The 72,089-nt window shown below is 35.4% G+C and overlaps 1 pseudogene; it reads left to right on the top strand.

Moving 5' to 3' along the window:
- Positions 1 to 16,821: 16,821 nt before the first annotated feature.
- On the top strand, positions 16,822 to 67,278 carry LOC149578050 (tubulin beta-1 chain-like; annotated as a pseudogene).
- Positions 67,279 to 72,089: the final 4,811 nt, after the last annotated feature.

Below are 72,089 nucleotides of genomic sequence, written 5' to 3'. Positions count from 1 at the left end.
CCTCCCTGCTTTTTTTCAAAGATGATCAAGAGATTTCACTATATTTGATGAAAAAAAGCATAGGGTTCCTATGTGGGTAGAGTTCCCAGGTTTACCCTTGCCATGTTGGCATTTTATTAAGTCCATTTCCAATACTCTTGGCAAAGTTATCACAAAGTAACATGAGAAATTTTTCAATGCTCGCCCTAAGAAATGCATTTGCATTGAGGTTGATCTTTCCAAGGGTCTTAAGAATTCTATAGAAATACAAATTGGGGCTCAAACCTTTTCTCAGAAGGTGCTTTATTTGAACCTATCTAACACTTGCTATGTTAGGATTAAACCACAAACAAAAATAACAATTACATGCAAATATAACCAATAACAAAAAATAATAGATCATATAGAAAAGAACACAAGGCACCAAGATTTAACGTGGTTCACCCAATTCCTAGGCTACATCCACCAAACAAAAAGTCCAATATTTTATGATCCAGTGATTACAACCTAATTACAATCTATAATCCCTTATAGCTCAATATTGCCGCAAGAACCAATTTTGCATCACACCCTTATGAAACAATCCCTAACCCTAAGCCCTTTTATACAAGTATTTTAACTACTTTAGGGTTATAATTAATAATTATATGTCAGCTCAAAATCTTGATAAAATAGGAAAAAATTATATAAAGTATGTATAGTACTTTCCTGATCAATCACCACAATCTAAAAATCTCCCACTTGGGGACTGATCAGGCTCCACACTAAACAACAATCTCCCACTTGGAGACTGATCCTATAGCTATGTCACTACTCCATGAGGCTCCCACTAGATCAAACCACCTTGGATTCTACTATTCTTATATTCATGTTTAGTCTACAAGACCAACCAAAGCTGAAGAGGAGTGTAGCTTCTCCCTTGTTACTACCTTTGTTAACATATATGCTGGATTGTCATTTGTATGTATCTTCTCCAGCTTTAACTGTCCATCCTCCAAAACTAACCGAATGAAATATTACCGCAACTATATGTGTTTGGTCTTTGAATGCAGAGCTAAATTCTTTGCAAGATGAATGGCACTCTGACTATCTATGAAAAAATAATTATCCTTCTGAGGATGTCTCAATTCTTGCAAGAATAACTAAAGCCATATCATCTCCTTGGCTACTTCTGTAGAAGCTACATACTCTACCTCTGTAGTGGATAAAACATTAATCTTTTGTAGCTTAAAAACCTAGCTCATGGCTGCCCCATCAACATTAAAGACATAAGTTGTAGTACTCCACCTGGTATCAATATGCCCTGCCAAATCTGAGTCAACATAGCCTTATAAATTAGTAGTAGAGCCCCTAAAGTGTAAACACTTATTGGATGTTCCTCTCAAATATCTAAGAATCCATTTGACTACAATTCAATGCTCAATTTTTGGATGACTCATATACCTACTAAAAACTCCCACTGCATGTGTAATATCTGGCCTAGTACATAGCATAGCATACATCAAGCTTCCTATAGCTGAAGCATAGGGTACCTTGGACATCTTCTCCTCCTCTTCTTCTATCTTGGGACACATCTCCTTAGTCAATTTTAAATGGCTAGGTTAAGGTGTGCTGACAGCTTTTACATTCTCCATAGAGAAACATTGCAACACCTTCTCAACATAATAAGCCTGAGATAGTGTCAATGTTCTATTTTTCCTATCTTTTCAACTCTTCATACCAAGGATTTGTTTTGCTACCCCCAAATCCTTCATAGAAAATGCATGTGCTAATTGGCTTTTTAGCCCCTTAATGTGATCCATGTTAGACCTAGCTACAAGCATATCATCAACATATAAACATAAAATAATGTAGCTATCATCATATGAACTATTAAAGTAGACACAATGATCAGAATGACACCTACTATAACCATGCTCATGCATAAAACTATCAAATTTTAGATACCATTGCCAAGGTGCTTGCTTCAAGCCATATAAACTTTTTTTCAATTTGCACACTAAGTTCTCCTTACCTTTGACCGCAAATCCCTGTGGCTGAGTCATATATATCTCTTCATCCAAATCACCATGAAGGAAGGTTTTTTTAACATTCAGCTACTCTAAATCCAAATCTTCAATAGCCACTAGACTTAAAATAGTATGGATAGAAGTAATCTTAACAACAAGAGAAAATATCTCATCAAAATCAATTCTCTTTTTATGTGCAAATCCTTTTACAACTAACTTGGCTTTAAATATTTTCTTACCTCCATCCTCTTCTTTTAACCTATAAACCCACTTATTCTATAAAGGTTTTTACTTGCAGGCAACTTGCATAAATCCCATGTCTTATTCTTTAGTAAAGAGTCCATTTCATCTTTCATTGCAGACTCCCACTGAATCTTAGTATCCACTTGCATAGCTTCATCATAACTTTTAGGTTCACTAGCATCAGTAAGTAAAATAGAATACAAAGAGGGAGAAAATATTTGTGGACATCTAATTTTCCTTGTTGACCATCTAACATTCATTGGTGTGTGTGGTATTTTTTGTTACAGTTGTTGCACATCATGAGGAATGGCTAGAACATTAGCTTTTGGAGTATCATCCAACACTACATAATCATCTTCTTTCTTCTCATGTTGCTACAACACATCTTTGCACAACACTTTCTCATTGAATATGACATCCCTAATTCTTACAATTTTATAATTTTCAAAATACGAAAGCCTATAACCAAACTCATTAATTCCATATCCAACAAATACACATTTCATTGACTTAGCTTCTAGCTTGGTTCTATTTTCAGAATCTATGTGAGCAGATGCTTCACAACCGAAGGTTTTGAGAAAAGAAAAAATCACCTTCTTACAAGTTCATGCCTCCTTTGGAATACCATAACCCAAAGGAGTAGAGGGATCTCTATTGATCAAATATAAAATAATATTGACAGCCTCCACCCACTTGTGTAAGGGTAACCCAATATGCAACCTCATGCTCCTTGTACGTTCCATTATAGTCTTGTTCATGCGTTTAGCCACTCCATTTTCCTATGGAGTCCTTGGAATAGTTTTTTGTCTATGAATACCATTAGTGGAGTAATAATCTTCAAATTCATGACTACAATACTCACCACCATTATCAGATCTGAGACATTTTAATCTTTTACCAGTCTCATTTTCAACCAAGTATTTTCATTTCTTAAAATTTCGAAATACATCATATTTTTGTCTAAGGAAATAAAGCCATACTTTTCTAGTTGTGTCATCAATAAATGTAACATAGTAATGAGAGCCACCAAGGGAAGATACCTAAGCTAGTCCCCATACATCTATATGTACAAGCTCTAATTTCTCCCTTTTATTTTCCTTCCCAACCTTTGCAAAACTCAGTCTCTTTTATTTTCTATACACACAACCTTCACGAAAATTCGTATTAACACATTTTAGACATGGTAAAACTTTTTTTGAATGAAGTACTTTCATACCTTTGTCACTCATGTGCCCAAGTTTGTTGTGCCACAATGCTATATCAGAATCTATAACAACTTTTTCTTCTCCCTACTCAACTACAACAATTGTTCCTGAACATTCATTTTTCTCTGAAATGATTAAAGTAGAAGGAACAATATGACCTATACAAAGATATAAGGTGTCTTCTTTCACCCCTTTTGCTACTATAAGGGAACTTTTTGAAACCTTTCAATTTATATCATTAAAAGTAACTACACAACCCTCATCACCGAGTTGCCCTACTAAAATTAAATTCCTACTCAGCCTTGGAACATGTCTTACCTCATGTAGTAGCCAATGATTCCCATTCTGCAACTTAATCTTAATTTTTTCCTTTCCAACAATCTGACAGGGTTCATTATCCCCCAAATAAACAAGTCTAAAATCCTCTTGGACATAATCAATGAAATAACCTCTATGGCATGAAATGAAGTAGTAGAATCTACAACCTAGGAATCATCAAAACTTTCTAAAGATAGAAGCAAAGCATCCTCTTCAGATTTGTTACTTACCACATTTGCCTCCTTATCTCCATATGATTTATCTCCTTCATTTTTCTTTTGATTCCAACAATCTTTCTTTTTGTGCCCTAGTTTACCACAGTACCAGTAGTCATTCGGTCCTTTCGATTGAGACCTCCTCCCCTTTTACTTTCCTCTTGATTCCCCATGGTTTCCAAAATTACTTCCTCTCTCAGTCATTCTGCCCCTGCTTTATGCATTCAAAGAACATTCTAATGTAGATCCACCTGAGGTTTTCCTACGAGTTTCCTCACTCAAAATAACATTGATCACATCATCATATTTTAGGGTACTAGTTCCAAGAATAGAATTACTCACAGCCATTACCAAGCCATTCCAGCTTTTAGGCAAAGAACACAAAATCCACCTTTTAGGAAAGTAATAGTATTAAACTCATTTAAATGATTTGTAATAGATCAACCTTCTACCATTTTCATATTAAATAAATGCTTCATGAGAAATACCTTGTTTTAAGTGGATGGCTTTTCATACAGTGTCACTAGGGTTTTCATCAATTCTTTTGTCATCTTTGCTTTTGTAATATTAAATGCCACCAATGGTGATAGGCATAATCGAATGCTTCCAAGTGCCTTTTTATCCAAAAGATCTCATTCATCATTTGACATAGATCCCTGATTCTTGGCTTCACCTTCCAATGGCTTCCATAAATCCTTCTGATAAAGATAGTCTTCCATTTGCATCTTCCATAACTAGAAGTTGTGCCCATTAAACCTATCAACCATTAGCTTACCCTCATCTGCCATTGCTTCCACTCAATCATGAGACTCCTGCTCAATTGTGAAACTTTCCTATAGAGGAAAATTGGAAAAAAACTAGGCTCTAATACCACTTGTTAGGATTAAACCACGAACATAAATAACAATTACATGCAAATATAACCAATAACAAAAAATAATAGATCACACAAAAAAGAACACAAGGCACCAAGATTTAACGAGGTTCACCCAATCCCTAGGCTATGTCCACCAAACAACCAGTCCAATATTTTATGATCTAGTGATTACAACCTAATCACAATCTATAATCCCTTATAGCTCAATACTACCGCAAGAACCAATTTTGCATCACACCCTTATGAAAAAATCCCTAACCCTAAGCCCTTTTATACATGTATTTTAAACACTTTATGGCTATAATTAATAATTACATGTTGTTCCAAAATCTTGATAAAATAGGGTCAAAAAATGTACAGTACTTTCCTGATCAGTCACCACAAGCTAACATGCTATAGGTGCCAGTCAACAAAACACAAGATTAGGGATTGCCCTTTGGCTATGCCTAGGGTTAAGCCCCCACCTAAAGAGGTTCCTACCAAACCAGCAGAAGGGAAAAAAGAAGAATGGACAACTTTTGGGTGTAAGGGCTTGGCTCCTAAAAAGTCATATGCAGTAGTCATTTTGGTTTCTCCTATTTCAATGGAAACACAAACCCTAGTTAGTTTAGGAACGTAAGTGGTTTTATTGAAACCAAACCTTGGTGCTTCACAAGGGATTAAGGTGGCCACTAGGGCTAAAGCCTCAGTTATGATTCATACCCTTCTTGTTACTTCTTCCATAGAGACTTGGAATGTATAGAGTTCTCACAGTACTCCTAGACTTGCTGAGAAACTAGAGGAGAAATGATAAACCATCAGTCCAAAGGATTTTCCTTCTAGCTTTAACCTGATTTCTACTTTCTTGCAGAATAGTTACTCTTCTCTTGGGGATGAGGAAGATATGGAAGAATTCTCATGAATTTTTAATCATGGAATGTGCAAGGTCTCACAGACCTCTCTAGAAAGTACTATGTCAGGGATACCCATCATAGACTTGGAAATTTAGATTTTTTTTTGTATACAAGAACTTAAGACCTCTATTTCATGCTTTCTTCTACATGTCATGTCATTTGGTTGGATGGCATTATGTTTTCCTCTCAACATGATGCTAGTAGAGGTGGTGTAGCTACTCTCTTGTCATCTCATCTTCATTCTATTATTATTTCACATGCATCTAAAACCATGCAAAAATCATTTGAATTTTTCTTTCCATTGACAACCATTCTTTTGGAGTCATTAATGTTTATATTGCTCCCAATGATGTTGTGGAAAGATCTCAATTATGGGGTTGGCTAGCTGACAACTTGCCTCCAGCTACTTGGGTTATGTGTGATGACTTCAATATGGTTGAGATGGCCTCTGACAAAGATGACATATTGCCTTTTTGCTATATAGCTCTAGAAAGGGAAGCTTGGTATTACACACTCAATAAATTGGGCCTTTTTGATCCCAATAATAATCGCTGCCAACATAGTGGGGTTTGACACAGTTGATCCAACTTTCAAGCTAGCTCTAATAACATTTTAAAGTGTCTTGATCATGCCATGATTACTGCACAATATTTTTTCTCCTTTTCTGAGGATCGAGATTTACCTTTCATTAGTAGATGTGACATTATCTTACCACTATCCTATTTCATTTTTTGTGCATCTATGGATGGCAGTTGGTGGTTTTTAGAAGGCGCTCTTATGAATCCACTACTTCTACATTCAAAAAAGCTTATGAGGCTCTCTCCCTTAATCCTATTGATGTTGATTTACAAATTCAACTTGCCAAACTTCACCATGACAAATAGGTTATGGATAATTATGTTGTTCAGGGAGCCCAAATCAAAGCTTGCCTCCATTAGTTGGAGGTTGGCAATAAAATTTCAAAGGAGTTCTTCTAGGCTTTTCAAGCTCGTCGTACCAATTTTGGGATTTAGAAAAACAAACAGGGCACTTCTATTATCTCCTATCTCCTTGACATCCTACAAGCATTTGTTCATCACTATGAGAACATTTTTGTTTCTCGGGGAAATTCAGTTGCTTAGGAGGAAGCTCTTAGAAAATGAATTTTTGTTACTCCAAACTGCCTAGTAGTTGACAAATGTGCTTTCTGTGAGCAACTTCTTACCATCCAAGACCTTAAAGAGGTAGTTTTTTCTATGGTAGATGATAAGTCCCTTGGGTGTGATGGGTTCCCTTGTGAATTTCACAAACACCTCTAGGAATATATTAGTCCCAATTAGCACAAAGTTTATCTTGAAGCTCATCATTCTAAAAGTCTAGGAGCTATTATCAACAAAGGAAACATTAAATTCATACCTAAAGTTGGAGATCCAGAGGATATTTGCAATTGGTGGCCCATTACCCTTCTGAATGTGTCATATAAGATGATTGCTAAGGCAATTTCTCTCAAAATTTTCCACCTTCTGCCTTTAATTGTGCAACCTAAGAAAATTGGCTTTATCAAGTCTAGACATATTCTTGAGAACATTATTATTGTCTAGAAAGGAATGGAGTGGGCTTGCAAGTCCAAGTAGCTAGCTATTTTTATAAAAGAAAGGATTTTGTAAAAACCTATGACTAGATTGAATGGCCTTTTATTTTGGCTATGCTCTAGGCTCTTGGTTTTGGTCCCAATTTTCTCTAGTCTATGGAGATGCTCTTTGGAGATAATAATGCTTGCATTACCATCAATAACTCCCAATCTGACACCTTTGGAATTTTTTGTTCCATCAAGAAAGGTTTCCCTTTGGCTTTGACACTTTGTGTTCTTACTATTGAAGGGTTTGGCTATTTGCTAGCCCACTCCATATCTTCAAGTTTGGTTTGTGGCATTTCTTTGCCAGAATCCTCTTCCCAATTGGTCAATGGTCATTTTTCTAATAATTCCTTTCTCACTCTTTTGGAGGATGAAGAAAACATCTTAATGCCTTAAATTGACCTCTGGCTCTGCTATTCAATGGCATAAAATGCTCTGTTATTGCCAATCTTTTTTGCTAGTGCTACCTTGGCTAAACTAGTTTGAATGGAAATGGATCACTCACAAGGAGATCTTCTACTTTCGAGGCATTCCTTTTGCCTTTCAAGTGTTGCTAGTGGATCTCTAGAATGCAATACTTGCCAAGATTACCAAGAAGCTAGATTATTAGCTTACAAAAACACTTTCTCTTATAGGAAACTTCCAAATTTGGTCAAAAGTCCTTGTAGCTACGCATTTCTATTATTCTTCTTGTTAGGATCCTTCAAAAGCCTCCTAATAGAAATTAGAGAGATTGCTACATGATTTTCTCTGGGCCTTTAATTCTGATCATCATGGCTTTCACAGAGTTTCTTGGAATTTTTGTTGTCTCCCAAAAGAGTCTGGAGGCCTTGGACTTCTCTCTACATAGAAGCAAGGTCTTGCTCTATTTTCCAAATGGATTATTCATGCCATCACTAAAGATGCAGCCTGGAATATTTTGGTTCAGTATTGCATTTCTTCTAGATTTCCCGTCAATAGGTTTGCATGGAAGGGGATTGACTTTCACACCCTTCTCATCATGCAAGAACCCATGCTCATACAAGGCTCTTTTTTTATCAAGAGCATATGGAAAGCTTGGGAAGCTGTCATGCCTTGGCTTCACTAGTTTGGTGATGAGTTTTGTGATGGCCTCTCTTTGAACCTGCAAAACAATTGGTGGTTTCCCCTATTTTCCATCCAGGGTATTCCCCTTGCCAAAACTCAAGGTGCTAGTGCTCTGTATTTTTTCAAATGAGGCATCAAGACTCCCAAACATATTTTCTCTAGGGTTTCTATGAGTTTTAGATCTTGGGAAGATATGCAAGTCCAATACAATCTTGCTCATTCAGAGAAAAAGACTTTTGACTTATTGCTTTCTACAATTGTAGGTCACTTAATTCATAAAGTGGATATTCAGTCTATGAGACCTTGGTGGATTGATTGGAAGTGGTATCCTACCATTCCGTTCACCAGTTACAAACCAAGTCTAGGTTATAGATGGCTTTCTCCCTATCTTTTGATGGTGGATATGCTCAATCAAAGATTGCATTTTCAATCTTCTCTTTCTCGATGAAGAAAGTGCTTTGGCACTATTTGGAGTGCTATTATAGAATCAAAGATTGCCCATTTTTCTTGGTGCCTAACTTTTCAAGGTTTTTTGATTGGGTTGGGGTTTTGCATCCTAGGTGTCCATTTTGTGGCCACCATTCTATGGCCAACTAGAGTCCTTCCTACATATTTTTTGGTTTTGTAGATGTGCTCAAAATTATTGGCTCTAGATTCATGATTTTTTAAAGTTGTTTCATGCTGAACCCTCTTCTTGGCATATGGCTATTTTGGGTGATTCCCCCAAGATCCCTTGAAAATTTACCCAGATTTGGCATACCTTCAAGATGGATATTTTGTTCAATCTATGGAAAGATAAAAATGTTATTCTTTTCACTCATAGATTTCTTGATATTAATATTTTTATGAACACTAAAGTGTGCATTTGTAATAATGTTATGATGTAGATTCAAGTGCAAGCAAGCAAGGTGGCCTTGGAAGTGGCCCACCTTCAAGAGCTTCTCAATCACTGGGGAAATGCCCCTTATACTTTTGCTAGGGTACCTCCAGATGCTTTGGTTGATACCTTGACACCTAGAGGCCTCAGTAAAGGCCCAACTCTCCAAGCCACCACTCACAGACTCCATGTTCCCAGGCTTCCTATCATCGCTCTCCTAGTAGTGGTGATGATGGATGGAGGTGTTTCTCAATTTCTCTACCCCATGATGGCACTAGCTAGTCCCTGGCTCCTCCTCTTGGCACTCGGTGTGATTTTTGGGAAATTGCCTTTTCACCTAGAACTGGCCATTTCACCTCTATAGCCTGATATGAAGGATGTTGACTAGGCCACTAATGTTTATGATGCTACTACTGGTGGCTGGACTATTCCTAATCCACCTCCCAATCCCAAGGATGATTGGGTATCTCATGATAGAGAAGAGCCACCTACCTCAACAAGCACTGTTTTAGCCACTTAAGGACTTTATTTTATTTTTGATGAATAGTTAATGGTTTTGGCTTTGGCCATGTGAATTTTGACAGGGTGATCTTGTATCCCCTAACCCTTTTTTGTGAATTGTAATCTTAGTATATTATTTATTAATAGAAAAGGACTATTCATCAAAAAAATTATTCATTATGCAGATGTATGATTAGATTATTATTATTATTTAGTTTCATTTGAATTATTTATTTTTGATATCAAGTAGTAGTTTTTGATATTAAGTAGTAGCTAAAGTGGAGGCTTACCTAAAACAAAGTAAAATATTGATTAAGAATTAGTGGGAAGTCATCATCATGCAACTATCCAACCCCCTTCTTAATGATCAAAAACCCTCATGATAAAGTATTTTTAAAGCTATTGCTAGTAAAAACAAAAGGAATGTCAACATTATACATAAACATGGTCAAAATATTCATAGTTTCCATTAAATCAGTCTAGTAAAAACTCTTAGGCCAATAAAAGACCTAATAAATAGAGAACTAAAAACTAAATTGAAAACACGTGAGCATACCCTAACACTCCTTGCTCTAGTTCCTTGGATTCTCCAACAACACTAACAACTAGTCATCAGCCAAGAAACCATACAATGAGCAAGTAGTCTTGATGTCCTTAGCATCATCACTATTTTCCTTGTTATTTTGCATAAGGAAGAGGGTGGTGGTTTCCAAATGCATCACACGCACTAAGAAATTAGCTACTTTGTAAGACATATTTTCCAGCTCTGTGTTCTTCTTGAAAAAGTTAGCAATGGATTTTTCCAGCTTCCTAGTCTTTGGGTTCCCTTTCTCTTTGTTTGTTTTTCCCATAGTGGCCTCCTCCGACAAGATGTCATCTCCTGCCATTTAGATTTTTGCCCAACCTCTCCCCTAGTAACATCCACTTTAGTTTGATTGCCTAGGTTCCTCATTCTCATAGGTGAAGTAACTGTACCATGTCCACCAACATCCTCCCTTTGTTAGCATCTAGGGTAATGGTTCCCATTTTGAAGGTGTCCAAAACCCTAGAGAGTAAAGGGCTATGTGGTTCCTCCTCCATCAATTCCTCATCTTTACCTTCACTTTCTATTTCATCCTCCTCATGATCCCCATAGTTCCTTCTAGTGGGTTTTAGTTTCTATCTAGGGCCAAACTTTCCTCCAGAGTTATTGGTTGAAGAAGATTTACCTGGTTTAATTAGGCTAGGGTTTCCTAGAAAGGATTTTTCTCTCTAGGTCTTTTTCTTGATCTATTGGTTCCCTTCCTAATAGTGGTACTGGTACTTTCAATATAAAGGACCTCAACATTTTTCATTTTTATCTTTTGAGTAGAGGCAATGGGATCCCTATCACTCTAGGTTTTGGTGGAAAGGGAGCAAGTTTGACCCATATTGATGATTTTTAGAGGAGAAGGGTTTTGGTTGAAGAGTTGGGGATGAAGGCCTATGTATAAATTAAAGAGGCAAAAAATCAAGGCTTGGTGATCAACATAATAGCGTTTTCCCTCCTCTCTTCTTTTCCTAATGTTCCACACACAATCTTCCATGGAATGTAGAAGTAGATAGGGAAATGAAATTCACTCCTTATTCCTAAATGGCTTAGGATGAGAAAGTGGTAGTAGTAATAGATCTTGACTCTATCTTCCATGGTTATATATCACATGATTACATTTAAAAAATCATATCCCAGAGCTCTAGGAGCTCTTTACAAGAAAATCTTCCACATAAACAAATAAGGGCTTCATCAAAATAAATTTATTTTCCCATGCTTGTCACATCTACCACTCTAGGTTGTTTCCTCTAATTTTTTCCTTCCAAAGCGAGACTAGTAGCATGAGAAATTAACTCTTTAGTGAACTCAAAGGGGACCCCATTAATGTTAACCCACCAATTCTTCCATGATTCCACAAACTGCTAGGTGACCATCTTATCATGGCCTTCATTACTCTCCATGAATAGAATAATCTCACCTTCCTTCAAATGTGTCCACACCATGTTATCCTTCCAAATGACCACTTTAATTCAAGGTAGTTTGATCCTTGTATTATTGCCCTCCAAACTCCCTACTCCCCAAGCTCAAGAACTAGGTCCTCCTCTCACTCCTTCAGCTCAACTGCCATACCCTTCACCAAATTTAATAGTCTACCCAAAAAAAATAGAGCCAAGCCTTCACATGCTAGACACTGCAACTTGAAAAAGTGAAAGCCAAAAATGTTTGCCAAACACTTGGTTTTTATAAAATTTAATGTAGCATAAATTTTATTCCATAGTTGCTAGCTCATAATGTTTCTATAATCCCCCCATAAAAGTTGGCCTCAAAACCTAGAAAGTGCCTTTCTTGGATGCATGAGACTATCATCCCAAATCTTGCATTGAATATCGAGCTTCTATTTCCCATCACAATTAATAATTGGAAAATTAAAGAAAAAGATGACTCCATAATAATTTATTGACCCTAGCACTTAAGCTAAACTTAGCCCCACCATGACCCATCCCACCATATTAGATAATAACTTAGCAGTGCTTAAAGTGCCCCTAGTTAAAGACATAATAATGGAATTCATCCTTATATTTTAAATTAAAATGGTCATCATTGCTCAGAAAGGCTTCTTTTTAAGCTAGTAGTTTAATCATCACCAAAAGGTTCTACTCATTTTCCCAAACTTGAGCATTAATATCCTCATGTTCGTACACCATCGAGTTGTCTGCTACTTGATTTCCTTCCCTATAGACATGTTGAATTTTAATTTTATTAATCATGTTCAGAGGAATTTGGGCATCTCTAATTATCGACATATCATGCTTTCTCATCCTATTATCTCCCTTAATGACTTCAATTACTAACAGTGAATCTCCCTCCACTATCTATTTTTTAATTTTTATGTTATGCGCTAATTTCAACCCCCATAGAAATATTAAGGCTTCCACCTCATTTCTCAAAAATTTCCCATATTTCTTTGAATATCCCTTGATACAGACTCCCTATTCATTCTTGACCAAGTTAGCAATGGACTTTTCTAGCTTCCTAGCCTTTGGGCTCCCTTGCTCTTTGTTTTTTTCCCCATAGTGGCCTCCTCTGACTAGATGTGATCTTCTTCCATTTAGATTTTTGCCCAACCTTTCCCCTAGTAACATCCACTTTAGTTTGATTTCCCAAGTTGCTCATTCTCATAGGTGAAGTAACTATACCATGTTTACCAACATCCTTCCTTTCTTAGAATCCAGGGTAATGGTTCCCATTTTGATGGTGTCCAAAACCCTAGAGAGTAAAGGGCTATGTGGTTCCTCCTCCATTGATTCCTTGTCTTTACCTTCACTTTCTATTTCATCCTGCTCTTGATCCCCATAGTTTCTTCTAGTGGGTTTTAGTTTCGGTCTAGGGCTAGACTTTCTTCCAAAATTATTGGTTGAAGAAGATTTACCTAGTTTAATTAGGCCAGGGTTTCCTGCAAAGGATTTTTCTCTCTATGTCTTTTTCTTGATCTATTGGTTCCCTTCCTAATAGTGGTAGTGATACTTTCAATATAAAGGACCTCAACATTTTCCATTTTTATCTTTCAAGAAGAGGCAATGGGATCCCTATCACTCAAGGTTTTGGTGGAAGGGGAGCAAGTTTGACCCATATTGGTAATTTTTAGAGGAGAAGGGTTTTGGTTGAAGATTTGGAGATGAAGGCCTATGTATAAATTAAAGAAGGAAAAAATCAAGGCTTGGTGATCAACATAATAGCATTATCCCTCCTCTCTTCTTTTCCTAATGTTCCAGAGACAATCTTCCATGAAATGTAGAAACAGATAGGGAAAGGAAATGTGCTCCTTATTCCTAAATGGCTTAGGATGAAAAAGTGGTAGTAGTAACAGATCTTGAATCTATCTTCCATGGTTATGTATCACATGATCACATTTAACAAATCATATCCTAGAGCTTTGGGAGCTCTTTATGGGAAAATCTTCCACATAAAAAAAAAGGGCTTCATCAGAACAAATTTTTTTTCCCATGCTTGTCACATCTACCACTCTAGGTTGTTTCCTCTACTTTTTTCCTTCCAAAGTGAGACTATTAGCATGAGAAATTAACTCTTTAGTGACCTCAAAGGGGACCCCATTAATGTTAACCCACCAATTCTTCCATGAGTCCACAAATTGCTAGGTGACCATCTTATCACGGCCTTCAGTACTCTCCATGAATGGAATAATCTCACCTTCCTTCAAATGTGTCCACACCACCTTATCCTTCCAAATGACCACTTTAATTCAAGGCAGTTTGATCCTCATATCATTTCCCTTCAAACTTCCTACTCCCCAAGCTCAACAACTAGGTCCTCCTCTTACTCATTAAGCTCGACTTCCACACCCTTCACCAAATTTAACAGTCTATCCAAAAAAACTTGAGCCAAGCCTTCACATGCTAGACATTGCAACTTGAAAAAGTGAAAGCCAAAAATGTTTTCCAAACACTTAGTTTTTACATAATTTATTTTAGAATAAATTTTATTCCATATCTTTTAGGTCATAATTCTTCTATAATCCCCCCTTAAAAGTTGGCCTCAAAACCTAGAAAGTGCCTTTCATGGATGCTTTAGACTAGCATACCAAATCTTGCAGTGAATACTGAGCTTATATTTCCCATCACAATTAATAATTGGAAAATTAAAGAAAAAGATGACTCTATAATAATTTATCAACCCTAACAGTTAAGCTAAACTCAGCCCCACCATGACCCATCCCACCATATTAGATAATAACTTAGTGGTGCTTAAAGTACCCCTTGTTAAAGACATAATGATGGAAGTTGTCCTTATATTTTAAATTAAAGTGGTCATCATTATTTGGAAAGGCTTCTTTTTAAGCTAGCAGTTTAATCATCACCTAAAGGTTTTTCTCATTTTTCCAAACTTGAGCATTAATAGCCTAGGAGACCCAAATAGGTGTCTGGGAGGTTTGCAACCTAACATTGCAACTCACTGGTAATTCTTTGTTGCGAAGCTAGGTTTGTATTGAAGAAGTAGAGCTTACTTTTTTTGTAATTGACATGTTGTCCTGATACTTTTTGTATATATATTCAAAGTTTTCTTCCAAGCCTTAGCCTCCCTTATGGAGGAGATTCCATAAAGAAAAGTATCATCAACAAATTTTTGTAATACCTTGGGCAAGAGGGTCATAGCCGATTTAATCCCTATAATTTATTGCTAAGTAGCCATAATTAGGAGCTTTCTATCAAGAATCTCTATAACCATTATGAGTAGATAAGGTGACAATGGGTCTCCTTTCTAGAGATCCTACTTAGCTTGAAAGAATTTACCTAGGGATCTATTAACCAGAACTAAGAATTGGATAGTGTTTATCATTTCTCCTATCAAAGTAATAAAATTCTCTCCAAGCATAAATTATATAAGAATATTATTAAAAAAATCTCTCCTCACCTTACTATAAGCCTTCAAAATATCAAGTTTCATTTCCATACCTAGGTTCCCGCTCCTCTCCATAGAGTAAAGAATCTCATGGGAGGTGATCACAACATCTAGAATTTGCTAACTAATGGCATTTGAAACCATTCTAAGTAGTGTTAATTTCCTTATCCAAGATAGGTTTGATTCAATTCAAAACCACCTTAGATATGATCTTTTAGATGGTATTACATTCTTTTACTTACCCTTATCCTAATGGTGGGTAGGGGAGGTGATATTTTCTCTCCTATCCTCCACTATTTTAGATTTATCAGGGGTGTCATTCTTGAAGGTATCAGATATATGGAATGAGATGGGGCTCAAATGATTATCTGAAGAGATAATCCCCCCCACTCCTCAACCCATGTTGTTCATTGTTGACCAAGTCCTCCTCTCATCTTCAACATAATTTTTCCTATTAGCCTTTTTTTTTCTAGGGAGGCTTATTCTTTCCACTACTTGTGGAATTTGAACTAGCAGGGCAATAATATTTAGCCTTGGAATTTTTATGCATTAGGTTCTTCCTATATGTTGGAATACATACTTTCTCTTTCTTATTGATTGTACGTAGTTATGGGTGTGTAAGGCATTACTTGCCCTTGGGAGAGAAGTAGTGCTCTTTTGGGTGAACGGGTTGGTTGGGACTTCCCTTGTAGTTTAAAGCCTCTTCTCTTGGAGAAAGAGATTTTCAATGAGTATGGGCTACATGTACCATCCTTGATATATTGTACTTTGGGATTATAAGGGAATACATTTGTGAGAGAGATTTGGTTATCTTTGAGTCCTGTGAGGACATGGTATCTTGGTTATCTTGAAGCATTGTGAAGGAATGCATTTTGTTTATCATTCTTTATGCATGACATCCTCTATTAGATTGGGTCCACCTTCACCCTCATTAATGGGTCAATAGGTGACATAGTTGTGTAAGTCTCAAAAAAAGGTGATGTTCATTGTTGTGTCGTTGTGTCATTGTTACATTTTATGGGTCATGCATGGTTGTAACTCATTTACCTTTAGTTATCGAAGCTCAAGGTGGCCACATAAATGCCTAGGCTGAGAGGTGATCCTCCATGGTTTGTTGTCTTTTGCTGCAGATTTATTGCATTGGAAGCCACATTAAAAGAAAGAAAATGAAGAAAATCATTTTGTGTATTTCAAAAGTGTTTGTATGAATGAATACGTATTGTAAGATTTCTTGAATATCATTAAGTAAAATGAGTTGTATGAAAGAGTACTTGATAATATGATTGATCCTTGTAGTTTGTTGTAGTGGTAAGAGAAATGGACGTAATGGTTGCATAATGTAATATTTCCTTATTCAAATGTATGAATACCTTACTATGGATATGGTAAAAGAATGAGAAAAGGGTTGTTTGCATATTGTATATTATAATTTTGTTAAAAAATAGAAAGTTTCATATTTATGTATGTTTTAATATATTATTAAACTAAACATGCTAATGTTTTTTAAAAAATGGGAATAAAAGATGCAGATTACTATATTTTTTTTAAAAAGTTGGGTATTTTAGTTATAAGATTATGGGCATGACACTTCATTTTCTTGTGCAATGCTACTCATACACTGAGGTTTGACCTTTTCTTTTCTCTCTAAAAAGAATTCTTGCAGGAAAAGAACAATCTATTGGTAGTTTTGTTTGTTGTTGAATCTATTGATATAGACGACTTGCCTCTAAGTTGTTATCTTCACACTACAATATCATAGATACGAGAAAATTTCACTTACCCTTATATATTGAGTCATCAACATTCTCTAGGAGGAGGCACTAGATCTGTAATGGGAATGTTTCTTATACCAAAGATTAATGATGAGTATCCTGATCCCATAATGTCGACATTTTCCATGTTGTCATTATCAAAGTTGTCGGGCATAGTTGTGGATCCCTTCAATGCCACTATGTCGGTGAATTAAGTGGTGGAGAAAGATGATTAGTGCATGGTTTTTGATGTTGAGGCACTATATGACATATACATCAAAATTCTTAAGCTCACTACACCAAGCTATAGAGATTTAAACTAGATTGGCTAATCTTCAGAAAAAGTGCACCTAAGACAAAAAAAAAGAGAGTCAAATATGATTCTTTTTCAAATTCATGAAAACAAAGCAAAAAAATTCAAAAATTTTATTGTTTTCAATCACAAAATATAAAGATCATGAAGATCAAATGTTGAAATTTTCTAAAAATCTCATTGTGTTTTCTTTTTTCTGAAATTTAGTCAATGATATAATTTGTAGGAAGGATGGCCCCATCGAATTTAGACTACCTAATCTCCATGAATAGGGTGACTTGTTGTCTCTAGATGCCTAGAAAATTGAATTCATATCTAAAAAAGCTAGTAGTGAATCTAATACACTTTCCCCACCTGCACTTCTTCATGGTAGAATTTTCTCCTTTGACTTCATGTGGATCCTGGGAATAAAAAGACCTCACTATCTTTGAGCTCACCCAACAAACATGGGGATGCTAAGAACATGATGTTTGCACTGGATCCCATCATGGCTACTACTTAATTGCCTCAACCATGTTCAAAGGAAAAATGAGCACCAAAAAAGTGGATGAGAAGATGATCAATGTACAGAATGAGTATTCCTCTTACTTTGTGGAGTGGATCCCAAACAATATAAAATATAGTGTGTATGAATTCCCTTCCTTGGGCCTATTTATGGCTTCAACCATTAAATTAGGAACTCAAAATCCATTCAAGGCATGTGAGGGAGAAATCTAATGCCATGTTCAGGAGAAAGGTTTCTTGCATTGGTACACTTGTGAGGATATGGGAGAGATAGAGTTCACACAAGTTGAGAGTATTATGAATAATTTGGTGTCAAAGTATCAAAAGTACAAAGATGCAACTACAAATGAGGAGGATGATTTTGATGATGAAGAGGAAGAGCTTCAACAAAATGTAGGCATATAGGATTGATTTTTTGCAATGTTCAGTTGTAGAAGTTACCACTCTAATGTAATAGCCTAGCTTGTTTATTTTGTTAGTTACTTGAATGAGTTAGATCTGTTACTCTATCCAAGTATAGGTTCAGCTACAAAGTATAATGTACTATTATGGAAATGGATTAGCACCATAGGGGAGATGTGTTGAATATTGAAGATCAATAGTCATATAGGTGTTTTCCCTCAACTTGTATTGTGTCACTTTAGTTGATCATTTGTGATCTATAAATGTTAGTGGCATCTATTGTAAACGCATTCTATTTCATCAATATAATTCCTCTACTCTCAGTGTGCACGTAGCCATGACTTGTGGCGAACCATTATAAACATATGTGTTTATGCATCTTGTTGTTCTCTACTTTTCTTTTGCATTCTTAATTAGCTTACAATTGGTATCAAAGCCTGCAATCAATTTTAGTGATCAAATTTCAAAGTCATGGAGGAATCAGGAGTGCAAAAATTCTCAAGGAAGAATTTTACTTTGTGGAAGGTATAGATGCGATCTTTAAAGGTCAATCATGATCTTGCAATTGCAATCAAACATAAAGAAAAGAAGCCAACCTCCATGATAGATGATACTTGGAATAAAACTGATGAAAAGGAAATGGAAGAGATTTTTCTCTTACTATCTGAGAATGTGTTGTTCAATGTGAACAATGAAAAGTCAAAAAGGGAGGTATGGGACAAGCTTCAAGGTATGTATAAAATGACGTCTACTACAAACAAAATCTTTATTATGAAGAAGCTTTACAAATTGAAGATGAAGGACAAAACAATGATGTTGAATCATATAAACAAGTTATATACTCTTTTATGTGAGGCACACTCCATTGGTATACCTCAAGATTATAAAAATAAGGTGGTCATCTTATTATGTTCCTTACCAGACAACTAGGGTGGTGTGGTAATAGCAGTCAACACTTTTGTTACTAACAAAAATAAGATGGTCTATGATAAGGTGGCTTCTATGTTGCTGAGTGAAAACATTAGGAGAACTAATAAAGAGTCTTCATTTTTCAATGCACTGATGATGGTTAGTATGGAAAATAGAGGAAAAACTCAACATAGAGTTAGAAATAACAACAACCAAAGGTCACAATCAGCTAGAAGATAGTAGTCCTGGGGTAGACAAAGCAGTTGTTGGTTTTGTGGAAAGGTTGGTCACGTTAAAAAATGACTGCAAAAAATTTAAAAGGGCTCAAGAAAAGGTTTTGGACAACAAAGAAAACATCATCCATGATCCTAGTGATGTTATTTTGGTTCTTGTGACAAGAGATGCAACTTCAAATTCATGGGTAATTGACTCTAGGGCTTCATTTTATGCATCTTCTTGCAATGAAGCTTTCACAAACTACAAGGAAGGTAAATTTGAGAATGTTTATTTGGGTTATAATAAAGCTTGTGAAATTGTAAGAAAGGGTGATATTTTGTTAGCAATAGAAGGAGATGCTCAATTATTGCTTCAAGATGTTAGGCATGTTCCCAAATTGAAAAGAAATTTGATTTCTATTAGTCCATTATGTGCTCAATGTTTTCTTACACTCCTCACAGACACATGGAATATTACCAAGGGTTCCATGGTTATTTCCAAAGGGGATAAAGTTGGTGTCCTATATGTTTTAGAAACTAGTGATGACGTGGGAGCTGCGATGATAGTTGGAGACAGTGATGCAACACTTTGGCATTAAAGATTAGGCCATATGAGAAAAAAGGGGCTAGAGGTTATGCTTAATCAAGATCAACTTTTGGGTCTCCAATCAATGGATTTAGAATTATGTAAGCATTATCTTCATGGGAAACAAAAACATGTCAGCTTTTTGAAGCATGGTCGTGACAAGAAGAAAATAACATTGGAGTTAGTGCACTCGAATGTCTTTGGTCTGATAGAGGTAACCTCTCATAAAGTCACAAATTTATTTGTTTCCTTTCTTGATGATTGTACTATAAAAGTTTGGGTCTATATGATGTCTAGAAAATCTAAAATTTTCTCAAAATTTAAAATTTGTAAAGCTCTTGTTGAAAATCAGAGTGGGCACAAAATCAAATGTTTAAAATCAAATAACGATGGTGAATTCTATTCATTGGAGTTTGATAACTTTTGTGTAGATCAAGTTATTCAATAGGTGAAAGTTGTGTCATTCACCTCTCAATAAAATGGGGCAGTGGAAAGACTAAATTGAATTATACTTGAGAAAGTTTGATGTATGCAATCTAATGTCAGTTTTGGCAAATAATTTTGGGTGGAGGTCTGCAATACAACAGTTTACTTAATTAATCAAAGTCCTTCATCTCATTTGGACTTTGGAAGAGGAATGGTTGGGTAGAAGGATTTCCTACTGACATCTTTGAGTGTTTGGGTGCCAAGCATTTGCTCATGTTCCTAAAGAAAAAAAGAGAAAGTTGGATTCAAAATCACATTAGTGTATCTTCATGGGCTATGGTGAAGATCAATTTGGATTTTGGTTATGAAACCCTATTTCAAAAAGGATTGTACGGAGTATAGATGTGGTCTTTAATGAGATGAAGTTTCTGGCTCTTCAATCAGCACCATAGAAAAGAGTTGTTGAAGATTTTATTCCTATGTCTTTGTTTAATAAGAATAATTCATCATTAAATCCATGGTGGTAGCCTATGGTATTTACTTCTACCTCTGTTTTAGCTCCAAATCCTGTTCTATTGTCACCCTCTATTTTAAACTTGGATCTTTATCATTTTAATCAATAGATTGAAGAATTGTCTGGAGGAAGCCCACTGCCATCGAATAACACTCCTCTTTCTCGCAGAGAATAGTTTATACATCACAATAATGGTTCCAATAGCATTACACAGGATGTAGACCATGGCGTAATGAATCCACATGAGTCTGATGTCGTTTGGGGATCTTGTGAAGATGTCCACAATGAGGGAGAGCATCGACATGCTACACGGGAGACAAGTCACAGCAGTAAGAACACACTTGGAAATGTTACTGCCCCCTTTGCTTTTGCCTACGGTGATATAGAGCCATTGCTAAATAACTGGCCTCCTCCGCACCTCTCTCACCAACATGGAGCGTCCACTCGGGCATCAGACTTCTTTGACCATGGTGCTAGATTTTATCAAAGTCCATTCATACCTGATGCAAATAATAGTCAGAATGTACAGCATGGTATCCTCAATCCACGCGGGTCTGATGTCTTCTGGGGTCACGTGAAGAAGTTGCAGTGAAAGTTTGTAGTAACGCTATGCCTTCCCAATACCATTATGTGGTCAAAGGAACATCTGCAGACAATAGACGCTGCTTCACTAATAGTATGCAGGGTATAGATTCTCTCGATAGCCAGAGGTCTCATGAAGGTGGAAACATTACTTATCCGGCTGCCAGACCAGTGGAAAATCACAATTTTGGACCTAAAGAATCAAACCCGACTCCATCTTACCTTGGTGCTGGGAACAATTTGGGTGATTTGATGGATACGTCTGGTCCTCGATTCCAACAAAAGAAATACACATCTTCGAAAAGAAATGGTTATGAATTGCTAAGAAGTAATTCTCAGAATGAGGAACACATTTAGGAATTAAGGTGGTCTACAAGGTAGAGAAGAATGCTTGCAAAATATTCAGACTATGGATTGGTTTACTCCAAGGAGGTAGAGCATGAGATTTTAATCTCTAATCAGATTGAACTGACTTATTTTGAAGACACTTGTAGAAGTACTCATAAAATTTAGTGGATGATTGCAATGGAAGGAGATGAATTCTCCTAAAACTAATAAAATTTGGAATTTAGTTCCACTTCCATCAAACTGTAAAGCTCTAAAAAATTGTTGGGTATACAAGGTGAAAGAGGAAGATGGTGGCAAAAAGAGATATCATGCTTAGTTGGTGGTCAAAGGGTATGCGCGGGAAAAGAGGCTAGACTTTGTAGAGATTTTCTCACCAATTGTGTGAATGACTAAAATTCGGACAGTTTTGGGATTGATGGCCATTTGAAATCTTGAACTTGAACAGCTTGATGTCAAGACGACTTTTCTACATGGTGACATCAGTGAGGAATTGTACATGGAATAGCCTAAAGGCTTTGTTCAAATGGGAAAAAACATCTCTATTGTTGGTTGAAGTGAAGTTTGTATGGGCTTAAGCAAGCTCCAAGATAGTTGTATGTTAAGTTTGATTGGTTCATTTCTAAACACAACTTCACTCGATGCGAATCAAATCCATATGTCTACTATAAAAGACTTCCTATTGGTGAGTTTGTGAATCTTCTACTCTATATTGATGACATGTTAGTTGTTGGTACTTCTCCTCAAATAGTTAGCAAGCTAAAGAAAGAGTTAGCTTCTTAGTTTGCCATGAAAGATTTAGGGGCAACCAAAAAGATTCTTGGGATGGCTATCACTAGAGATAGATAGAAAAAGGTGCTTACTTTGTCACAAAAATCATACATTGAAAAAGTTGTAGAGTGGTTGGTATGGTTGAAGCTAAACACATTCCTATTCCTTTTGCTCCTCACTTCTGCCAAAGTTTTGATTTGTGTCCCAAACTATAAGAAGAGAAGGATTTATGCATGATGTTCCTTATAAATTAGTAGTTGGTAGCATAATGTATGCTATGGTTTCTACACATCCTAACATTGCTCATGTGGTGGGAGTAGTTAGTAGATTCTTGAGCAATCTTGGGAAGCCTCATTAGGAAGTAGTGAAGTGGATATTGTAGTATCTCAAGTGCACTTTTGATTATGCAGTGTGCTTTGGTAAAAATCATACTCAACTGCAAGGATTCAATGATTCAGATCTTTTCGAAGATCAAGAAAAATGCAGGTCTACTATTGGTTATGCTTTCATATTTATTAGGGCTACCATTAGTTGGGCCTCAAGGCTACAACATTGTGTTACAATTTCTTTTGCTAAAGCCAAATACTTGGCTCTTTCCAAAGGAGCTAGAGAGATGATTTGGTTGCAATGCTTGTTTAGTGATCTACATTGGCAACAAGATGATTATGTTTTATTTTCTGATAGCCAAAGTGCAATTTTATGGCTCATAATCATTCCTCTCAGCAATACTCCAAACATATTGACAAACATACTCACTATGTGGTAGAAGAAGGGAAACTAAAGGTTGCCAAAATTGATGCAAAGATCAATCCGAAGGACATGTTGATGAAGGTTATTGCCAAGGAGAATTTTGAATGTGCCAAGACTTCTCTTGGCCTTATTAAAAAGAAGTAGGTTATCATGTAGAGCAGGAGAATGGGTGATCAGCTAAAGTATCTATTGTCCTCAGGAGGGAAATTGTTGAATATTGAAGATCAATAGTCACATAGGTCTTTTCCCTCCACTTGTATTGTGTCTCTTTAGCTGATCATTTTTTATCTATAAATGTTGATGGCATCTATTGTAAACTCATTCTACTTCATCAATATAATTCCTCTGCTCTTAGTGAGGATGTACCCATGATTTGTGGTGAACCACGATAAACATATGTATTTATGCATCTTGTTGTTTTGTACTTTTTCTTTTGTATTCTTAATTAACTTACAAGAAGGACAAGGTAATTAGGTATATGATTAGAATTTAATGCCAAGGAGTAGTGATTGGTAAATTGATCATGTTAAAATAAATATGGTTAATTAGATTTTAGCAATAGAGTAGAGCACCTTCATGTAACAATGAATGTCATGATAATTTGAGTAGTATCATGATGATTGGAAATAGTTCTAGAACTGATAAATAGAAAGTAATTAGAAAAAAATGAACCTTTATTTAGAAACAAATCTACATTGTACAAGTATTGACCAATAAAACGAGGCTGGGAACAACAGAGTTCTACGCTAATACATCTTTAGTTACTCCAAATGACTATTATAAGACCCAAGATGGATACACCTAGAAACCTGAAAATTTGGTTAGGAAAAAGGGGTCATATAACACTAAACCAACTAAACCAATAGATAAATAACTTACAAATTATATAAACTAATAAATATATTTCTAAACTTTCAAATATTGAAATATGGAAATAACTTATTTTATTCCTCAACTCATTTAAAATAATTAAAATATAAATATATAATCTACAAATATATAACTTAATATACATATATCTTAAATTTAAAATACTAGTATCCATTTAAGCACATGATTTTTGTATGATGAAAGTAGAAAAGAAACAAGAAAAGATTACCAATTTACAACCTAAATCACCAAATTAGACATTAATATAGACATTGATAAATGACACCTCTTAGTTTTGCCATCATGAATAAGCTTGGTAGTAGAATAATTTTTTTTCCCAAAATTATCCATACATGCTGGTTGGACATTAATTGGACATTAAGATGAATTTTCTTAAAAGGCACGATTATTATAGAAAAGAATTTCACTTGAGCAATGAACATAATATAGCTACAGTTTGTGGTGATCATATTAAAAATTGTGAAAAGCATTATTAAATGCATGGACTTTGAGAAACGTGAATCTATAGATGATAGTAAATCTTTGATTTTAAATTGATGACAAATAATTGTCAATTATTTAAATACAATCAATTTCACACAAATCTAGAACTTTTCAATTATTCATGTTTAAATAAAGTAAAATATTGATAAATAAAATTATTAAATATTTTTAAAAAATTTAATTTAATTTTGTTAAAAGAATTCAAATTAATAAATTTAGTTTTTGAAGTTGATTTGTTATTTGAGTTATTTTTTTAATCAATTTATTTTGGAAATGTATTTATAATGTCAATGGATCTTTGATCTTCTTGTGAAGTTGAAATGATCTTAAAGAGACAAGTGAGCAGATACCCTTTAATCATTGTAAAAGGATTTGTTGAAACATAAACTAAAATAATAGTCTTAGGTTTTGGAGGAAGTCTTTGTGGCACTCAACATTTAAAGGCAAGTCTTTTCTTTTTTAATGAAATCAATTGTTAGTTTGGTTATTGTGTTTAATGATTTTGTGGTTTTATTAAAAATTATGATTTTTATTTATTTATTTATTTTTATAAAGAAGATTAGAAAATTGTAATAAGAAAATTTTGATAAAATAGTAATGTGATTTTGGCAATGTCATCTACTATAAGAAGAGTTTTGTAATCAATTAGCTAAGCATAACTTTCAAAGAGTTAATTAGGTATCAATTAGTTCTTTGAAAAGACTAATACCATACAAAATATTGGTAGCAATCAGTCATCTAGAGACATTTTTGATATAAATTTCTAAATGAAAAAGTATGGTTCTTGGGGAGATCTTATGATGGTAGCGAAACAAATGAATGCATTTATTTGTTAAAGTGTGCAGAACTTAGGGTTCAACTATCGATGAGACCAAACCCTAGCCATACCTTGATCAATTTTTTTTGGGTAAGATTTGATGTCAAAATATTTAGGTGCTTCGAACATGGACTTTACTATTACAACAAATGTCTTAATCACTCTATAAACACCATTTCATACAAATACAAATTATACAATTCAAATATAATTTAATAATGCTATAGTATTACAATAATTTATAGTTTATATATATAATATTTTGGGATGAAATTTTATACATTATTTTTCAATATTTCTTTTTTTTTTGCAAAAAGAGGGGTAAAAATTTATTAAGACTGAAAGAAATACAACAAGGAGAGTTCAACAAGGAGCTCAATCCTGAGCAACAAGATCATCAAATTCTTGCACCATCTCAAAGGACAGTTGCCTCCTATCCCTAATATTCCAACCCGGATCATGACTAGATGCCCATTTGGCTAAACAATCAGCAATTCTATTCCATTCACGAGGAATATACGTGAACCTAATGAACTGAAAAGAGGAAGAGAAGAAAAGAATCTACTTAACAACAGTGGCCAGCTGCCAACTAACATCCTCAAGCTCTTGCGAAGAAAGCATGTTCACCACCACCTGGGAATCAGACTCACAGATAATCTTATTCCATCCCCGCAAGCAACACTGTTCCACAGCATATAAAATAGCCTGAGCTTCCATGAGATTATTAGTATAATCACCCTTATGAACTGAGAAGAAAAATTTAACATCCCCAGAACTACAACGAGCCACTCCGCCAATACCAGCCGGACCAGGATTCCCATGGGAAGAACCATCAGTGTTAATTTTCAAAACTCCACAGGGAGGAGGAGTCCAGTGCCCATCCCGGTTAACCTAACCCTTTCTCTGATGGTGAAGCTGCCTGGACATAGAAGGAAACCTATGAGCTGTAGCCCCATCCTGCAGATGAAAATTGAGGCGATTATAGATAGCAAGATCAACCAGATCCATACCCCCATCAAGCTCACACTTCAAAAGAATAGTTTCCTGAAGAGAATGTGATATTTTCCACCAAAGATGCAAAACACCAAGCCGAACATCTTGGAATATGCGACGATTCCTCTCCAACCAAATATGCCAAAGCATGAAAGATGGGCCAGCAATCCAAGCAGCATGGTGAAAAGAAGACTTGGAGGGAGCAGTACCCAAGCGAGCCCAAAACTCAAGCAAAGAGGAAGCATGCCGACAAGAGAAACCCCAAGCGCTCCACCAAAGGTGCCATATTTGAGTAGAATAGGAGCAATCGAAGAACAGATGGGAGATAGACTCCTCTCCATTACCACACAAAACATAATAAGAGGGGCTCTGAAATCCACGTTTACAAAGATTATCCTAGGTAAGACAATGATTGTGAGCCACTAGCCACATGAAAAAATTGCACTTGGACCAAGAAACTTTATTCCAAACTTGCTTCCACCAAGGGACCTCAGCATCCCCAAATAATTGTCTATTTATCTCTTGATACCCAACAGAGACATGATATTTACCAGACAAGGTACCGCCCCAAGCCAAAACATCTGGACCAAGCAAAGAAGAACACTCTCTAGAGGCCAGAATTTGAGAAAGCTCCTGACGATCCATGTCTATACCTCCAGGAGGCCAATCAGAAGAATGCTTCCATCTGTAACCAACAACAGGTCCCAATTGATAAGGAGTCTTGTAATGAGCCACTTTATCCCATCTAGCAGCAAGAAAAGAGTTACAAAGAGGTTGAAGATGAGGGTATATGGATAAAATGGAAGGGAATCCATCCCAAGCATCAGACCAAAACAAAGCCTGAGAACCTCCTTTACATATCCAAAACAGACCCCTCTTTACCAACATCACACCTGTCTTCAAAGTATGCCAAACCATTGAGCCACGACCTTCAAGAGGAAGTGCAAAAACAAAGCAAGGATCAGCACCATGAAAATATTTATGAGTGATAATACGAGCCCAAAGTTGATGTTGTCCAGAGCACCATCGCCAATAAAGTTTAGCAGCCAATGCTTGACTACTCAATAGAGCAGATCAAAGTCCAAGACCACCCTCCTTTTTAGGCCTACAAACAGTTGCCCAATTAACCAAGCTCCATTTAGTACTATGCAAATTACCACTCCAAAGGAATTTTCGAGAAAGAGCATCAAACTCCTTGAGAAAGTAAATAGGTGCAGTGTGAACCATGCTTCGATAAGTAGGAAGAGCTTGGATAACAGCTTGAAGAAGAGTAACCCGGGTAGCAGTAGAAAGCCATCTATGAGTCCAATGATTTACCTTATCCTGAAGCTTGGTAATCAAATTTTGCCAGAAGAGACGTGGCTACCTGGAAATAGCAATAGGGATGCCAAGATAAGTCAAAGGAAGTGATCCTATCTGAAACCGTAGGATACCAATAATCCTGTGCTGAATAGAATCAGGAGTGTTAAAAAAGTAAATGGAAGATTTGTGCTCATTAACTTTCTGGCCTGAAGCTGCCAAATAAACATCCAAAGCATGTCGAAAGGCTTCAACTTCTTTGATCCTAGCAAGACCAACAAGAGCAGAATCATCAACAAATTGAAGATGGGAAAGAGAAGGTAAGCCATTACCCCACCGCCAGCCTTGAATAGAATTCCGGGACACCGGATGCTTAATGAATCTGCCCAAGCCTTCAGCCATGATGATGAAATATTTGTTGTTTCTGCATTTCTATAATTTTAAAAATATTGGTTAAAAAAGATTTCATTTAATATTGATCTTGTTGTGACATAGTTGTCTTATTATAGTAAGAGTTTTCTAATCAATTTGTGAATAATAGTTGTCAATGAATTAATAAGGGATCAAGTTTTAGATATTGTAAAAGCTTTGGTATAAAAAATATGCATATAGTAAGTCATCTATATAAATGTCATCTTAAGTACATGATTTATATATTTTGAAAGTTTGAACATTCAATAATTCATATGTGACATATTTCTCTATTTTTTTCATGTAAAATTTCTTTTTATAAGAAATTCGGATTGTTATATATTTATTTTTGAAATAGTTGTCAATAAATTTTCAATTAGAATCTTGGGTGAAGGATGTTGAGTGGTGTGTCAAAATTCATTTGTGGTGTTCTACTTGAGCAATGAGCAAAATAGATGAATATGGTTTGCAACTTTAACATTTTTGAAATTATTCTTGGAGTAGCATTCAGAGTCATAAAATAGTGAATTGAATATGATATTTTATTTTAAGACATACAAGTCTCATATACTTTAGGGGACTCACAATTTTTGAAGAAAAAAATGTGTAATGTTCTCAATTCATAATTAGATCTACTAATATATAATAAATATAATTGTAATAAAATAAATATTAATAAATAAAATAATTATATATTTTTTGATAAATAGTTTGAACTAATTTGGTGAAAACTTTTCATAATTAATAAAATTGACTCTTGGGGGGCTGACACCTAAGTACGAAATGGCTGAATAAACAGCTGAAGGTATTTCTTCTGTAGTGAATTTTCTTAAGAGTTATTTCTTCTGTAGTAAATTTTCTTAAGAGTTATTTCTTTTCTGGTGAATTTTCTTAAGATTCATATTTAAGTGAGTTTTGATAGTAGGAAAATTTATAAATGAGTTTATCTGGAAAGAAATCAAAAGACATCAGCTAAAGTTCATTGAAAAGTACATAGTAAGAGACCCAGAAGCTTTTTATTGCATTGCATTGACTGATTTTAAAATGTCTGTCTGTAGGGTGTCTGAATTAGATGGAGGCGAGTTTCTCCCTTGTGTCCCAAAACACGCTTGTAGCATTCCGTGGAGTGATAACTGTGAGGCGCATGAGGGGTCTGTTCCGTTTTGATGACCTGGATTTCTGGGACTGCATTTGCACCATATTTGGAGAAGAGTATTTGAACATGGACATTCGACTTAGAACCAATTTAGACATTACGTCCTTGTTTCTGGCATGGGCATTGATGCTCTGGACAAGGGATGAGGCAACAGAGGTAATGCGGGTTTGTGTGGACCCACGGTGGGCGGAGGGCGTGGAAGACATTGTGAGCCAAGCTGAGCCGGGCATTGGCATTCACATGGGTCAAGGTCCTTGGCGGGTGGTAGGCGGCACGAAGGATGAGCTTCAGCCTTTGATTCTCTAGAGCTCCTCCAACTCTGTCCAAGCACAAATTGATGGTGCTGTGAGAAATATTAAAAACAAAATCATTCACAATTTTAAATCTAAAAATTTGCTCAACGCTCACAATTGTCGAGTTTTGCTCGATAAACACTAAGAAACCGAGTGGCAGGAGAGTGCCAAGTGAACTCAGCAAATGAAGAGCAACTCGGTAGACACTGGATACTGAGTGAGCTTGGTAGATGAAGATTCTAAGTGAACTTGGTAGCCAATGCAGGGTGTGATTACTGAGTGAACTTGGTAGCCACTGGAGAGAGGAGCCCGGAAGATGGAAATGCTGAGTGAGCTCGGCAATAACTATAAAGTTAAAAACTCAAATAAAGAGCAAACCGAGTGACAGACTTCCAACATGAACTTTTCCACTATTAAAACCAGAGAATCCAAGGCTTAAAATATTCAACAATAAACTTCACAAATGCTAAGAAACAATGGATTCATGTATGCCTGCTAGCTTTCTATTCAACTTTGATTCAAACTATTACAAAATTTGGGAGCATTCGGCTTCAACCAAAAAACCCTAAAATAATCCTAAACTGGTAAAACTTGAACAACTTCAATACTTCAAAAACTTAAACTTGCAGCTCTAATGGCTGCTTACAACAATGCCTGGAGCAATCATTGCTTCAACAGGTCGAAACAAACAAATAAACTATGAACTTATAGAATGACAGGTGGAAACATGTGCAACTACAGGCACAACAACGATTCCTTCTGTCTCTGTAATGACTGATCTGCTGATCACTTTTCTTCTTTTTTCTCTGCAACTTTTGAGCTCTTCTGCTTCTTCATCTAACTGTCTGGTCGAAATGAATCTGATCATTCCTTTTTTTCTTCTACCAAAAAAATGTTTTCCCCCTCATTTGCAACTTTGAAAATTCACCTACCAAGCAATAAATTCTTTTGATCATTCTACAAGCTGTCATGGAGGTAGGTGGACATTTGGCTCTAGGGAGAAATGACCAACTGTAATTAATATTCCAACAGTCCCCCTTTGTCCCGAGCCAAACAAACAAGGATCACTATTGATCCAGATCAACTACACCAAGACACTCTCTTAGATGTACAAAACTTCCAATGCCTAATGGCTTTGTGAAAATGTCTGCTAGTTGCTGCTCAGACTTACAAAATTTTATTTTGATATCTCCATTCTCCACCAACTCTCTAATGAAGTGATATCTGATTTCTATGTGTTTGCTTCTCCCATGGAAGACTGGATTCTTGGACAATGCAATAGATGAGATGTTGTCACAATAAATTGTGGTTCCATCCTCTTACCTTTCATTCAAATCTATCAAGATCCTCCTTAACCAAATTACTTGACATGCTGTTGCATTTGATGCTATATATTCAGCCTTTGCTATAGATTGAGCAACAATAGGTTGCTTCTTGGATGCTCATGAAATTGCACATGTTCCCATATGAAACATGTATCTGGAAGTGCTCTTCCTATCATCTAAACTTTCAGTCCAATCACTATCTATAAAACCAACCAACTTGAAATCATCATTTGCAGTATACAAAATTCCAAATCCCTTGGTACCTTTCACATACCTTAGGATCATTTTTCCCACTTGCCAATGAGAATCTTTTGGTGTTGTCATAAATCTAAAAATCAAACTTACTACATGCATTAGGTCTGGCCGAGTTGTAGTTAAGTATATTAAACTTCCAACCATGCTCTTGTATAGTGTTAGATCCACTCTTTTGATGTTGTCTTCTTTGCTCAACTTCAGACCTACTGTTGTTGGTGTGGGGGCTACCTTATTGTTCTGCATTTTAAATCTCTCCAAGATCTGCCTTGCATATTTTTCTTGAGAGATGAAGATGCCATCATGCATTTGTTTTACTTCTATGCCTAAAAAGTATTTTAAGAGACCTAGTTTTGTTATTTCAAATTCACTTTTCATGGCCTCTTTGAGCTCACCAATTAGAGCCTTGTCATTACTAGTAAAAATTAAATCATCTACATACAATACAATAATCAAAACATTTCCATTTGTTGCCTTGATGTAAAGAGTGGGCTCACTATTTCTTTTGCTAAAGCCATTGCTCATCAAATACGAGTCAATCCTGCTGTACCATGCTCTTGGAGCTTGCTTGAGCCCATAAAGAGCTCTCTTCAATCTATATACTTTATTCTCTTCACGTGCAACTTCATAACCAGGTGGCTGCTCCACATATACTTCTTCTTTCAATCCACCATTTAGGAAGGCGAACTTCACATCCATTTGAAATACATTCCATTTGTGCTGAGCTGCAATTGCTATGACAGAACACATAGTTTTCATTCTTGCAACTAGGGCATATGTCTCATCATAATCTCTGCCATACTGTTGTTTGTAGCCCTTGACTACTAGCCTTGCCTTATGCCTATCAATCTTGCCTTCAACATTGCATTTGGTCTTATAGACCCATTTCACTCCAATCACTTACTTCTTGGGAGGAAATTCATTTAGCTCCCATGTCTCATTCTTTTCTATAGCATCTATTTCCTCATTCATGGCCTTACAACATTTTTTCTCCTTAATAGTTTCTTCAAAATATATTTGATCACTATGAGAAAATAATGTAAAATTAACACTCTCATCATAATCTTCATACCTTTCATCTTGGTATATCTCCCTAAGACTCTTGGTCTTTCTTGGTAACAGGGAGGAGAGTGTGGGATTAGAATCTTCACTACTGCTGCTTTGCCGACTAGCTTGGTCTTCACTGTTACTTGACACTGACACTCCGTCATGCCTAAAGGAGCTCAACAATGACTAAGGTTGTTTTCCTTTTCTTCTATCTGCTCCTTCTTCTTGCTATTCATCAACATCCTCTTCACTCATAATTGAAACTTTACTTGAAGTGCTTGGTGACTCATCAGTTGGACCATACCAAGACTGATTTAAAAAAAAATTCACATCTCTTGAAAGAGTTATCTTGTTGTTCAATGGGTCATACAATCTGTATGCCTTTGATTCTGAGTTATACCCTGTGAAGATGCATTTCACACCTTTGTCATTCAATTTTTGCCTTTTCTCTTTAGGTACATGTGCATATGTAACACATCCAAACACCCTTAGGTGTTCAACTATCCATCTTCCTCGTGACCATGCTTCCATTGGAATTCTGTCACGAATTGCCTTTGTAGGACACCTATTAATTAGGTAAATTGTTGTTGCCATAGCCTCTCCCCAAAATTTAGTTGGGACACCTTTCTCTTTCATCATGCTCCTTGCCATTTCAATAATGGTCCTATTCTTTCTTTTAGCCACTCCATTCTGCTATGGTGTATAGTTGGCTGTGAGCTCTTTCTTTATACCATGTTTCCTACAAAAGTTTACAAAAGAATTGGAGGTATACTCCCCTCCTCTATCTGATCTTAGGACTTTGATATAGTGTCCACATTCTCTTTCAGCCTAGGCTTTAAATTCTATAAAATTTTCAAATGCTTCAGATTTATTCTTTAAGAAATACATCTATGTCCTACGACTAAAATCATCAATAAATGTCATGAAATAAGTACTCCCCCCAATGGAAGTAACTTGCATAGGACCAACTAAGTCAATATGCACTAACTCTAATGGGTATCTAGCCCTCCTAGAATTTCTAGAATTAAAGAGAAGTCTATGTTGATTACCCAAAATATAAGCCTCACACTTGTCACATGAATTTTCTATACGTGGCAAACCTTCTACCATTTTTTTATTTGATAAAAAATTTAAACTAGCATAGCCAAGATGACCATACCTAAGATGCCATAACCATGAAGGGTCTTCAATCACACTTTTTAGAGCTGATTGTGTGTGAGGTGTAGCACCAACTTGAGATGAGAAACATGTCTCTATCCTCAAGGGAAACATTTTGTTCTTTGTCATTTGAACTGTTGCAAGTAAGTTCTTGCTCACATCCTTTTCATGAATAACACATGTGTCATTCTCCATCAGCACTTTGTATCCATTTTGAATGAGCTGACCAATGCTTATCAAATCGTGCTTCATACTAGGAAAAAAATATACATTTTTTATTTCCTTCTTCTCACCTTTCTTGGTGCAGACCATAATAGATCCTTTGCCCACTACTGGTAGGGTTCCATTATTACCCATTTTAATCTCACATTTGAAACTCTTGTTAATGAATGAAAAAAAAGTTTCATTACCACTCATGTGGTTGCTACAACCATTGTTGAGGTACCAAACCTCAGGGCTTCCTTCTTCACCAACATTACACATGATGAAGGCAGTGGCATTGTTTCCACTTCCCATGTTCACATCAGCTACATTTGCTTGTCCTGATTGATCATTTTTCTTCTTCCAGCATTCAAATGCATAATGCCCATATTTATAACAGTAGTAGCATTCTCCATTACTCTTATTTGAGTTGTAGTTTTTCTTACCTCCTCTTGAAGTATTTTGTGAGCTACTTGCTTCATCTGCTCTTCCTGAGCTTTCTGCTGCAACATTTCTTTGTCCTCCATTACCTTGGCCTCTGCCTCTAGAGTTCCTTCCTGAGCCATTTCTTCCTCTCCCCCTTCCTCTTGGATTTGATTGAGCCTTGAATGCTTAGTCTTAGGAAGAAGAAGATGTAGATCTATTGATCCTATGCTCATGGGTGTGAAGAGTACCCATCAACTCATCCATTGTCAAAACAGTGAGGTCTTTTGCCTCTTCTATGGTCATGACCAGATTGTCATATTTATGAGGTAAACTCCTCAATATCTTTTCCACTATCCTCTGCTCTTGATAGTCTTCTTCATTTGACTTCAGTTGGTTAATCACATTGGAAGTCCTTGAACTGAAGTCTACAACTGATTCATTTTCCTTCATTTCAAGGTTCTCAAACTCCCTCCTTATATTTTGTAGCTTTACTGTATGGACTTTATCAGTCCCCTTGAACTTCATCTCAAGGATATCCTATGTTTCCTTTGCATAATTTGCTGATGCAATCTTTGGGAATACGGTTTTTGTCATTACTGCTTCAATAAGACTTAATGCCTTAGCATCCTTCCTCCTTGACTCTTTCAAATGAGTCTTTTGTGCATTTATGAGGGCAGCATACTGAGTTGGGTTTATCACATCATTGAACCCATTAACTACAAACTATCACAAATCATTTGCAACCATTATGGTTTTCATCTTCTTTGCCTATATATCATAATTTTTTCCATTGAAGGGTGGTGGTTGTTTCCATATCTTTCATGCATCTCCTACCATGATAAATATCCCAAGAAAAAAATTGCCCTAACTCACTGTGGATGTGGGGCCTCAAAGCTCTGATACCATGTGAGAAATATTAAAAAAAAAATCATTCGCAACCCTAAACCTAAAAATTTTCTCAGTACTCATAATTTCTGAGTGATAATTTTGCTTGGTAAACACTAAGAAACTGAGTGGTAGGAAAGTGCCGAGTGAACTCAAAAAATGAAGAGAAACTCAGTAGACACTAGATACCGAGTGAGCTCGGTAGATGAATATTCTGAATGAACTCGATAGCCAATGTAGGGTGTGATTATCAAGTGAACTCGGTAGGAAATGTAGGGTGTGATTACCAAGTGAACTCGGTAGCCACTGGAGAGAGGAGCCTGGAAGAAGGAAATGCCAAGTGAGCTTGGCAATAACTATAAAGTTAAAAACTCAAATAAAGAGCAAACCTAGTGACAAACGTGAACTTTTTCACCATTAAAACCAGAAAACCCAAGGCTTAAAATATTCAACAATAAACTTCACAAATGCTAAAAAACAATGGATTCATGTATGCCTGCTAGCTTTCTATTCAACTTTGATTCAAACTATTACAAAATCTGGGAGCATTCGGCTTCAACTAGAAAATCCTAAAATAAACTTAAATTGGTAAAACTTGAACAGCTTCAATACTTCAAAAATTTAAACTTGCAGCTCTAATGGCTGCTTCCAATAATGTCTAGAGCAATCACTACTTCAACAGGTCAAAACAAGCAAATAAACTATGAACTTACAGAATGACAGGTGGAAACATGTGCAACTGTAGACATAACAACAATTCCTTCTGTCTTTGTAATGACTAATCTACTGATCACTTTTCTTCTTTCTTTTCTACAACTTTTGAGCTCTTTTGCTTCTTCCTCTAACTGTTTGGTTGAAATGAATCTGAACATTCCTTTTGTCTTCTACCAAAAAAATATTCTCCCCCTCATTTGCAAATTTGAAAACTCACCTACCAAGCAATAAATTCTTTTGATTGTTCTGCAAGCTGCCATGGAGGTAGGTGGGTGTTTGGCTCCAGGGAGAAATGACCAATTGCAATTAATATTCCAACAGGTGCACGCCAAGGGTGGGTAAGGCTCCTGTCCTACATTCAGGAGTCTAAGGACAAGCGTGCGCGTCACCAATCAACCAAAGGGACCAAAATTATAATTGTGCACTAGACCTATATTATAATAGGAGGCTCAAAAGATAGCTTCCAATAGGAGTTGAGATGCTCAAGAATAATAGAATTGAAAGTGAGAGAAAAGTATACATATTTGAACTTCACAAGGAGAGGGGGAAGAGTAAGGCAAACATAGTTGAAAGAGACAAGAAAATTACACAAGAAACTAAGACCTAAAATCTAAAATGAGAATCAAACAAGTTAAACTTCTCTCAACATATTGGCCTTCTACACGACGGCACCATCGTAGAAAATATTTTTAAATGCACAAATACAAGCATATACCCATTTCTTTTCTGAACACCCCTACTCAAGGGCAAGCAGTTTACCATTACTTTTTATGTTCCGCCAATTAGAACCCTGATTGCACCAAATGTTACTTTGTTTCATCCTCAAGATATTTCCAAGTAGGGGTCTTACACTAGCATAGCTTTTCCACAACAACCTAAATACATTGGAACTTCCTATAGAAGTGTTCACATCCAAAGATAGGAAGTACAACATGTGCAACCCACTCTAGAATTTAGCTCAACAAGGGTATCCTCTACTTAGATTGTTTCTGATTAACACCTCTTTCCAAGGCTCACTCCCTTGTGCAACTTTATCAATTCATTTCACTTCCAGAGCAATATCTTCAGTTCTAAGATCTTTCAACCTTAGACCACCAACTTCCTGATTCTTGGTACCAGTCCCATCAGTCCCGCCTTATGTTTCAAGCCTAGACCACCAACATTCAATCATTTTATGATTTCTATTTTAAACTTAAATAATTTTATTACACCTCTAATAATTTTCTATCTTAGTCCAAAATTCCATCCACAATCTATTTTCACAGGTTAATTCTTATTATCTCTATTTCAACATGTATTTCTGCATGGATTTCAAAACTCAAATATTGTGTACATCTTAACAATTGTTTTTCGAATGGCCTTTCATGATACAATACTAGTATAGATATCTTAAATAAATCTATCTAAAGAAATGCCTTATATATATTATATCCACTACAAAATAATTATAATGTAATTTATTATATCTAAAATTATTTATATTTCCCTTATCTTCATTATTTAATTTTTTACCAACTTTGATCTTTTTATTTTATTTTCTTAAAAAATAGATGATTTATATCTCCAAATATCATAATTTAAATGGATATTTTATGTGGTATTTATTAAATTATTTTTCAAAGTATATATTATTTATAATAAGATTTAAACTTTTGACATGTAAATGATTGCCAAATTTAACCTAGAAGAATAAAAGTTAACATTAACACACTCACACCATCCCACTCCCCCATTCTGCCATTATGCCTATTGGCATTAATGAACACTTAATTTCTAAAATTTATTTTCTTTTACTTGTAATACACGTGTTATTATTTCCTCCACTTATGACATAGTGAAGACCTTCATTTTTAATCTCATAATTGATTCAATTGATTTCAACATTTCATATTTATTCTTTGATATTTTTAACCTTAATAACCTTTTTATTTCCTTTGATGGAATATATAAACAACTCATAGACATAACAACCTTTCTTTTTATACTCTTAAAATTAAAAAAAAAGATCTTTTTGTTGAAATATGCACCGCCCACCTACCCCTCTGACACATTAAACTTGGTAGGTGAGTTTGAATCAAAAAAAGAGAGAAATTTTTTGAAACAGGTCAAAAGGAAAATATGTTCATTCATTCGATAACAAGATAGAAAAAGAGTAGAAGTGGGAAGGGCAAAGAATATTAGAGCAGAGAATAGTGCGTTCAGAGAATAGAAGGAAAGGAAGAGGATCAGAGTTGCAGCAGCACTCTGTAAGTTCATTTTGTTTGCCTCGTGTAGTAGTGATTGCTTCAAGCATTATTGTATGTAGCCTTGTAGTGTTGTAAGTTTATATTGCAAATAGAAGTTGTAGGTTAAAGTATTTTGATTTTGGTTGAAATCTTATGCTCCTAGTTTTGTAATAGTTGAATTAGTTTATGAATAGAAAGAAAGAAAGCAAGCATACTCATTGTTGTCTCCTTTCTATCTATTATGTTTTGTGCTAAGTATTTGTAGAAGTCTTTGTTATTACTGTTGTCTTGTCTTGTCCTTTTGGCTTTAGTTCTTGGTAGTATTAGGCTAAATCTTCTAAAGTTAGCTCTTTCAAATGACAATTGGTAAAATTGGCTAGATGTGAAAAGTGTTGTCCATGTGGCTCTGAGAATGGAAATTATTTGCTTGTTTGAGAATTGAATGTCTTGGCTTACTATTTTTAGAAATTCTATTATTAGTAAGTCTATTTTTAGTAAATTTCATTGCCTCTCAGATTGGCCTTATTTTGACTTTGGGACAACTTACTAGTTTTAGAAAGTCTATTTTTAGTAAGTCTATTTTTAGTAAATTTCATTGCCTCTCAGATTGGCCTTATTTTGACTTTGGGACAACTTACTATTTTTAAAAAGTTTATTTTTAGTAAGAGTATTTTTAGTAAATTTCATTGCCTCTCAGATTGGCCTTATTTTGACTTTGGGACAACTTACTATTTTTAGAAAGTCTATTTTTAGTGGGTCTATTTTTAGTAAATTTCACTACCTCTCAGATTGGCCTTATTTTGACTTTGGGACAACTTACTATTTTTAGAATGTCTATTTATGGTAGGTCTATTTCTGCAACAAGTGAGCTATGGTTGATAAAGAGTCAAAAGGGTACATGTGTCTATATCCAAAAGAATGAGCAAGCATGATAGTCAATCAAAAAAAAAAATGCTCAAGTCTGGAATCACCCATGAAATATCCAAAAGTAGAAAGGCATGAAGATAATAGAAAAAATGGTTGTCATGGAATTCTTCCATCATGGACAAAATCCATTATCACTCAAAAAAGTCTCACCTTGGAGAAAAATGGTTGTTGCGAAATTCTTCCATCATGGACAAAATCCATAATCACTCAAAACGTCTCACCTTGGAGAAAAATGGTTGTTGTGGAATTCTTCCATCATGGACAAAATCCACGATCTCTCAAAAAATCCAGCCTTGGAGAAAAATGGTTGTTGTGGAATTCTTCCATCATGGAAAAAATTCATGATCTCTCAAAAAATCCAGCCTTGGAGAAAAATGGTTGTTGCAGAATTCTTCCATCATGGACAAAATCTATGATCTCTCAAAAAATCCAGCCTTGGAGAAAAATGGTTGTTGCGGAATTCTTCCATCATGGACAAAATCCATGACCACTCAAAATTTCCACGAGCAAGAGAATTAGAAATCATGGAAGCAAATATGGCTAAGTGGTGGAAATTTGTCCTTCATAGAAGCAAAAACAACGAAGTGCTAGAAATTCCTCCTTGATGGAAGAAAAAATGCTAGTGTTGGAAGTTTCTCCTTCATGGAAGAAAAATTGGCTAAGTGTTGGAAACTTTCTCCTTCATGGAAGAAACATTGGCTAAGTGTTGGAAACTTTCTCCTTCATGGAAGAAAAAATGGCTAAGTGTTGGAAACTTTCTCCTTCATGGAAGGAAAACTGGCTAAGTGTTGGAAACTTTCTCCTTCATGGAAGAAAAACTGGCTAAGTGTTGAAGATTTCTCCTTCATGGAAGAATAAATGGCTAAGTGTTGGAAACTGTCTCCTTCATGGAAAAATGAAAAAGGATTAAGTGCTAGAAATTTCTCCTCCAGATCTTGAATTTCACCCTCTTCAAGTATGTACCCAAGACTAGAAGAATGATTGATGATGATAAAAAAAAAGGGGGAATTCTTCAAAATGTAAGAAAAGGCATAATAGTGAATTGAAAGCATTTGAAGAAAAAGGAGGAGAAAGCACTAGTTCTAGAAATTCAAGAAAGACGCTCAAATCCAAAATTCTAGTACCAAGATCAAAGTACTAAGTGATCCGGTCCTAGACATTCAAGGTTCAAAGATCAAAGTTCAAATCCAAAAATCCAAGAACATGGCTAAGGAAATGTTTGAAAGCTTTACCAGGGAATCCAGTTGATTGAAAATGATTGTTGATAACATCAAGCAAGGAATATCAAATGCAGTTGCATCCTTGTTATCACAAAGATTAAGGGAAGAGGAAATGACAACTGATAATCTGAAAGCCAAGTTAGAGGAATTCTTTCAGCTAAACATATATGGAAGAGATGATTTTGAGAACTTCTCATCTTATCAAATACAATGCACAATACTAAGGACTTACTACCAGATTGGGATGAAAGCTTGGAAAAAGCAAAAAGAGCAATTGCAGTTCTAGAATTCAACAAGAATCTGCACCAAGCATCAGTATAGAGGAGTTGGAAATAGTATTAGATCGATTTTGATATTTCAAGCAAAGAAATCAAGGATAGATGCATTAAATGCAGAGTGGGTGTGCATAGGGATCATTTATTACACCCCACTCTTTCTTAAATTAGCATGCATGATGGGCATTTATTACCCACTACAGTAGTGGATTCCTTATGGCATTAATGTAGATTCCTTTCCATTGCCCTAACCCTAATTAGGGTTGATGTGGCAAGATCTTGGCTATCGGTTATTGTGATCATCCGGGCCACCCGTTGTAATCGAGGACCTATATAAAGGCCTCATTTTCTCATTTGTAGGGGGAGATTTTTATGAGATTGTTGGTATGAGTTACTGAGATAATAAAATTTTCATTGGATTTTGGTGAATACTTGACATGTCTTAGTGCTTGCTTATTCTCCTAAAATTTCTTCAAGTAGATTAAGTTTAGCATAATCAATGTGTGGTGATTACAATGGAGAATATGATGGTGTATTGATGAATTCCTTTGGTTCATACTTTTGACGTTTTAGTGATTCTAATTCGTTGTGTAAAGTTATCCTGAACCTCTTTCATGCATATGCTCAACTTCTATCATTTGTATACATTGTTCTTTATGATGGTGTATGTGGTGATGAAAATCTTTGGCATAACCCTTGAAGATTGCACTGGTTCATGCTTAGTTGTAGTATAACTTGGCGAAGCTGAATTTAGTAAATTGAGGAATTTGTCCACTAGAATACTATTTGTTGTTATTACTACCTTTAGGATTAGAATAGAATTCCTAAACCCCATCCTATTTAATTTTTGCATATTCTGTGAAAAATCCAAAAAAAGCGCTTCATTGCAAAACCTTAAGATAGCTACCACATCCAGTATGGCTTGAAATGAATATGAATAAACACGTAAGTCCCCTTGTGATCATCAGCAAATCACATCAACCACCGATCTTATCCATAGTCAAGACCTGCCATTAAAGGAACCTTGAAGTCATTTTATGATCTTCTAGCAATCTTAGCATACACAAGACTTTATTCAAGAGAGGATAAGATATTTTGGTATTTTGTTCTACTGTTTGGTGAGTCATAAAATACACATCTACAAAAATTGGCGCTAGAAGGAGGGCCTTAATTAAAAGATTTCATAGCAGTTTCACATACTGGAGAACATTAATTCATCCTCACCCAAGGTACATCGAAGATCCTTGAGATTCACCCTGAGAGCGCACGAATTAGAAAAGTTGAGTTTTGATCCAAAGCCTAGGCGAGGAAATAAAGAAGCATCTACAAGTTAGAATTCACCAAGTGTAGCTGATCTCACAAGGATATTCCAAACTCCACCACCTCAACATCAAGCACAAGGATCAATCCAAGGAGGAGTTCCACCAGAAGCTACACAAATTCAACAGTTATTTGTGCAAATACCTGTTTCACCTGCAATTGTCCAACAACAAGTTCTAGCAATGGCCCAGCAATGGCGTCCACAGAATGCATCACCCCTTGCAACATTTTTTGCATACAATAATATGCCAAAGAATCCTGAACACTTTTGTTCTAAATTCTTTGTGAATGATGTGAATCGCACTGCTGATGAACACATTAAAATTTTTGAGGATGTCCTCCAGAATAGAAACATGCAAGATGAGGATGTTGCATGCAGACTATTCCCTTATTCATTGGGTGAGGAAGCATTTTACTGGTATATCAACCTACCTTCAAATTCAATACAAACTTGGCAACAATTGAAGGATGCATTCCTCGAGAAGTTTAGATTGCCTATCACCCCTGCAGAATTGTATAGACAATTTATCGAGATAAGGAGACAAGAACGTGAATCAATTGGTGCTTTCAATAACTGATTTCAAAGGGCTTATTTGAGATTGCATGATCCATATCGCATAGGAGATGATGCAACACGACCTATCTACTATGCAGCCCTAGACTGTTTCACATCTATGTTTGTTCAAAAAACTCATCCGGCTCCTGCAAGTTTGATCCAAGCATATGCCGAAGCAGAGAAAGTTAGTTTACAATCACCAACAACTACGAATGGAGCACCTTTCTATTTTGGAAATGCAAATGCATTGAATCAAGGAGTTTTGAATTATGCTCTGACTATCAATCTAGTTCCTGCCCCTCCGAGCCAGTTGGTGTTGCACCTTGGAGCACCTATGTCGCAGGCAATGCTCAAAAAACCAATTGATCTCCAGAACACGACAAATTCTAAAAGGACCCAAGAGGAAAAAGATGAGTTGAGAGATCTGATTGAACAAGTGAAAAACTTGTCCACTGAAGTCACTTACCTTAGAAATCAAAATAATCAGTTGCAAAATGCACAAAGAAATTATCAGTCATATCAAGGTAGCAACCAAGGTTATCAAGGGAATACCCCTCCACATCATGATAGTAATCAAGGACACAACCAAGGATTCAATGAAGCCAATCAAGGATATCGTAATAATAACCAAGGTCATCAAAGAAGATCATGGAACACTAATCCAAATAATGGAGGCGTACCATCACCATTGGATAATCCTCCATCTGAGAATTGCCTAGCTGATAAAGTTTTCTTAGCAGAAGTTGCACTATCTAGATGGTGTAGATTACATGAGACTAGTCAACATTCTGAATTACAGTGTCACGAATTTCAAAGAGCAGCGGATATTTTCAAGGGAGAAGTGAGGAACACTACCACATCTGAGAATCCTCCTCCTATGGGATATGAGATAGTACCCTCACCAAGATATGACCAAGAATTGGTTTTTGATGATTTTAAGTTTCCTCCTCCTGATTCCCAAGATTACATGCCAATACAAGCTAATCAAAAATTCCCACCAGCTTCAGCAAATGGTCCTATAGAGATGCCGCATTATAAAGTCCCACCAGAAAATCAACCTCCACTAGTATCCCCAAATGAATCACTACATAAGGATGGATTTTTATTCCCTCCTCTATATAATAGTGTCTTGGTGGAAGGGACAAGTGAAGTGAAAGCTTATCAAAAAACATCTAGTAATACTCCAATAAAGACATATCAGAGGAATTATAGGAACCATGAGCCATTAACATCATCAGTCCCTCCAAATAACTTTTCAACTCCCCCACATCCAAATGCAAAAATTAATCCTGAGACTCTTAGAGACTCCCCTGAATATCGACAACTCATAGGCTCTCTAGAAGATCAAGGCCAATCTCCCATGACAAATTCTTCACAAAATGATAAAGGAAAGAATAATCTTCAATCCTCTGCTCAACAAGGAGAACAAAGGAAATGTGAAAATCCAGGACAAACACAGAAAGGAAGTCCTTCTAGAGAGGAATTGAAAAGGTTGAGTTCTTATGTACTAGAGGAATTCAAGAAAATTAAAGTAAGTCTTCCACTATATGAATTGATGAAGATTTCATAAATTAGAGATACATTATTGGAAAGCTTCAATGATGCCCCCACAAAGATTGTTTCTCAAAATGTATCACATCCTCCAAGAGGGGTATCCAATGTCCAACAATAAAATTTTGCGCATAACACCAATGTTACAGATGATGTATCACCATATGCATCTAAGCTTGCTTAGAATCCTTCAAGTTTCATTGGAATGGTGCAAAACTCTCAGGATGATCAAAAGGTTACATCAAATGGACAAGTATCTTCAAAGGATCCATCACTAGAAATGATCAAAGATAATTCTCCTATAGTGGAAAGTTCCATGACAACTCAAAATGGGAGAAATTCTATACATAACAATGAGACATTTGATTCAAAAGGGCAAAAGCCAGTGGTTTTTTACCAAGGGAAGGAGGAACCTGCACCTTTCCTAGTATCTGTTAGAATTTTCAGAAAAATGTTACATAATTGTTTAATTGACTCTGGTGAATCAAGAAATGTAATGCCATTAGACATATGTAGAAAGTTAGGATTGATTCCACTTCAGACTGACAAGAAAGTCACACAATTGGATAAAACTGAAGTCCCAGTCATGGGAGAGTTGAATAATATTCACATGCAATTGGCCTCTGATCCATGTGTTCAAAGTTGTATTGACATATCTATTGTGGATATTCCTGAAGGGTATGGCATGCTTCTTAGTAGAGATTGGGCAAGGAAATTGAATGGTTATATTGCAACGGACTTTTCACACATGTGGCTCCCATGGAAGGGAATTATGAATCAAATAAGGATAGAGAGCACTCCAAGGCTTCGGTTTTTGATCACTGAGTATGGTGAACACAATGAGATCTTTTTTATGGAAACCACTTTGGGATCATATATTCCCAAAACTTGAGAGGTTTTAATGTTGCAAGGTTACAATCAAGGGGGATGTCCTGATGTGACTCTAATTTTCGCTAAGGTACCAGTTATGGATAATTCAGAACCATCACTAAATGAAGGAATGTTTGAGAATTTTAGGAATTTTGTCCTAAAAAGCATTAAGCAGGAAGTTGAATTAGGAAAAGATGCATCCATTCAAAATCTGTTGTTACCCAACTGGTGTAGAATACATGATGCTTTTCATTTTGAGATATCATGCACCATGTGCAAAGAAGCAATTGCACAAGTTTCTAAAATGGTTCCACAAGCATGGATAGCAGAAAATGTGGTTAGAATGAACTCATCCTGTATGAAAATTTTAGACCCACAGCAAGAAAGAATTCGAGAAGGTAAAATAGGACAAGAAGAACATCAAAAAGAATCCAAGGGTTCAAAGGTAAGATCACCCATGGAATATGAAAATGATCAAGTATGGCCTCTATCCTTTGATGGATCCAAATCAAAGAAAGGTAGTGGAGCTGGTGTTGAACTCATTAGCCCAACTGGAGAAACATATTTGGCAGCACATAGGTTGCAATTCCCTTGTACTAATAATGTGGCTGAGTATGAATCATTGGTCATTGGATTGCTCTTCACTATCAAAAAGGGTGCCAAAATCCTACATGTATGTGGAGATTCAGACATAGTCATTGGGTAGGTATGCAAGAAATATACATGCCATGATAAAAGATTGGGTCAGTATCGCAATAGAGTTTGGGACCTAATCGAAAGCTTTGATGCTTTCAATATTAAAAGGATAAGTCGAACAAGAAATCCAGTAGCAAACTCTTTGGCTCAATCTGCAAGTTCATTAGAACCATTAGCCATGGATTGTGTGAAGAAATTTACAGTTGAGCTGACTTCAGTACCATCAGTCCTTGACAACATCACAAATTTTCAAGTGTTTGAAGATGACAAGCATATTCTTGATTTTTTGACAAGCTTGAGGGTATTTGAAGCACAAGTCATAGATGAAGGAGAACAACAACTAGCTCAATTTGAAATTGATGAGATTATGAATTTAAGGACAAATACCATTCCAAAAGGAATGATTGAACTAGAAAGAATTTTTGATGTCGACAGACTAAGTTCCCTCAAGTACCAAAGTACTGAAGGAGGGGAATGTGAAAAGGTGAACTTGGGAACGAGAGAAAATGTCAAGAGTGTATTTATCGAGAAAGTTTGTACCCCCATAGAAAAGGAGGAAATATTGAAGCTTATGAAGGAGTTCCCTGATGTGATTTCTTGGGGATCTGAAGATCTGAAGACATACGATACATCTCTCATTACACATACTATTCTGTTAAAGCCAAATAGTAAACCATTTAGACAAAGGCAGAGACCAATGAATCCATTGTTAGAACCACTAATACATCAAGAAGTGAAGAAGTTATTGTCAGCAAGGATTATATTCCCAATTTGACACTCAACGTGGGTCGCCAACCTTGTACCTGTTAGAAAGAAGAATGGAGAGATAAGGTTGTATGTGGATTTTAGAAATCTCAATAAAGCTTCAGAGAAGGATAATTATCTAGTGCCGTCATTAGATGAAGTGATACAAGTGGTTAACAGTTCTCAAATGATGTCATTTTTAGATGGTTATTCTGGATATAACCAAGTGATGGTAGAAGAAGAAGATAGACTAAAGATAGCATTCACAACTAAATGGGGTACATTTTCTTATAGAAGAATGCCTTTCGGTTTGATCAATGCAGGAGCTACTTTTCAAAGGGCCATGGATTATGCTTTCAGGGACTTGGTAAAGAAGTGCATCATCATATACATGGATGATCTCATAGTAGTCTCTCGACATAGGGAAGATCACATCAATGATTTCAGGAGAATCTTCCAAAGATGTAGAAGATATGGGATTTCCTTGAATCAAAAGAAATGCATGTTTGCTGTCACTGAAGGGAAATTGTTAGGACATGTAATATCAGAACGAGGAATCTCAATTGATCCTGAGCACATTGAGGCAATATCAAAGATAGGATTGCTAGCTAGTCAGAAAGAATTAAAGTCATTCTTTGGGAAAATTAACTTTGTAAGGAAGTTCATAACTGGATTTGCAGAGATAGTAAGGCCATTAAATGACATGCTAAAGAAAGGAGCAAGGATAGATTGGACCCCTATAGCCAAAAAGGCATTCGAAGAAATCAAGCAAGCAATTGTGGATGCTCTTATTTTGTTGAGTCCTGACTATACCAAGCCTTTTTATATATATTCTTTTGCCTCAGAACATACGTGTGCAACTATCCTCACCCAAAAGGCAGATGATCAGGATGAACATCCTATTGCATTCATGAGTTCACCGATGAAAGATGCAGAATTGAGATATCTGAATGTTGAAAAACAAGCTTATGCTTTGGTGAAAGCAATAAAGAAATTCTGACATTACATCCTAAGAAGCAAGGTTTATGCAATAGTTCTTGATGCAGCAATAAAGACTTTGCTAATGCAGAATGAATTGGGAGAAAGAAGAGGAAAGTGGATGGCAATTATTCAAGAATATGACATGGAGATACAACCAATGAAGTTGGTATAAGGACAAGCTCTAGCTCAAACCTTGTCTACAACTAGTCCGGGATTAGTACAACAAGTATATGTGTTAGAAGAAGTATCCCCAGATGAATAGTATGATGATATTGTTCATTATCTGCTAAACCATAAGTCTCCATCACACTTGAACTCTGTTCAAAAGCGTTCATTGAGAATGAAGAGTCAAAATTTTATGCTTCAAGGATCTGTGCTCTATAGAAAGAATCATGATGGGGTTTATTTGAGATGTGTTGGAAAGGAAGAGGCTGGACACATCATTGAGCATTTTCATAGTAAATATGGAACTAGTCATGGAAGTGGTCTGGCTATGGCTCATCAAATATCAAGAGCAGGGTATTATTGGCCAACCTTGTTTAAAGACACTTATGAATACGTGAAGACTTGTCACACATGTCAGATAGTTGCGACACGTGAAAGAAATCCTACTATGCCATTACAACCTGTTATTGAAGTAAAACCATTCGCAAAATGGGGGTTAGATTTCATCGGTCCCATCAATCCACCATCATCAGGACACCACCAGTATATCCTGATTGCTATAGACTATTGCACCAGATGGACCGAGGCTCAATCACTAAAAAATTGTAGAATAGAGGTTGTTATCAAATTTCTTGAAGAAAATATCATTACCAGGTTTGGATGTCCCCATACATTTGTATGTGATAATGGGCCAGCATTTAGATCGTTGAAGTTCTCAAATTAGGCTTTTGACTATGGGATCACACTAAACTTTTCATCAAACCGCTATGCGCAAGGGAATGGATTGGCAGAATCAACAAGCAAAAATCTATTGAGTGCAATGAAGAAGTTATTAGACAATAACCCTAGAGATTGGCATACACAGCTGAGATTCGCACTTTGGGCGGATAGGATCAGAATAAAGAGTTCTTTGGGGACATCTCCATATCATTTGGTCTACGGGCAAGATCCAATTTTTCCTATCCAATTAAGAATTCCAACACTACGATTCATGCAATATTTTATGGAAGGAGAAGGTAGAGTGTAGACACGTTTGACCCAATTATTGCACTTGGAAGAGAAGAGGGACGAAGCATTGGAAAAGTTTGCTAAACATCAAGGAGTTGTTAAGAGATGGTTTGACAAAATGGCAAAGGTTAAAGAATTTTGAATTTCAGATCTGGTACTTCGCTGGGATAAGGCACATGAAAAGAAAGGTGGACATGACAAGTTTGATAATCTGTGGAAAGGTCCTTATCAGATTTATGAAATTTTGGGAGATAATGAATTCAAGCTTAAGACTCTAACAGGAAAGGAAGTTCAGTTGCCCATCAATGGGCAATTCCTTAAGCATTATTTCTGCCCTTAGGTTTTCTTTGAGAAACCTAACATGTACATAGTTAGTTTAGGTTTTCCTTTGTGGCGTGTTTTTGTTTTTGTTTTTTCTTATTTTTTAGTTAGGTGGGGTTTTGTTTTGTCTCCCCTCTCCTGGTTAGGATTTTTGGCTTTGCGTAGTTTAGGTTTCTTTCCCTTGTTTTTTTTGTTTTATTTTTCCCTAGGTTGTCTTCCTTGGGTGGTTCAGTTTTTTCTCTTCTTTTGGTTTGGCTTCGGTTCTGGCTTTTGCTAGGTGGCTCATAGTTGTGAGAATTTTTTTTTTTTTTTTTTTTGCAAGTGGAGTTATGTGATGATTTGGTTACTTCATCTGAAGATTTCACTAAGTTTGTTTATTTCATTTCTTGGATAATTGTTATGAAGAACATTAGAATCATGGCTATCCTTCATATATTTTCAGTGGGTTAGAGAACATACTTGACTCAGAAGGTTAATCATACATTGTGTCTTGACGCATGAACTCTGAGGTTGCCACATATTTCACACTCTTAACTATTTCTCTAAGTCCATTTATGTGTCTTTGGAAAGGTCATGACTTCTGAAATTTTTTTAAAATCTTGCTTTAGCGCCACTGTAACTCCAAAACCCATGGTAAGCTTCATTGCTTACAAGCCAAAAAAAAAGAAGAAAAAGAATGAAATAATAAGATTGGCTTTGGGGGTACGCGGAAATCTCCATAGGTGTTCAAAAGAATAATTCACCGAAAGTGGAGCAATCTCCATTGGTTTTACAGCGACAACTCTGTCGTGGCTATGGACACCTGACTGGCAGCGGGGCAATGTCCAGGATGCTTTTGAAGTCAAGAGGAATCAATAACTTGTCATGATTAATCCTAGGATTTCTGAATGGTCTTGTCGAGCTGGAATTAATACATTTGCACACACTTAGGTTGTCGCAGAATAAATGTGTTTTGATCCAATATATGATTATTCTCCCTTTTTGAGCTTGTTTTCTCTCTTATTGGTAACGTAAGATTGAGAAACCAGAGATTCTGAGTTCAGATTAAGTTTTATCCTTGAAATTTTTGTAACATTTCACCCGTGAAGTCACCAAATGTTGTGACCAATAGTCACATCATCGCCCAAGCCTGGAGCCCCCTTTTGTCTCTTGGTCTTGTCCTTTTGGCTTTAGTTCTTGGTAGTATTGGGATAGATCTTCTAAAGTTTGCTCTTTCAAATGACAATTGGTAAAATTGGCCAAATGTGAAAAGTATTGTCCATGTGGCTCCGAGAATGGAAATTATTTGCTTGTTTGAGAATTGAATGTCTTGACTTACTATTTTTAGAAATTCTATTATTAGTAAGTCTATTTTTAGTAAATTTCATTGCCTCTTAGATTGGCCTTATTTTGACTTTGGGACAACTTACTAGTTTTAGAAAGTCTATTCTTAGTATGTCTATTTTTAGTAAATTTCATTGCCTCTCAGATTGGCCTTATTTTGACATTGGGACAACTTACTATTTTTAAAAAGTTTATTTTTAGTAAGTCTATTTTTAGTAAATTTCATTGCCTCTCAGATTGGCCTTATTTTGACTTTGGGACAACTTACTATTTTTAGAAAGTGTATTTTTAGTGGGTCTATTTTTAGTAAATTTCACTACCTCTAATATTGGCCTTATTTTGACTTTGGGACAACTTACTATTTTTAAAATGTCTATTTATGGCAGGTCTATTTCTGCAACAAGTGAGCTATGGTTGATAAAGAGCCAAAAGGGTACATGTGTCTATATCCAAAAGAATGAGCAAGCATGATAGTCAATCAAGAAAAAAATGCTCAAGTCTGGAATCACCCATGAAATATCCAAAAGTAGAAAGGCATGAAGATAATAGAAAAAATGGTTGTCATGAAATTCTTCCATCATGGACAAAATCCATGATCACTCAAAAAAGTCTCACCTTGGAGAAAAATGGTTGTTGTGGAATTCTTCCATCATGGACAAAATCCATGATCACTCAAAAAGTCTCACCTTGGAGAAAAATGGTTGTTGTGGAATTCTTCCATCATGGACAAAATCCATGATCTCTCAAAAAATCCAGCCTTGGAGAAAAATGGTTGTTGCAGAATTCTTCCATCATGGACAAAATCCATGATCTCTCAAAAAATCCAGCCTTGGAGAAAAATAGTTGTTGCGAAATTCTTCCATCATGGACAAAATCCATGATCTCTCAAAAAATCTAGCCTTGGAAAAAAAATGGTTGTTATAGAATTCTTCCATCATGGACAATATCCATGATCTCTCAAAAATCCAGCCTTGGAGAAAAATGGTTGTTGCAGAATTCTTCCATCATGGACAAAATCCATGACCACTCAAAATTTCCACGAGCAAGAGAATTAGAAATCATGGATGCAAATATGGCTAAGTGGTGGAGATTTGTCCTTCGTAGAAGCAAAAATAGCGAAGTGCTAGAAATTCCTCCTTGATGGAAGAAAAAATGCTAGTGTTGGAAGTTTCTCCTTCATGGAAGAAAAATTGGCTAAGTGTTGGAAACTTTCTCCTTCATGGAAGAAAAATTGGCTAAGTGTTGGAAACTTTCTCCTTCATGGAAGAAAAAATGGCTAAGTGTTGGAAACTTTCTCCTTCATGGAAGGAAAACTGGCTAAGTGTTGGAAACTTTCTCCTTCATGGAAGAAAAATTGGCTAAGTGTTGAAGATATCTCCTTCATGGAAGAATAAATGGCTAAGTGTTGGAAACTTTCTCCTTCATGGAAAAATGAAAAAGGATTAAGTGCTAAAAATTTCTCCTCCAGATCTTGAATTTGACCCTCTTCAAGTATGTACCCAAGACTGGAAAAATGATTGATGATGATAAAAAAAAAGGGGGGAATTCTTCAAAATGTAAGAAAAGGCATAATAGTGAATTGAAAGCATTTGAAGAAAAAGGAGGAGAAAGCTCTAGTTCTAGAAATTCAAGAAAGATGCTCAAATCCAAAATTCTAGTACCAAGATCAAAGTACTAAGTGATCCGGTCCTAGACATTCAAGGTTCAAAGATCAAAGTTCAAATCCAAAAACCCAAGAACATGGCTAAGGAAATGTTTGAAAGCTTTACCAGGGAATCCAGTTGATTGAAAAAGATTGTTGATAACATCAAGCAAGGAATATCAAATGCAGTTGCATCCTTGTTATCACAAAGATTAAGGGAAGAGGAAATGACAACTGATAATCTAAAAGTCAAGTTAAAGGAATTCTTTCAGCTAAACGTATATGGAAGAGATGATTTTGAGAAATTCTCCATCTTCTCAAATACAATGCACACTACTAAGGATTTACTACCAGATTGGGATGAAAGCTTGGGAAAAGCAGAAAGAGCCATTGCAGTTCTAGAATTCAAGCAAGAATCTGCACCAAGCATCAATATAGAGGAGTTGGAAATAGTATTAAATTGATTTCGATCTTTCAAGCAAAGAAATCAAGGATAGATGCATTAAATGTAGAGTGGGTGTGCATAAGGATCATTTATTACACCCCACTCTTTCTTAAATTAGCATGCATCATGGACATTTATTACCCACTATAGTAGTGGATTCCTTATGGCATTAATGTAAATTCCTTTCCATTGCCCTAACCCTAATTAGGGTTGATGTGGCAAGATCTTGGCCATCAGTTATTATGATCATCCGGGCCACCCATTGTAATCGAGGACCTATATAAAGGCCTCATTTTCTCATTTGTAGGGGGAGATTTTTATGAGATTGTTGCTATGAGTTACTGAGATAATAAAGTTTTCATTAGAGTTTGGTGAATACTTGACGTGTCTTAGTGCTTGCTTGTTCTCCTAAAAAATTTTCAAGTAGATTAAGTTTAGCATAGTCAATGTGTGGTGATTACAATGGAGAATATGATGGTGTATTGATGAATTCTTTTGGTTCATACTTTTGACGTTTTAGTGATTCTAATTCGTTGTGTAAAGTTAGCCTGAACCTCTTTCATGCATATGCTCAACTTCTATCATTTGCATACATTGTTCTCTATGATGGTGTATGCGGTGATATGAAAATCTTTGGCATAACGCTTGAAGATTGCATTGGTTCATGCTTAGTTGTAGTATAACTTGGCGAAGCTGAATTCAGTAAATTGAGGAATTTGTCCACTAGAATACTATTTGTTGTTATCACTACCCTTAGGATTAGAATAGAATTCCTGAACCCCATCCTATTTAATTTTTGCATATTCTGTGAAAAATCCAAAAAAAGCGCTTCATTGCAAAACCTTAAGATAGCTCCCACATCCAGTATGGATTGAAATGAATATGAATAAACACGTAAGGCCCCTTGTGATCATCAGCAAATCACATCAACCACCGATCTTATCCACAGTCAAGACCTGGCATTAAAGGAACCTTGAAGTTATTGTATGATCTTCTAGCAATCTTAGTATACACAAGACTTTATTCAAGAGAGGATAAGATATTTTGGTATTTTTTTCTACTATTTGGTGAGTCATAAAACACACATCAACAATTACCTCTGTGTTTTAATAGTGGAAAAGACTAGAAAGCAAGTCTGTGATTAACTCACTTGGTTCCTTTGATAACCAAGCTTTCCTTGTGCTAACTCAGTCGGTATATGTTTGTGTTGCGCCTGCCGAGTTATAGCTGAGTCCACCGAGTTCCTTCCTTATGCTTGCCGAGTTCACTCGGTTTCTACTCTTACCCAGCTCACTCAATCCCTTCTTGGCCAAGTTAACCAAGCTCACTTGGTTCAACTGTGTCAACGGAGTTCACTCGGTATAGTGTTGTCCACATCCATTGTCACCGAACACTTCCTTTGGTGACCAGGTTACTTGGGTCCCATTATTGCCGAGCAACTCAGCATTGCCTGTCACTCACTATGTCCTTTGGTTGCCAAGCAAAATTTGTTGTGAATTTTTCTCACACTTTTTGATACCAATCCTCTTACAAGCTTCTAATATATTCTGACTACTTGTTTAACTGTTTCAGCTGTTTTAGAGAAGTGCTTTGAAATACTAAAAGAGACTCTACCCCTATCATCAGCTCTTTAGACTTTTAACATTCCTATATCAAGAGCAAAAAAAACTTTAGTTTCCGAGAATGCTCCTATACATTTCTTAGCTTTGAAGAGAAAAAGATAACAAAAAACAGTTTTAATTCATTAGATTAATTGATTACAAAATGCCTCCGTTTATTGAGGAGCTTGGGAAATTTGAACATTGCATCTCAGTCAGCAGTCAAACCACATGAGGAAACGAAATATAGCATTAGAAATGCATATCCAAAATATGGAGGTTGGCAGAGAACCGTATAGATGGATGGTGCAGAAGTTTCTGTTTGACCATTGCAGTAATTGTAATTGTAGGTAGTGAAGTTATGCACTCCGACATCCATTACTTGTATAGAAAAATCCTAGCCGCACTTTCAAGCACCAACTTATTCAGTATGACCTCTTTGTTGCGATGAAATTGACACACATTGGCTTTTTTTTCTGTTTAAGGAATAATTTGTTTTTGTTGCAGTTTGCTCTAGAGGCTCTTGGGTATTTCTTTTTCTTCTGGAAGAAGAGTAAGTGAATGCATGATAAATCCCTCAATTTATGCAATAATCTATTGTGTCTTCAAAGGCTATGAACTCTATATGAATTCAGCCTTTGTATTGTTTTTTTCAATGTCAAATCAGTAACTCTTTGGTATCTACTGATGAATGATCTATTTCTTTGGGCCTGCTGAAATGATGTGCTTCGAACGGGCAATTACGTGGTCAATATTTCAGTTATTTTATTCAAGTTTTTAGCTCCTCTTATTTGAGTTTTACTGTTATAATCATCAGCTATTTTAAAGTTATATCTGAATAGAATCTTTATTAATTCAATAAGCGGTCTGTGGTGTGAAATCTGATTACCTGTGCATATCATGAACAGGTCAACGGCAACAATATGCTTAAAACTGTTATTTAATTCTGTATTGGCTCGATGATAATAGACACAAGAATATTTTTTCTTTCGAACTAGGTGAATACTACTGTGAATTCATTTTCTATAAAGAATTGCAAAACTCAATAAGCTGGATTGCTTCAAAATGATTTAACCAAATTGTATAATCTAGAAGATTGACTCTATCGTTACTGTTATTTCATCATCATTTATATGTGATCGTTTAAGTTAATTGATTTGGATAACTGTTACGAAGTGATGAAAGGATTCTAGATAGAATGATTCTGGAAATGGTAAAGGAATGCATGTTATTTTGAACGATGATTAGGGTTATAGGAGATGTAGGGTCCTAATTTTAATTCCATGTGTTGATATTTACGGACATTGGAATAGGTAAAGTATATAATAAAGTAGAGATTGATGTTTGTAAGATTGTGTGTGGTGATTGGGTTCTTGTATATACCACTAAGCTGAATTATGTTTTGAAATTGAAATTTAAGTTGATTTAGCACTTACGAGGAGGATGATGAGGACCTAATCTACATGCATTGACGTCTACATGTTCAATCCTTCATGTTGAAGATGTTAATTGAATTAGAAAACTGAGATGTATATTTTGATTTAAATCTGAGTAGATTATGTGGATGAACTATTAAAAAATGTTTAAATGTGACAATTGCCTTACATGAGAATTGACTTATGTAAGTTGTTTGGAAGTAAAAGATTGCAGAATCAGAATTAGATTATGAATATTGCTTTGGAAATTAAAAGATTATTTGATTATTTGATTATGAATGTAATGTAAAATTTAACTGACGTATCACTGATTTTATATACTTTATCTCTTGAGATTGTCAATACTTGGATTTAGTGTGCAAGAAAACAATGATGGAAATAAATTGGAGTACCAAGGCTAGACCTAGATGTTGAAATTGTGAAGCTAAGGTTTAATCTAATGATGAGATTAAAACCTAGTTGTGATGTATTTTATTTTTAAATGTGATTGGGGTGAATGTTATTAAAGTAAATTCATTGTGTGAATTAGACATGCCAACTATAATTTTGAAGTGTCACTTATTGCTTATATGGAAGTGACATGTCTACTTAGGGCTTGGAAAAAGATGCCTACCCTAAGGTAAGACCTAATAAGTTATCTAAGTAAACTCAATTGGTCATAGAGACTTAAATGAGGTCTTGTCAAGATAAATCCATAGCTAAACTGCAAGTGGATTTTTGAGGGGTTGAAAGTGACCATAGAGTGTCATTTGGGTCAAGATTAACTTGCCTATTGAGTGTACTATGGGTTAGAGATTTAATTTTGTCCATTGGGATGTCAAAATCATATATATGACACTCCAAAAGGACCACTTTTCAAAAGTGGTGAAAATTGGCAAGGTCATATCCATTTCCTTTCTTTAAACTTTTGGTTTACCTATCATTTATGAGAGGGGAATAAAGTTGAAGGGAACAAACTTTTAGCCACTTCTCATTTATAACTAGAGGCCTTTTTAGTGGGTCTTTGTGAGACTTATTGGTTGTTCACCTACTCTATAGTTTTAGAGACATTGTAAGTTTGGAAGAGTTGGAAAAAGACATAGGAATAGAAGATCTTCTACAAACCTCATTTCCATTTGCATTGGATCAAAGTCAGTGCTCTTGTCGTGAAGGATTTTTATGTCGCATTTCATGTTGATAGCTCAAAATATTGTTATTTGGATGCTTGTATGTGTTTCTAAAATTAAAAATAATAAAATAAAGGGACGTGACCAAGGGAAAAAATGTTATAAGACAACAACTAGTTAGCTATAGCACATTCTTAATGTACCACCTTTCTTAATATAAATAAAACCCCAACTATCTTGTATCCCATAATCTATGTATAAAGCTAACAATAACTACTAACAATATATACACAGTGTCAATAGTTATATAAAGTCCAAGTAAGAACCATAAAAACATGAAAATAAACTTTAAAATACTGGGAGCTATCTCTCTCTATCCTTCTCCTTTCTCTCTACTTTGTCCACAAGACCTGGAGTTAGTTATCCACAAGGAACCTAGCCGTAAGTCCCTCCATCTTGCTATGGAATAGGTGATGGGTACAAGCTACCAAATGCATGACTTTAAGAGCAAATCTAGAAACCTCATCAAATCTTTGATCCACAATATCCTCCCTCTCCTAGAACTTCTTAATACTCTTCGTGAGCATAGTGGAAGGTCCACCTGGGGTTGTCAGCAATCTTCTGCTTACCCTTATCCTAATGGTGGGTAGGGGAGATGATGGTCTCTCCCCTATCCTCCACTATTTTAGATTTATTGGGGATATCATTCTTGAAGGTATCAGACATATGACTATTTGTAGGGCTAATCTCCCCCACCCCTCAACCCATGTTGTTCATTGTTGACCAAGTCCTCCTCTCATCTTCAACATAATTTTTCCTATTAGCTTTCCTTTTATAGGGAGGCTTATTCTCGCCACTACTCGCAGAATCCAAACTAGCAAGGCGGTCATGTTTAGGCTTGCAATTTTTCTACATCAAGTTCTTCTTATATGATATAATACATAGTTTCTCCTTTTTATTAATTGTATGTAGTTATGGGTGTGTAAGTCATTACTTGCGCTTGAGAGAGAAGTAGTGGTCTTGTGGGCAAAGGGTTTAGTTGAGACTTCCCTAAAGTGTACAATCTCTTCCCTTGGATATTGCACTTTGGGATTATAAGGGTAGACATTTGTGAGAGGGATTTGGTTATCTTTGAGTCTTGTGATGACATGGTATCTTGGTTATCTTGAAGCCTTCTGAAGGCATGTATTTTGTTTATCATTCTTTATGCATAACATCTTCTATTGGATTGGGTCTACCTTCACCCTCATTAATGGGTCATTGGGTCAAAAATCTGTGTAAGTCTCACAAAAAAAGGCAATGTTCATTGTTGTGTTGTTGTGTCATTGTTACATTTTATGGGTCATGGATGGTTGTAACTCGTTTAGCTTTGGTTATTGAAGCTTAGGGTTGCCTCATAAAGGCCTAGGTTGAGAGGTGATCCTCCATGGTCAGTTGTCTTTTGCTGCAAATTTATTGCATTAAAAGCCACATAAAAAGAAAGAAAATGAAGAAAATCATTGTGTGTATTTCAAAAATGTTTGTATGACTGAATAATTATTGTAAGGTTTCTTGAATATTATTGAGTAAAAAGAGTTGTATGAAAGAGTACTTGATAATGTGATGGATCCTTGTAATATGTGGTAGTGGTAAGAGAAATGAATGTAATGGCTACATAATGTAATATTTCCTTATTTAAATTTATGAATACTTTACTATGGATATGGTAAAAAAATGAGAAAATGGTTGTTTTCATATTAAGTATTATAATATTTTTAAAATATAGAAAGTTTCATATTTATGTATGTTTTAACATATTATTAAGTTAACCTAGATTTGAAGTTTTGTTCCATGCTAATGTTTTGAAAGGAAGGGAATAAAAGTTCATATTACTATATTAAAAAAAAAAGGTGGGTGTCTTTTAGTTATAAGATTATGGGCATGAAACATCATTTTCTTGTGCAATGCTACTCATAAACCGAGGTTTGACATTTTCTTTTCTCTCTAAAAAGAGTTCTTGTAGTAAATGAACAAGCTATTGTGATGAGGAGCAATCGCAATAATGACAATTAAATAATAAACGATACAATCTAAAAAGGAACCATATGGCAGACTCCTCCTAGCACTTCTTACTCTTGAACTAGGGTTTTCTCAATCACTTGATTACACACATTTCCAATCCCAACTAACAATGGATTCACCTTCACATGGACATTGTTTAATGTCTCCAATAAACAAATAGACCCCTTATTTAGGTAGAATCTCTATCTTGTTTAATTCTACACATGCTTGGTTAGTAATATATCATACATGTTAGATTAACTCTTTCCATGAGTATCAGGCCTTCATCTTCATGGAAAGATTTTCATTTCCTTTAAAACCTACTGCAACAAATAAATAATTAAAAGAAATCTACTGGTTCTACAACAAGCGTAACAACAAACCTATAATAACATGAAACTTATCAACAAAGTACTTGGAATGATGAAGGAAACCTTATTAGTGCACTTGTAGAGCCAACCAATTGGTTTGCAAATCTCAATATGGAATTTGAGTTGCAAAATATCTAAATTTTAATATTGCTATTCACCAGTCTTTCAATATTTTTCCCTCTTTACATTATAGACTCTTTCCAATTTATAAAGCACCCTATAATAACTGACTCCAACCAACTATCATCGTTGAGTTGGGTATTTTAAAATTATTACAACCTAAACTTCTCTCTAAACCAGCCATTACCTTTTTTTTACTTAATGTTTGAACTTGAAAAGCCATACAATGGTTTTATTAAACATTAAATTATTTTCTATACCTAAACCTATCTTGAAGACCGAATATTATTTTAGCATCATTATAGGTTCAAAGACTGCCCAATTGATTTGATGACCTTGTTTATACATTCCTTCCTTCTGATTTTTTTCCAGGATCTTTGAGGTCTTTATAATCTTCAACTGTGGCTTGAATATTTTAGGTGCTCTTGCACCATACTCCCCACCATAAAAAGAACTCTTGCCCCAAGAGTTGACTTGTGATCCATTGTTCCTTGCTCCCATTTGCTGCTACTAAGGGGTGAAATTATTCCCCAAAGTGATTTGCTCCATCATCCTGGTTCCTGCAGTCACACACCAAGATTTAGATACATAAATATTTGGATTAGACTGTCGTCTTGCTTGATAGTATTGCTGCTACACATTAGACTACTAGAAAGTCTTTATTTGTCTCTGCTCAGTCACCATATCATCTTCATCTATCTTCCCTCTTAGAGGACACTTTATTGCTCCAACCAAAACAAAAGGTTGTTCAACCAGCCCTGCCACCCCTAGATTGTCTTGCCTCTTTGCCTGACATTACTTCCAACCAGTATCATAATGTGGAGTACCCTGATCCTGCACTAGAATATCTCTACCAAAACACATCAATATAGTTTCCTTATGACTCCTAACCAATGGATGAAACTTATACTTCACCTTTCCTTGTTGAACTAAATATGTATTTTCATAGCCATTATGCATGACTCTCCTTGAACATTGCCAAGATCTTCCCAAAATGAGATGCCCACAAGACATGTGCATGACATCACATATTACCTTGTCTCTATAACTCCCAAGTAAAAACTCAACCATCACTTGATCTTTAACCAACAAATTCTAATTCTCATTGACCCTAGTAGCATAATAAGGAGCAACGTGTGCAAAAGTTTTCAAATTCAATTTCTTAACAACTTCATAAGAAAACATATAATTACTTGCCCCTGAATCAATTATAAACTTACATACCTTGCCTTGAATGAGACAATTTGATCTGAATATGCCTAGATCTTTTGGTATTTGATTGCTTCTTCCCATCAGTAAGCACTCTCCTCCTTCTAGAAGAAGTTCAATGGGTTCATTTTGCTCAGCCTTTCTTGGCTCTTCATCAACCAAGTTTACTCTTCTCTCTCTCCCTTTCTCTTCCTGCCATTTAGGACACTGAAAGGACTGATGGCCTACTTCATTACAAGTGAAGCATCTTCCCGTGAACACTCCACTTCCTCTTCCTCCATTTCTTCCACCTCTATAACCCCCTCTTGATTCTAAAAATAATTTGTCCTTATCCTTATCATTGCTGCTCTGAAAATCAGTAGTACCTCTTCCCCCTCTTCCTCTCATGGAAGATCCACCTCTATTGTTGCTCTGCTTTTCTTGTCTCCTTCTTATCTTCTCTTCAGTCGTCAAGGCTAACTGATAACATTCATCAACTGACCTCGGAGTAGCAAGACTAAGTTCATCTTGGATATTGAACCTTAGTCCCCCCATATACCTTGAAATCTTTTCTTCCATCTCTTCATCATGATCCACCCTAATATCAAGCTTGTGAAATTCCTCAGTGTACTTCTATACATCCATCTCCTTTTGCCTAAAATCTCTCATTTTCTTGTACAACTATACTCTATAGTCCTTTGGCAAAAATTTTGCTTTCATTTTTTCCACCATAGTATACCAAGATGTGATCTTGGGTCTACCATTCTTCCATTTGTTTGCGTAGATGCAATCCTATCACAAAAAAGCATGTCCCTTCAACCGAGACTTTGCTATCTTCACTTTTTCCTTCTCTTCTATCCCTTCACACTCAAAGCAATTTTCCATTGCACCGAACCAATCTATTAGTTCTTCATCATCCATTTTTCCTCCATACACAGGTAAGTCTGTCCTTACCCTTTTATCTTCATTTCTTATGGCTTTTGCGAACTTAGCCATTCTTACTTCCTTAGTGTCCTTTTCTTCTTCTTTGAGTTCCTCTTCCTCTTCTTCATCTCTAACTTCTTCATCCATTCTAATGCTCTTATCTTTCTTCTCTAGTGTTGACAGTCTCTCCATCATGGACTTTATCAATCTATCTTTTTCAGCATTCTCTTTGTCCCTTTGTTCTAATGATGCCCTTAAATTTTTCTTATCTGCCACTTGTTCTTTCACTATCTTTGCCAACTCCATATTTTTCAACCTTGTAGGAATCTCTTCTTCTCCTCTAGACATGCTTGCTTGATCAACTTGGTACAAGAATCTACTATAGGGTTACTCCTCTAAGGATAGTTCAACTACAAGGGCTCACTAAGGGATTCAAGAACCAACTTCACAAGACCAATTACGCTTCCACAAGACCTTTCCCTCGCTCTGATACCAATATGATGAGGAGCAATCACAATAATGACAATCAAATAATAAATGATACAATTTAAAAAGGAACCATATGGCAGACTCCTCCTAGCACTTCTTACTCTTGAACTAGGGTTTTCTCAATCACTTGATTACACACATTTCCAATCCCAACTAACAATGGATTCACCTTCACATGGACATTGTTTAATGTCTCCAATTAACAAATAGACCCTTTGTTTAGGTAGAATCTCTATCTTGTTTAATTCTGCACGTGCTTGGTTAGTAATATATCATACATGTTAGATTAACTCTTTCCATGAGTATTAGGCCTTCATCCTCATGGAAAGATCTTCATTTCCTTTAAAACCTACTGTAGCAAATAAATAATTAAAAGAAATCTACTGGTTCTGCAACAAGTGTAACAACAAACGTATAATAACATGAAACTTATCAACAAAGTACTTGGAATGATGAAGGAAACCTTATTACTGCACTTGTAGAGCCAACCAATTGGTTTGCAAATCTCAATATGGAATTTGAGTTGCAGAATATCTAAGTTTTAATATTGCTATTCACCAGTCCGTACATACCAATCTTTCAATATTTTCCCCTCCTCTTTACATCATAGACTCTTTCCAATTTATAAAACACCCTATATTAACTGACTCCAACCAACTATCATCATTGAGTTGGGTATTTTAAAATTATTACCACCTAAACTTCCCTCTAAACCAGCCATTACCTTTTTCTTATTTAATGTTTGAAATTGAAAAGCCATACAATGGTTTTATTAAACATTAAATTCTTCTCTATACCTAAACCTATTTTGAAGACCTAATATTAGTTCCAAGATTTCCCAATTGATTTGATGACCTTGTTTATACATTCCTTCCTTCTGATTTGTTTTGAGAATCTTTAAGGTCTTTATAATCTTCAACTGTGGCTTGAATATTTGAAGTGCTCCTGCACCATATTGATAATTTGGTTTGTTGTTGAATATGCTGTTAAAGATGATTTTCCTCTAAGTTTTTATTTGCGCACTACAATATCATAGATAAGAGAAAACTCTCATTACCCTTATATATTGAGTCATCACCATTGTCTAGGAGGAGGCAGTGGATCTGTGATGGGAATGTTTCTTATACCAAAGTTTAATGATGGGTATCCTGATCCTCTAATGTTCACATTTTCCATGTTGTCATAATCAAAGTTGTCGGATACAATTGCGGATCCCTTCAATGCCACCGTTTCGGTGCATTAATTGGTGGAGAAAGATGATTAATGCATGGTTTTGGATGATGAGAAACTAGATGACATATACATCAGAATTCTTAAGCTCACTACACCAAGCTATAGAGATTTAGAACACCCGATCTCCATGAGTAGGGTGACCTATTATCTCCAGATGCCTAGATAGCTGAATTCATATCTGAGAAAATTAGTAGTGAATCTAATACCCTTTCCCCACCTGCACTTCTTCATGGTAGAATTCTCTCCCTTGCCTTCAACCATTATTGGGAACTCAAAATCCATTCAAGATATGTTTAGGCATGTGAGTGAGAAATTTAATGCCATGTTCAGGAGAAAGGCTTTCTTGCATTGGTGCACTCACGAGGGTATGGGAGAGACGGAGTTCACACAAGTTGAGAGTAATATGAATAATTTCATGTCAAAGTATCAACAATACAAAGATGCAACTACAAATGAGGAGGACGATTTTGATGATGAAGAGGAAGCGCTTCAAAAAAATGTGACATATAGGATTGATTTTTTGGAACATTTAGTTGTAGAAGTTACCACTCAAATCTAATAGGGCTTGTTTATTCTGTTGGTTACTTGAATGACTTAGATCTATTACTCCATCCAAGTACATTTTTAGCTACAAAGTATAATGTACTATTATGGAATTGGATTATCACCATAGAGGAGAAGGACAAGGTAATTATGTACAGGATGAGAATTTAATGACAAGGAGAAATGATTGGTAAATTGATCATGTTAAAATAAATATGGTTAATTTAGATTTTAGCAATAGAATAGAGTACCTTCATGTAACAATGAATGTCATGATAATTTGAGCAGTATCATGATGATTGGAGATAATTATAGAACTGATAAATAGAAAGAAATTAGAAAAAAATGAACCTTTATTTAGAAACATATCTATAGTGCACAAGTATTGAACAATAAAACAAGGCTGGGAGCTGACAGATAAGACAGAGATGAATACACCTAGGAACCCTAAAATTTTGTTGGAAAAGTGGGTTCCTATAACAATAAACCAATTCAATGAATAGATAAATAACATACAAATTATATAAACTAACAAATATATATCTAGACTTTAAAATATTGAAATACGAAAAATAATTTTTATTATTGATCAACTCATCTAAAACATCTAAAATATAAATATATAATATAAAAATATATAACTTAATATACATATATCTGAAATTTAAAATACTTTTTGCTTTTATTATTACCTTAGAATAAATATAACAAATGTAAAGAAAAAATTAATACTCTCTTTAAAGTTCTTGTCATAAATATCGATTTAAACACTTGATTTCTATATGATGAAAGAAGAAAACATCATTTTCTTGATAGATATCTATAAGAAACTTGATTTTTTTTTTACCAATTTACAACCTAAATCATCAAATTAGACATTAATATAGACATTAATAAATGACAGAACTCTTAGTTTTGTCATATAAATAAGCTTGGTAGTAGAAGAATCCATTTTCCCCAAAAGTATCCATACATGCTGATAGGACATTGTGATGAATTTTCTTAAAAGGATACTGGGAGCCACATCACGATTTATTATAGCAAAGAATTTCACTTAAGCAATGAACATATTATAGCTATAGTTTGTGGTGATCATATTAAAGATTGTGAAAGACATTGTTAAATGCATCGACTTTGAGAAACGTGAACTATAGATGACATTAAATCTTTGATATTGAATTTAAGACAAATAATTGTCAATTATTTAAAGACAGTCAATTTAACACAATTTTAGAACTCTAAATGATTCAAGTTTATACAAAATAAATATTGATAAACAAAATTATTAAATATTTTAAAAATTATAAATTTACTTTTGGTAAAAGAATTCAAATTAATAAATTTGGTTCTTGAAGCCGACTTGTTATTTGAGCTATTTTGAAAATGTATTGATACAATCAATGTACCTTTGATCTTCTGGTGAAGATGAAAGGATCTTAAAGAGGCGAGAGAGTTAATACCCCTTCATCTTTGGCTGTTTGTGGAAGAGATTCATTGTAAAGGGATTTGTTGAAACATAAAACTAAAATACCAGTCTTAGGTTTTGGAGGAAGACCTTGCCGCACTCGACATTTAAAGGCAAGTCTTTTCTTTTTTAATGGAATCAATTGTTAGTTGGTTCAATGTGTTTAATGATTTTATTGATTATGACAATGTCATCTATTATAGAAGAGTTTTATAATCAATTAGTTAAGCATAACTTTCAAAGAGTTAATTTTGTCACTGGTGATTCGATTGTTGCCCCTCTTGTGGCTTTGTCTTTGGATGTTGCTGTTGTTTCTATTGTAGTCTAGAGTCCTTCGTAGGCCATGGGGGTTTTGGGGGCTGGTTGTGGTGTTGTTAACTTTGCACGGTAGAAGGCTGCTGGTTTGTAAAAGGACAAAAGGTCAAGCCCTCTACTTCAACTTTGATATGGCATTACGTTCTCAAAAGATGGGACCAAAAGGAAAATCTTGAGTCCCTGTCCCATTTTATCTCTGATGGCTTTTTTGGCTTGTTGTTTGTTGTAGTTTTACATGGTTAGGGACTTATTGTATATCCTTTTTCAAGCATGGGGTTTTAGGTACCCAGACAAAACCTATTTTGTTGTTGAGTTGTACTAAGTTATCTGTGTTGCCACCCTAGTCACCTTGTTCTAGTTGGTGACCTATTTCACCTTTGGTCTATAGTTTAGTTTGAGTTGAAATTCATTGAAAATTATTCCATTTGTATAAGGGTTTGAGGCTCCCTTCAAAACCTATTTTCCTTAACCAAAAACTTTCAAAGAGTTAATTAGGTATCAAGCTCTATGAGAAGGTAGCAATGAGTCATCTAGAGATATTTTTGATATAAATTTCTAAATGAAAAAGAATGGTTCCTAGGGAGATCTTGTGATTGATGGTAGCAACACAAATGAATGCATTTATTTTTTTAAGTGTTAAATGGATGGTGATGCAGAACTTAGGGTTCTAGTATTGATCAGACCAAACCCTAGCCATACCTTCATCATTTTTTGTTTGGTAGGTTTTTACTGTGAAAATGTTTAGGTGCTTTGAACATGGACTTTACTATTACAACAAATGTCTTAAACATTCTTCCTCATTTTCTTTTCAAACAAGTATAATGTTAGTGGGTTCACTCTATAAACACCACTTCATACAAATACAAATTACACAATTCAAATATAATTTAATAATGCTATAGTATTATAGTAATTTATAGTTTATGTGTATAATATTTTGGAATGAAATTTTATACATTGTTTTTCAATACTTGTTGTTTCAACATTTCTACAATTTTTTAAATATTGGTTAAAAAAGATTTCATTTAATAGTGATCTTGTTGTGACAGTTGTTTTATTATAGAAAGAATTTTCTAATCAATTTGTGAATAATAGTTGTCAACGAATTAATAAGAGATCAAGTTTTAGATATTATAAAAGTTTTGGTATAAAAATTATGCATATCAGTAAGTCATATATATAAATGTCAGCTTAAGTACATGATTTGTATTTATTTTGAAAGTGCAAACATTCAATTTTTAAATGTTTAAAGAAATTTAGTAAACTAAGATATAATCAACTTAAGATAAATCATATGCAATGTTTACAAGGCAAAAACATCCATGCAAAAATTGATGTCACATATTTCTGTAATTTTTTCATGTAAAATATCTTTTTATAAGAAATTTGGATTGTTACATATATATTTTTAAAATAGTTGTCAATAAATTTTCAATTAGTATCTTGGTCGAAGGATGTTGAGAGGTATGCCAAAATTCATTTATGGAGTTCCACTTGAGCAATGAGCAAAATACACGAATATGGTTTGCAAATTTCACATTTTTGAAATTATTCTCGGAGTAGCATGCAGAATCATAAAATAGTGAATTGAATATGATATTTTATTTGAAGACATACAAGTCTCATATATTTCAGGGAAGTCACAATATTTGAAGGGAAAAAATTGTAATCTTCTCAATTGATAATTAGGTCTACTAACATATAATATAATATAATATATGTATAGTTTGAAACACTGCACTAAATACAGCAGCACCTACTATATTTTTTTGCTTTAGTACGTTAGATACTATGTTTAATTTTGTTAGAATAGGAAGGATTTAGATCTTTCTTGTGAAGATGGGTTGTTGTTAATGTTAACAGACCGAAGATTTTTATTTATTTTTTTAAAAATTGATTTTAATATGTCTGTGACTGTAGGCTGTCTGAATTAGATGGAGGCGAATTTCTCGCTTCTGTCCCAAAACACGCTTGAAGCATTCCGTGGAGTGATTACTGTGAAGCGCATGAGGGGTCTGTTCCGTTTTGATGACCTGGATTTCTGGGATTGCATTTGCACCATATTTGGAGAAGAGTATTTGAACATGGACATTCGACCTAGAACCAATTTGGACATCACGTCCTTGTTTCTGGCATGGGCATTGATGCTTGGGACAAGGGATGAGGCAACAGAGGCAATGCGGGTTTGTGTGGACCCGCGGTGGGCGGAGGGCGTGGAAGACATTGTGAGCCGAGCTGAGCCGGGCATTGGCATTCACATGGGTCAAGGTCCTTGGCGGGTGGTAGGCGGGACGGAGGATGAGCTTCAGCCTTTGATTCTCTGGAGCTCCTCCAAGTCTGTCCAGGCACAAATTGATGGTGCGCGCCAAGGGTGGGTAAGGCTCCTGTCCTACATTCACGAGTCTAAGGACAAGCGTGTGCGTCGCCAATCAATCAAAGGGGCCAATGCATCGGGTGCATCTAGTTCTGCAGCAGCGAAGGTGCCACGGGGTAGGGCAGACAGGAAGAGGAAATAAGGAAGGATGTTCATCCAAAAGATGACATGCATGGATGTTCATCTAGTAACGTTTTGAAATTAGATCTTGTGTTGTTTAGCTGGGCAGGTTCAAATTTTGCAGTATGGGCATCTTTTGTTATATATAGTTTTTGTACGGAATTTGGATTGTAGTCTGGTATGGGTTAATCTTCGTGGTGTTTGTAGGATCAAACTGTTTGGCAGGTAGGAAGAAAACTGGAGTGATCATTAATTAATTTAGTGGACTTTTTGTGAACTTTTTTCTGATATTAATACAAGAAATCTTATTATCTGTTTAAAAGTACCTATAAAAAATTTTGGAGAAAAAACTTTAATATAAAAGTCTAACGCAAATGTAAAAATCTCTGTGAACAGTCAAACACACGTAAGAAAATATGAAAATCAAAATGTATATCCAAACTAGTGATGTTAGTACCGAACCATCTAGATGAGTTATGTAAAAGTTCTCGTTGACCATCATAGTGATTGTAAGTGAATAAATTATGCTCTCCAGCATTTCCCCTTAATTTTGAACACAAACAATCCTTTGTTCTTGAATATTGGATTCTTCATTGCCTCTTTAGTAGTTGCAACCAAGTCTAATGACATAGACAAATATTTCCTTGCTGATAACCTCAAACTATTTATATTTTTTAAGATGTGATGATGTCTGTGATGTCTGTGATGAATGTGATGTCTGTGACTTGGCCTTTGTTCATTGGTGTTTCAATCTTTCAATCCTTCAGATCTTGAATTTTTAAATAAAATAAAAATTGGAGCGAAAAAATAATTTATCTTTCTTGAGCATTCTAACACTTAATATTGCATATCAAGAAAATGACATCGAAATAGTTCAAAGTATGTTACCATCTGCGGGCACTGCCACAGCATAAAACTATCGCCCACCCACAAAAAAAAAAAATTCAGTCATATTGACTGCCCACTGAGAATTTTACATCAATACATTGCATTAACATGATAAAAAAGAAATTATTTCTGGTTGCTGGAACTAGAAGTGGTAAAATGCAATGGAGAGGGCATAAATAGGTTGGCTGGAACATCTCTTCTTTTTGTTCTTGATTCTTCAAGAAGCCTTCCTCGTTAACCTTAGGTGTCTAACTTTACCTTGAAATAAATTATCATTCTATACTTCCAAAGAAACTACAATAAGATAGATGAAAATATAAACCAAATAACATTGCAGCATTTGCTGCTATTAATTATTCTACTAGAAATAATATTTTACATAGAGAAATTGCTATCTAAGAGTAAGTCCAAACATACCCCAAACTTCCTGGGCAAAAGGACAATTGGAAAAAATGATGAACAGACTCAGCTTACTTGCACACTGGAAGTATATTATAATAGGAGGCTATAAAGACAGGTTCAAACAGGAGTTGAGATGCTAGTATACATATTTGAACTTCACACGGAGAAGGGGGAAGAGTCAGGCAGACATAGCTGAAAGAGACAAGAGAACAACACAACAAATTAAGACCCAAATCATCCAATGAGAAGCAAACAAGCTAAACTTCTCTCTCATTATTGACCACTGGACTAGAGCACCAGCATAGAAAATATCTTTAAATCCACAAATACCAGCATATACCCATTTCTTTGCTGAACACCCCTACTCAAGGGCAAGCAGTTTACCATTACTTTTTATGGTCCACCAATTGAAACCCTGACTGCACATCCTCAAGATTTTTCCAAGTAGGGGTCTTACACTAGCATAGCTTTTCCACAACAACCTAAATACATTGGAACCTCCTACAGAAGTGTTAACATACAAAGATAGGAACCTCCTACAAAAGTGTTGACATCAAGAGATAGGAAGTACTGTGAGAAATATTATAAACTTAAATTACAACTCACAACCCTAAACCTAAAATCTTTACTTGGCACTTGAAAAAAGTGCTCGGCACATGAAGGTGCCGAGTGCTTGCTTGGCACAGGAAGGTGCCGAGTGAAAGATTGCTCAGCACTTGATGTGCTGAGTGACAGGCAACAGGTGCCGAGTAAACTCGGCACACAAAGGAGAAAGCTCAACACCAATGGATGCCGAGTGAGCTCGGCTCACCAAAAAAATTCTCGGCACTTGAAGAGCTTGTCACAAAAATGCAGTAGGTGTTGAGTGTTCTGTTTCAACTGAAATATTATAACTTAGAGAAATTCAACGTGAATGCTTTCACCATTAAAACCACAAAGGCCAAAGCTTTAACTTTTCAAACAAACTACTCAAATGCAACATACAAGGGAAGAGCAATGTATTCAAGTATGCCTGCTTGCCTTCTATTCAATCTTTGATTTAAACTATTACAAAATCTGGGAGCATTCGGCTTCAACCAGAAAACTCTAAAACAACCCTAAACTGGTAAAACTTCAAACTTTAATAAACTTTAAACCTGGTAAAAATAAATGCCTGCCGTTCATGGATGCCTGCCGTGATCTGACAAGGTAGATGAGCGTGGGGCTCGAGGACAACCTATTGACTCTTCAACGTTTAAGTTTTCCAACAAGTAGAACATGTGCAACCCACTGTAGAATTTAGCTCGACAAGGATATGCTTTACATAGATTGTTTCTGATTAACAGTTTCCGAGGCTTACTCACTTGCACAACTTTATCAATCCATTTCACTGCCAGAGCAATACTTTCAGCAATACCTTCAGTTCTAAAATCTTTCAACCCTAGACCACCAACCTCCTGATTCTTGGCAACTATGATAATTTTCTTAGTCCAAAATTCCATCCACAATCTATTTTCAGACATTAATTCTTACTATCTTTTGAGTTATCTCTATTTCAACATGTATTTCTGTATGGATTTTCAAATCTCAAATACTACAAGGATGTAGATCTTAACAGTTGTCTTTTGAATGGCCTTTCTTGATACAATATGAGCACTTCATTTCCCACATTTATAATGGGAATGATAAACTGATTGAGTACGGTATAAAGGACGGGTGCATTCTTGAACTTTCAGTTATCAGCCAACTTTGTCCTCTGCCAGTGAAGTGTTCAGATACTTTACATAGTGTTTCACCCTCGCATGATGGACCTTCGAAAGTTTGACACTGATTTCTGGCTGGGATAGATTGAACACTGTTTTGGTATTCAGACTGTAGACATCAATTTTTTTTTTTTTTTTGGGTTTGGGGATTCGGTAAACTGGTTAGATAAAAAATTAGGTTTTCCAAATTAATCATAACAGAGTCTGCTGAACTTGGTATGCATGCGAATTCTGTTCGCTATTCAATTCAGGTTTTGGAGTAGCTAATTATGTTGATCTTCTACGACTTTTTGACGAGCAAACGTTCTTTATTCATCAGATATGGACTGGTGATTATTCAAAAAATTTCTATAATATTATTGCTTAATCAACAAATGATTATATTTTATATAATTTTCAAATCAAAACGTTTAAACCATATTGTATATGAGATGTATTTTTTATAAATTTATAATAATTTTGTTCAATTTTATACTCCCCCTATTTCTCGTTTCATAAATACTTTTATTTTTGAAAAATGAGTTATTTTCACAACAATAGATGTTCTTGACTTCTAATAATATGATCTGACCAGACTCTTATATCAGATGAAGGATACAAGAGAGAAACAAAAATTTCACATGAAAAATAGGGGAGTAGAAATAATACAAAATATTTACATTTATTAAGAAAAAATATTATATTTCACAAATTCAATAGAGCTTATGTTTTTCATACTAGAACTATCACACACATATTTGTGTTTTCTGACTTACACAACTTTAAATAAATCCACTCAAAAGATAGCTATTGACAAAACAAAGTCAGACAATATAAGTAGGAATTAACAATATGACAAATTAAAGTTTACATAAAATGATATTTTTCATTCTAAATAAGAAATTAACTATTGTAATGTGAGTAGTTTGGAGAAGAGATGGAAATCATTTCTAATCTTGCTTTTATTTGATGTCTTTGCAATTTAAATGGTTTTGATGTTGCAGATATGCTTGTACATATAGAGGATTTCTTGTTGATTGTAATGTTGGGCAGTCGAGAATACAATCTCTAACACTCCCTTTTAATTTTAACTACAAATTTCAATTTTCTTCTACATTTAGTCACTGATAGTTTGGCATTTTAAATTTTCAAGTTTTAGGAATCAAACTAGGAAATCTCACATTACTGTAATAATGTTGTAGTAATGCTCTACCCATTAGCTTTGGCACTTTCAGTTACTAGCTCATTGTTGGTTAAACTGGAAAACACTTGCATTTTCTTAGCACTTCCAATAGAATCATACAACCTATGCTTGGGAATCTCAGTGAGCTTTGTTGACTTCAAAGTTTACTCACACAAATATGGAATGTTACTACATTCAATCATAACATTACTCACAAAAATATAGAAGCTTACTACATTCAATCATATGGATATTTTATCTATAAAAGCTTTGATGAACAATTCACAATTTTAGAAACCTATCCTCCTTTAAAAAGAGCCATGACAAAACAAAGTCATACAATACAGATAAGACTTAACAACATGAGGAGTTAAAGCTAACATAGAATAATATTTTTTTATACTAAAAGTGAAAATAGATAATGTAATATGAGTAGGTTGGAGAATAGATGAAAATGATTTTGAATCCTTCTTTTAGTTGATGTATTTGCAAATATTTAATGTTTGATTTTTTGTGCTTATTTGTTTTAGGCCTTTAGAATCTTAATTCACCTCTTTGATTATAAATATTTCTAGTAAATTTCCTTTTTCAATCCTTGTTGGCCTAATCAACTTCTTTAAATTGACACTACTACTACAA

The sequence above is a fragment of the Cupressus sempervirens genome, chromosome 1 (genome assembly GCF_028749045.1).
Source record: "Cupressus sempervirens isolate cs-2001-9-10 chromosome 1, ASM2874904v1, whole genome shotgun sequence".
NCBI classification, from domain to species: Eukaryota; Viridiplantae; Streptophyta; class Pinopsida; order Cupressales; family Cupressaceae; genus Cupressus; species Cupressus sempervirens.
Note: the sequence above shows the minus strand (reverse complement) of the source record. Positions and strands in the feature narration are given on the sequence as shown.